A 72089-nucleotide genomic window follows, 5' to 3' on the forward strand; every position below is an offset into this window, starting at 1 on the left:
GTGTCAAATACTGCGCAAACGTGATGTACTTACCCCAGACTTCGCTAACGTGAGCTCTGGCGAAATGCGCAAAATGAACCAAATGAGAAGGCATCAAGTCAAATTCGTTTTTTTTTTTTATTACCCCTGTCCTAGTAGGGCAACATAAAGAGTCCTGCACTTTGCTGTGGTTAGATGCCAACACAACTGTCAAATGACGGAAGTGGCAATTTGGTCATTCTAAAGTGGCATCGAGGTGAGTCTGCTTTCTAACGCTGATGGATAAAAAAAAAAGTCCCAGCCGCCAGCAACTAGTATTCGCTAGTGGATCTCACACCACTTCTATTTCATGGAAATCTGCCAAATGTAAGTTGCTGCTAGCTCAAGATAATTTCATCAGTAAGTAGTGCTGTTAAAAATTTCCACATAATAAATAATTCTTCAGTTCACTCATTGTAGAGAGCTAGAATATGTACCATTACTGTGACTAGAATGTTGTTACTCTTGTAAAGAACCGTAGTTCATAAAGATTAAAATCTTCAAACTCGCCTACAATTACATGGACATTTACTATTTTCATTTCTTACCGAACCTTGACGAAAATGCTTCCTGAAAAGAACTGAAACGTTTGTGAATGACAGCATGAAAATCAGGAAGGAAAAAAGTAAAATAAAGATACAAAGGAAACGAACATGAAGATAATGTTAAGAGACTAAGAAGAGGAGACTGACAGCATACTGAGAGAAGGATTCGGTAGCTTACTGCAAGTCCCAAGCTGAAGGAAAGCACCGGGCATAGGCGATGTTACCTCAGAACTACTGAGGTGCCACAATAAAACTATTCCACTTGGTATGTGATACATATGAGACAAGCGAAATACCCTCTGACCTGAAATTGAATCACTAGTTTAACTGATCACTGTTACAAAACACTTAAGTGCATTATTTACAGAAGAATGGAAAGACTGTTACAAGCCGACCTCAGCGAACATCAGTTCGCGTTTGGTTTGTAGTAGAAGAGAGGTTAATGAAAAGGAAACATATGATTATCACTTCTGGAGATAAAGAGAAAAGTTTGGTAAGCGTAAGCGTGTTCTTCTGAATTCTGAAGGGACTATGGATAAAATACAGAGAGCGAAATGATACCTTCGAGTTGGACAGAAAGCAGAGTGCAGTAATATATGATGGAGGACATGAAACGGAAGCAGTAGTTGAGCAGAGACTGAGACAGGGTTGCAGCCTACCAGCAATGTTATTAAATCTTTTACATAGGCAAACAGAAAGGGAAAACTAGAGCAAATTTAGAAAGAGAAATAAACTTTGGGAGGAGAAAAATGAATGTTGAGGCTTTTGTCTGGGAAAAAGCGTGCACTTTGGTAACTAAATCTATTATTGTCAAACTGGTCTAGGCGTGGCGTCTGTCTTATAACCGAAACGTCCTGGCTCCCAGGTACAATCCTACCTGGTGCTTAAAATTTTAGAAAATATCGTCAGCACTGGCGGACGAAGTCTTCCAGCACTAGTAGTGCACATCCTGCCAACTGCTTTGTGAAATATAACTGAGAAAATGACAGAAACTCAGAGCATCCGCATGGACTTGTGATGAGAAACTGTCCCTCAAGGGCGAGAGAATCACCAATGATCAACGACATAAAAATGCAGTAGGTCATGAAGACTACTCACTAAAGATGTACTGCATATGTACAGAACATGTGACCTATAAGTGATGAAGTGTCGAGTAAGTTATCCTTTGGAAAATTATTCGACTTTACTTCCCTATTCGAATCCCTCTGAGGTGAGTGCTAAGAGGAAGGTAACCCCGAGAAAAGGGTAGGAAGATTGAAGTATCTGGTCTGAATGAGGTAGGGAAGTTAGGAAATCTGAAAGGCGGTATGAAAAGGCTTAGACTGATATAGTACGTGTCAGTGAAATGATATGTTTATTGTTTTTTTTGTTTTTCTTCATTGTATTTCAATTCCCCATCAGGACGGGCTGGCAGCAGCTTATGCACTGCTCTTCAGCCGAAAGACATACAACAAACAATAGAAGACATTTAAAAAGAACAAAGGAGAGAATATGGTGAACATAGATATAAAAAAGGGGGAACATCATGGAAGGCAATAGGCGAAAAACGGGGTGACCGTAAAATGGAGATAAAAAACTGTTAAAACTGTTTAAAAGTAGCACACACAAAAAGCCACACACTGCGACAATTAAAAGAACGCAAGGCACAGTATGACTCGAGCATAAAAGGTATCGACGGATGGCATAGCACATAACAAACACTGACGGCGAACCTCAAGGCAGCACACAATTAAAATCACACCTCTTGATGCACAGGAGAAACAGCACTAAACACAACACTGATGTGGCACACTGACGATGATCAAAACAGAGGATCTGCCAGGTGCAAGGAGATGATGAAGACTGGAAGAAGGGAGTGAGGGGAAGAGATGGGTGAGATGAGCAGGGGGGGGGGGGGCGCTGAAGAGGGCCAGGTAGGGAGGGATGTAAGAAGGAAGGAGGCTAGTATGGGGTGCAGGGTCTGGGGGGGGGGGAAGGAGGAAAATCCGCTCTGGGAGAAGGAGGAAAGAGGAAAAAAGGGGCCCTGGGGAGGGGGGGCTGATATGGAAAGAATATCTGTATTTATGGTGAGAGATATGCAGGATTTTTTTTTTCCTTTATTGAATTTCAATTCCCCCCGAAGGGGGCGGGCTGGCAGCAGCTTAGGACGCCGCTCTGCAGCCTACAGATTTTCTGACAAAGAGCAGGAGAATATAAAATAATAAAAAACAGGCGATAAAATCGGGGACTTAGTGAGTAACAAGGTGAAAAGAAAACGGGGAAATTAAAACAAACAACAGGGGGATGATGAAGCGAATAAAAATACATACGGAGCAGACAGGGAAAACAATAGACAATTAAAAAACACGGCGACAGTCTGGATTCTGTTCGCAAAGGATATAAAATTCACACCCAGTGACAGTATGGTTTCTGTGCGCAACACGTGAAAGACAAACAACACTGAATAGTCACTAGAACACTGCACGAAAAAGTCTGCAAAGGTGACACCACAGTCGAGAGCAGGTGGGGGGGAAACGGGACAGAAGATGGGAAAACAAAAAGGGGGGAAAGGAGAGTAAAAGCGAAGGGGGGGGGGGAACCAGGAAAGGAGCTGATGGAGGATGAGGACCCATAAGAGGGGTGGGGGGCAGACGCGACAGGGAGGGGGGTAGGCAGAGGAGGGGAATACAAAAGGACTGGGGGGGAGAAGGGAGGTAGGGAGAGGTGTAGTGGGGAGGAAACAGGACGGAAGGGGGGGGGAAGAGGGAGCCCAGGGAAAGGACAGAGGAAAGGAGGGGGAGGGAGGATCAGAGTTGATAGGAAGGATAAATGGAGGGAGAGAGGGCATCATCCGGGAGGGGGAGTTGACGGAAGCCACCTTGGGAAAGGAGATGGAGGGTGTAGAGATGGAGGGTAGGGGGGACACAACGGTGAAGACGTGGCAGGGGGCGAGGATGGGAGAGGAGGATATGCAGGATATCAGAAGCAGTAGAAAATGATGCAATGAAGTTGGACTCATCATGAGTAGGAAGATGTGAGTTACATTCAACAATTCCTTAATTGGATTTTATACATCAAAATTAAGAGAGGGAGAGAGAGAGAGAGAGAGAGAGAGAGAGAGAGAGAGAGAGAGAGTATAACCCTTAACTGCTCTAGTGGGATCCTGGAGAACCCCAGACGATAGAATACAATACATAGTACGTAAACGGAACAACAGATGGCACCTGTGTTCTTGGTAATCCTCAGTGAAGTGCTGCATTTTAACGCGGAGTGTTGAATGCGGTGTTTCCAGTATTATTGTGAGAGATAAAGAAAAAGATGTCTCAGAATACCCCACCAGAGTATTAACGTAAGGTGTTTTTGACTATCGGAATTAGTGTTTCAAGCGACTGAAATCTTACGAGTACTTCGAAAACAGCACACTTTCCATGATAACGTTAACTGTTAAGGTTATGTGAGTATGAATGCATTATTTTCAGAATGGCAAACCGAAGTTATTAACAGATGACGAGTTGGAAAGAATAGTGAATGATCCTGCGTTTTTGCAATCTGATGAGGAAACCACAGCAGTTGAGGATGAATTTATACTAAGTGATTATGATTCCACCTCTGAAGCTACATGAGAAAGTAGTTGTGAAGAATCAGATAAAGAGGTATGTATTAGACCTTCCACTGACAAATATTTTTTTGGCAAAAAGCAGTGCTACAAGTGGTCAAAAGAAGCTCCTCTTACAACTCGTATCCATGCTCACAATATAGTTAGTCATCTTCCAGATGGTAAGCGAGAAGCAAAAACGATTGATTCAACTGACATATTATCTGCTTTGGAACTGTTCATTAGTAAAGATTTATTGCAACTAATACTCACCAATACAATATCAAGGTACATGATATGTCAAAGAAATACAGAGCTCCTAAGCCAGCGTTAATAAAGCCGCTAGATATAATAGAACTGAGAGCATTTCTGGGTCAGCTTTATTTATCTGGAGTAATGAAATCCAATCACGAAAATGTTGTTGGACTTTTTGCTAATGTTGGAACTGGTCGTGATGTGTTTAGAGCCACTATGAGCGTTCAGAGATTTTTATTCATTTTGTCTTGTTTCGATTCGATTGTGCTGCTAGAAGAGATGCTAGGAAGGCTGATGACAGACTTGCACCTATTAGAGATGTCTGGGAACTCTTTATAGACAAATGTCAAAATTATTATACTCCAGGAGCGTACGTCATAATAGATGAAATGTTAGTACCCTTTCGTGGTAGGTGCAAATTTCGCATGTATATGCCCAAGAAGCCAGCCAAATACGGCCTCCAAGTTATGTGCCTTTGTGACGCACGAACATTCTATTTATGCAATGCATTTGTTTACACAGGAAAAGGGGCAAATAGAAGTACATTATCAATCCCAACACAGGATGTTTTGAAATTAATAACACCAATTGAGGGAAGTAATAGACATATGACAGTAGACAATTGGTTCATGTCACTTGAACTCTGTGATCAACTAGAAGCCAAAAAGTTGACTGTCTTAGGCACTCTAAAACAACATCAACCGCAGATCCCAGAAGAAGTCAAACCAAACAGAAAGCGCCCAGTAGAATCTGTATTATTTGGGCATAACGAAGGAAAGACAATTTGTTCTTATGTTCCTCGGAAAGGTCGAGCTCTTGTGGTGCTTTCATCTATGCATCACGATCAGAAAATTAGTACTCAACAGAAAAAACCCGAAATGATCATTGATTACAATGCCACAAAAGGAGGAGTGGACACACTGGACCAAATGTGCGGCAACTATTCTTTATCACGGCGAACACGCAGATGGGCAATGTCTGTATTTTATGCCATTCTAAACCTGGTAGGAGTCAATGCTGCTGTCTTGCTTCAGTGCACCAAACAACTTGATGAAACAAATGATTTAAAAAGAAGAGAATTGCCACAAAAGCTTGGAATGGAGATGTCCGACCCCTTTCTCGTGAACTGAGAGACGTTGTTGTTAAACTTGGTGGTACTCCTCTTACCTCAACATCTTCAGAGCCAGAGCCCATGAGGAAAGCAAGATGCTACATGTGCGCAAGAAATATGGACAAGTAAACCAAAATAGTGTGTGAAAAATGCTCAAAACATGTTTGCCCCAACCACAGATTTTCAGTGTGCCAAAATTGTTTGTAATCATATCTCAAATATGTAAAAATGTTTATAATAACCAGTGATAAAAGTGCGATTCAAAATAAAATTTCCTTGAATTACAGTTTCGTTTTTCTTATTGGGGTACTCCTGGACCCCACTAGAGCGTTAGTGTATGAGCATTTCACTAGAGTAGTTAAGGGATAAGAGGGCATTGAACAGGTAATTCAGTATATGTAATGTGAAACAGCTCTTGAGTAACCCTGAAATAATTACGAAATTGTCAGTGTGATAATGTAGGGAAGTTGCGGCGATAAAAATGGTAGGAGACATATGGTGGAGAACAGTGAGCAGGTTGACATGCATGTTGGTTGCAGTAAACCCTCTAAGATGAAGAAGGTTGCGTAGGATAGGCTACCACCACAACGATACACAAAAGTATCAACAAGCCTGAAAATGTAATCTGTCTGGTGTTAACTAAACAGAAACAACTATTACTTTTACCCAAATATAGTAAACCTAATGAGAGAGTAGAAGTCAGCATTTGTAGAAGGCTTCACAAGAAATACATGTATTTCCACAATACTTCAATTATGCTATTATTGTACTCCTAATCACCAGTCCTGTAAAAGACACTAGACGTAACATTCAGAGCTGTGAATAAAATACCGTTTACGTGAAACGAATCCTATTACAAATTTTCCATTACCTACTTAATGTTTCAAAACTCTTTCTGTGGATACGACTGCTGTTAGGCGCAACACGATGTTTATAATGTATTTTTCGGCATTTAACTAATGTCTATATATACAGGGTGAGTCACCTAACGTTACCGCTGGATATATTTCGTAAACCACATCAAATACTGACGAATCGATTCCACAGACCGAACGTGAGGAGAGGGGCTAGTGTAATTGGTTAATACAAACCATAAAAAATGCACAGAAGTATGTTTTTTAACACAAACCTACGTTTTTTAAAATGGAATCCCGTTAGTTTTGTTAGCACATCTGAACATATAAACAAATACGTAATCAGTACCGTTTGTTGCATTGTAAAATGTTAATTACATCCGGAGATATTGTAACCTAAAGTTGACGCTTGAGTACCACTCCTCCGCTGTTCGATCGTGTGTATCGGAGGGCACCGAATTACATAGGGATCCAAAGGAACGGTGATGGACCTTAGGTACAGAAGAGACACGAAGAGCACATTACATCCACATTTTTATTGGTCTTTTTCACTGACGCACATGTACATTACCATGAGGGGTGAGGTACACGTACACACGTGGTTTCCGTTTTCAATTACGGAGTGGAATAGAGTGTGTCCCGACATGTCAGGCCAATAGATGTTCAGTGTGGTAGCCATCATTTGCTGCACACAATTGCAATCTCTGGCGTAATGAATGTCGTACACGCCGCAGTACATCTGGTGTAATGTCGCCGCAGGGTGCCACAATCCGTTGTTTCATCTCCTCTGGGGTTGTAGGCACATCACGGTACACATTCTCTTTTAACGTACCCCACAGAAAGAAGTCCAGAGGTGTAAGATCAGGAGATCGGGCTGGCCAATTTATGCGTCCTCCATGCCCTATGAAACGCCCGTCGAACGTGTACCTCACCCCTCATGGTAATGTACATGTGCGTCAGTGAAAAAGCCCAATAAAAACGTGTTAGCATGTGGACTTAATGTGCTGTTCCAGTCTCTTCGGTACCTAAGGTCCATCACCGTTCCCTTTGGATCCCTACGTAATTCGGTGCTCTCCGATACACACGATCGAACAGCGGAGGAGTGGTACTCAAGCGTCAACTTTAGGTTACAATATCTCCGGATGTAATTAACATTTTACAGTGCAACAAACGGCACTGATTACTTATTTGTTTATATGTTCAGATGTGCTAACAAAACTAACGGGGTTCCATTTAAAAAAACGTAGGTTTGTGTTAAAAAACATACTTCCGTGCATTTTTGTATGGTTTGTATTAACCAATTACACTACCCCCTCTCCTCACGTTCGGTCTGTAGAATCGATTCGTCAGTATTTGATGTGGTTTACGAAATATATCCAGCGGTAATGTTATGTGACTCACCCTGTATATCGGTTTGCATTCTAACCGAGTACTTATTGTGCATACCTCTGCTTAAGAACTAAACTCGCATTTGAGATAGTCATAGGGATGGCTTGTAAATAGTTCACTTTACGAAGTCTAGTTGAATTTGTTTTTGTAGGTACCTGTTTATCCACGTTTTCTTATTACGCGTCTTTAACATTAGACGCGCATGATTGTCGCACTTTAGGTTTGCGACGCTAGAAGTCATTATACCGTAGGTCGGTAGATTCGGTCTGAGCTTCAACACAAGCGAGACACTATCTTAGCGCAAAGACTTAAAACTTGTAAATTATAGTAACGCAGTATTAGTTTAAAATGCTCGAAAGAAGTCTCCTCAGACGCCGCTGTAGCCTGTTTGTGGTGCCAGCTAGTGGCGCGCCAATGAGGCTGCAGGTTATACCCACAGCCACCAGATGTCGCCAAACTCGCTGTGAGGCACTCCACGTCGGGGCTCTGCGTTGTGCCTAGTGTTCGTATTTTATATCACTGGCTCTGAATCAAATACTAATAACACGCCTTTTGGATAACTTGCAGTGAGCGAAAGACTTATATTTAACCTACAGCTTAATATGAATATAAAAAGTAGAAAAATATATTACAAAATTTGCACACAGTTGTGTTGTATTTTTCGTTTCTATTTGCACTTAAATAGAAATGAAGGGATTATCAGTTATACATCTCTGTCGATTAATTAATTAATGAAGAGCACATTTTTCTTTCTCTTTGTCGTTTTGACATTTGCACTAAAAAGAAGAACGGATTTGTTTAGACTACTCTAGAGTGTAGCGCTGACGAGTTTTTCATAACTTCTAACTAAAGACCAATGAAAAAAGATAATTTGACACAGATCTGAGACGTCATTCATGGAAATTATGATTAAGGGTTGATACGTGTCGAAAAAGGGTTTAACAATACTTGAGTGCTGTCACAGCAGCAGGAAATGTAATGTTTTGTCGCTTCGCTTTCAAAGCTTACTCAAATATTCGAACTTAATGTTCAGATAACGAAGGAAATACAAAAATCAGGAAATGGTTTTGCTGACTTGAAACAGCCAAGGGAACCGACGCTGGCCTTTCTCGCGTCATCAAAGTAAGCACAACGAAAATAAGGAATATATCACGAAAGTAAGTTGGACGCATTTTACGAAACCGTTGTTAAGTATCGAACAGGATAATAGCGGTAACTGTATCACCATCGTTCACTACACCTTTGTACAAATGTTCAAGTACTCATAGCTAATTAATGTCCCACCAGTGACACAACTCCAAAAATCAGTAAGAAGTTTTGCGGACGTGAAATGTCTCTCGCGAACAGCAGACATATTATGTTGCCATACGAAATTTGATTTACCCGTTACTACAACAGTGGTGACCTGTGCTAAATACTCAGAAACCAATGAAAATATCGAATATATTGAAATGATTAAAATATGAAAATAGCTCAAAGTGTAGTTACATATGAAAATGAAAAATGGATAAATAAATTATCTCCCAGTAAAAGTGGCTTTAAGGTAATTCAGTTTGTTCTCCAAACAAAACAGGTTCACTGGTACGGGAAGAAGAGCTTCATACTCAGATTAGCTATCTAAAATCGCTTATACCACATCCATAAAATCGAGCGGTGGTATAAAATACTACACAGCGAGCACATTTCAAAACTTTTTTTAAGTAATAGTTGATCACGAAGCTGACCAGAGTTCACACTGACTATGGTGGTGATAAGTTCCTATGGGACCAAACTGCTGAGGTCATTGGTCCTATCATTTACTAGGTCTAGCGCGGTTTGCTCATTAGGACAGCCGAATACTAAACCCCTGGAGACGATGAATCCCACTCCCGTTTCTCCTTAAATAGACGACCACCATCATTACATATTACAATGATGTATGATATATAGAGCAACGTTTTGAAATTTCTTACGAAACTCTCCTACTTACAAACATGCTCTTATGCGTAATTCGAAGTATGAGTTTAATTCCTTACCATTATTTCAAAATTGTTAATTACCATGTTTAAACAGGAAAAAAGTGCTATCTTACTTAGCAATACATGAGGTAGAGCATGTTGTTTTTTTTTATTATTTTTTTATTTTGCTACAATTGCCAGAATGTGTCACTTGTATTGCATCTGCTGAATGTAGTGTACAAGTTCTTTGCTAAGTAATTAATCAGTTCCGTTTCTCGTCTCTTCTTCAAATTTGCCTACAGATGCTGGATTTCTAGTACATACGTACATACCTCATTCACATCTTATTTAGACCCGTTAACCATATGCATTAAACGTAAGAGGGCTACTCGATTATTAAGGTCTGACAGGTCGTGTGTTTCAAACCACAGTGAAAATCATAAATGATTTATTTGCAACATCTTCCAGATACTTCACTACATAGTAGCCACTCCGACTTAGAGATTGGTCGTAGCGTTGAACCAACTTTCCACAGACCTCGTTATACGAAGCAGCCTCCTGTGTTTTCCGCCAATTCACTACGGTGGCCTGCAGCTCGTTATCTGGGCCGAAATGTGTTCATAGCCAGTGGTTTATTTTGGCAGAGGTGTAACTCATAGGGAGCTGTGTGGTGAGTCACCAAGCACTTCCCACCGAAAACGCTGCAGGAGTGTCTTCGTTGCCCCTGCAGTGTAGAGCCGACAATTATCACGAAGAAGGAAACGGATGAGAGTTAATGTATTGCTGCACGAAACCAAGCGAAATCTCTCAGTATACTTGGAGGGAGACACTATTTTCTAGCCACCTTTATGTGATAACTGTGCATTCACAAATGAAAAGAACAACGTGACGCGATCGATAGGCATAGATACACTGTCCAAAGCATGTGTGCAAAGCTTCATTGGAATTTGATTTTGGGGTCCAATTCGCGACCGATCGGACTTTAATAAACGAACAGTCATTGTATGTTTCACAGTTTATTACAAAAACATTGCGAACTATAAATACATATGTGTTTGTATGTGAATCATTGATTAATTAAATGTTGTACATAGCAGTGGCTAAACTCAACTGTTCTCATGTTTAGCTTTAAGCTGCCATGCCAAAGTACATACTACGTCGAGCCATGGGGCATTTTCTATGTCTCCACACACACACACACACACACAACCACACACACACACACACACACACACACAACCATGCTGCTCGCTGAACGAAACGTGGCAATACGCGTCGTATTTCATTCTGAATTTCACAGTTCTTTATTAAAAAATCTACAGACGAAAATTCCAGTTTTTCGTTCTCTGTCCTTAACTACATGAAGACATAAGCGTTATGCGCGCTAACATTAACATAAAGATGGACAAACTCGCTTTTAGGACTATTTCGAATAGTCTTTGTAGGTATTCGATTCAGAAACAAATTGATGCAGCGGACCAAATTTATTAAGCTTCTTGATTCTTCTACTTTGATCTGTTCAGTCCGGCTTACAGAATTGGAATATATTCACGCAACAGCACATAGACTAGCACACATCTTGACATTCATAAAGTTCTTCATCGAGACTGACTGATTGACATTGGTTCGTAAGGAAAGAACTGTTTCTGTTTGCGATTTAATGCGCAAATATTCCCCCACTTATTCCTGCGGTTGAAATGTGCTATTCGGCATACATCCCTCAGAGTGGTTGGTGGGTCACGTTGTCTATAAACAGCCCTTTGCAATCTGTCTCGGGCATGTTCGATGGGATTCATGTCTGGAGAACATGCTGACCACCCTAGTCGAGCGATGTCATTATCCTGAAGGAAGTCATTCGGAAGATGTGCACGATGGGAGCGGGAATTGCCGTCCATGAAGACGAATGCCTCGCCAGGATGCTGCCGATATAGATGCACTATCGGTCGGTGGATGGCATTCACGTGTCGTACAGCCGTTACGGCGCCTTCCACGACCACCAGTGGCGCACGTCGGCCCCACATAATGGCACCCCAAAACAGCAGGCAACCTCCACTTTGCTGCTCTCGCTGGACAGTGTGTCTAATGCGTTCACCCTGAACAGGTTGCCTCGAAACACATCTCCGACGAGTGTGTGGTTGAAGGCGTATGGGACACCCATCGGTGAAGAGAAATTGATGCCAATCCTCAGCGATCCATTCGGCATTTTGTTGGACCCATCTGTACCGCGGTGCGTGCCATGGACATCCGGAGTGGAGTTGCGCATCATGCAGGCCTACTGCGCACAGTTTGAATCGTAACACGACGTCCTGTGGCTGCACGAAAAGCAGTATTCAACACGGTGGCGTTGCTGTCAGGGTTCCTCCGAGCCATAATCCGTAGGTAGCGGTCATCCACTGAGGTAGTAGCCCTTGGGCGGCCTGAACGAGGCATGTCATCGACAGTTACTGTCTCTCTGTATCTTCTACATGTCCCAACAACATCGCTTTGGTTCACTCCGAGACTCCTGGACACTTCCCTTTTTGAGAACCCTTCTTGGCATAAAGTAACAATGCGGGCGCAATTGAACCGCGGCACTGACCGTCTAGGCATGGTTCAACTACAGACAATACGAGCCATGTACCTCCTTCCTGGTGGAATGACTGGAACTGATATATTTTCCGACGCTCTCCGTCTAATAGACGCTGCTCATGCATGGATGTTTACATCTTTGGGCGCATTTAGTGACACCGCTGAACAGTCAAAGGGACTGTGTCTGTGATACAATATCTACGGTCAACGTCTGTCTTCAGGAGTCCTGGCAACTGGGGTGATGTGTTGATGTAGTGACATAAACAAACCTTCGTCATGAATGAGCCTGTCTGTTACAGAAAACAATATCAAAATTTTTTCAGTAATTTCTGAGAGTGTTCTTGACATACAGCAAGAGAAGGGTGACAGAGAACTGTAATTTTCCTTCTTCTGTGAAAGGAGGAAGTTCAAAAATGTTTAGGGACATTCAGGAATACCGAAATGCAAGTTGCTGAGGAATGTTATAAACTGGAAGTGCAGGGAGGCTAAGACGAAATGGCTGCATGAAAAATGGAAGTAATCGAAAAAGAAATGAGTGTCTGAAGGACTGACTCAGCATAAAGTCAAAACTACCTTCGGTGACATTAAAAGCAATGGTGGTAGCATTAATACTGGAATAGGAATTAAACTGGTAAATGCAAAGGAGGTAGTGGACAGATGGAAAGTCTACATTGAAGGCCTCTACAGGGGGAAAATTTGATGTTGCAAAGGAAGAAACAGGAGTCTGTTTAAAACGCTTTGGGGACCCAGTACTGGACTCAGAATTTGAGAGAGCTTAGGAGGACTTACGACTAAATAAGGCAGAAGGGATAGATAGTATTCCAACAGAATTTCTAAAATCATTTGGGAAAGTGGCTATCAAAAAATTATTCACGCTGCCAGCTGCCTCATTCTACATTTCTCACTATAAAAATGTTCGCAAAAGTTTTGACTCTGGAACATATTTGCACGCTTTGTAACATACAGCCACCTCTCACTTCTACAGGTTTCACTTACAACCATTAGTCCTTCGCTGTAAGTCGTTCAAACTTACCCACTTGTCCATTTTCACTCAGTGACACAGCACAACATATTGGTATAATCTGTTTCTGTCACTGTACCCAGTTCTTCATTGTGACCTAATACTACTGTCTCATTCCACTTTCACTGCACCCCTCTTGTGCTCTCTTGCTGCTACACTTTCATTCATCTTCCTGAGGAAGGTTTTCTTGCACGGTTCTAATTGTTTTATTTTGTTATGTTGTTTGTTAGTTGTTGTACATCTAAATTCATTTCCCATTCTTAATTTTCGTGTGTGTCGGTTTTATAAAGTGAACCTGAACTATGCAAGAAGTGTACTAATGTAAGCGCTATCTGATAACCATGGACCTTGCCGTTGGTGGGGAGGCTTGCGTGCCTCAGCGATACAGATGGCCGTACCGTAGGTGCAACCACAACGGAGGGGTATCTGTTGAGAGGCCAGACATACATGTGGTTCCTGAAGAGGGGCAGCAGCCTTTTCAGTAGTTGCAGGGGCAACAGTCTGGATGATTGACTGATCTGGCCTTGTAACATTAACCAAAACGGACTTGCTGTGCTGGTACTGCGAACGGCTGAAAGCAAGGGGAAACTACAGCCGTAATTTTTCCCGAGGACATGCAGCTCTACTGTATGATTAAATGATGATGGCGTCCTCTTGGGTAAAATATTCCGGAGGTAAAATAGTCCCCCATTCGGATCTCCGGACGGGGACTACTCAGGAGGCCGTCGTTATCAGGAGAAAGAAAACTGGCATTCTACGGATCGGAGCGTGGAATGTCAGATCCCTTCATCGGGCAGGTAGGTTAGAAAATTTAAAAAGGGAAATGGATAGGTTAAAGTTAGATATAGTGGGAATTAGTGAAGTTCGGTGGCAGGAGGAACAAGACTTTTGGTCAGGTGATTACAGGGTTATAAATACAAAATCAAATAGGGGTAATGCAGGAGTAGGTTTAATAATGAATAAAAAAATAGGAGTGCGGGTTAGCTACTACAAACAGCATAGTGAACGCATTATTGTGGCCAAGATAGACACAAAGCCCATGCCTAATACAGTAGTACAAGTTTATATGCCAACTACCTCTGCAGATGATGAAGAAATAGATGAAATGTATGACGAGATAAAAGAAATTATTCAGGTAGTGAAGGGAGACGAAAATTTAATAGTCATGGGTGACTGGAATTCGTCAGTAGGAAAAGGGAGAGAAGGAAACATAGTAGGTGAATATGGATTGGGGGGAAGGAATGAAAGAGGAAGCCGCCTTGTAGAATTTTGCACAGAGCATAACTTAATCATAGTCAACACTTGGTTCAAGAATCATAAAAGAAGGTTGTATACCTGGAAGAATCCTGGAGATACTAAAAGGTATCAGATAGAGATATATAATGGTAAGACAGAGATTTAGGAACCAGGTTTTAAATTGTAAGACATTTCCGGGGGCAGATGTGGATTCTGACCACAATCTATTGGTTATGAACTGCAGATTGAAACTGAAGAAACTGCAAAAAGGTGGGAATTTAAGGAGATGGGACCTGGATAAACTGAAACAACCAGAGGTTGTACAGAGTTTCAGGGAGAGCATAAGGGAACAATTGACAGGAATGGGGGAAAGAGATACAGTAGAAGAAGAATGGGTAGCTCTGAGGGATGAAGTAGTGAAGGCAGCAGAGGATCAAGTAGGTAAAAAGACGAGGGCTAATAGAAATCCTTGGGTAACAGAAGAAATATTGAATTTAATTGATGAAAGGAGAAAATATAAAAATGCAGTAAATAAAGCAGGAAAAAAGGAGTACAAACGTCTCAAAAATGATATCGACAGGAAGTGCTAAATGGCTAAGCAGGGATGGCTAGAGGACAAATGTAAGGATGTAGAGGCTTGTCTCACTAGGGGTAAGATAGATACTGCCTACAGGAAAATTAAAGAGACCTTTGGAGAGAAGAGAACCACTTGTATGAATATCAAGAGCTCAGATGGCAACCCAGTTCTAAGCAAAGAAGGGAAGGCAGAAAGGTGGAAGGAGTATATAGAGGGTTTATACAAGGGCGATGTACTTGAGGACAATATTATGGAAATGGAGGAGGATGTAGATGAAGACGAAATGGGAGATAAGATACTGCGTGAAGAGTTTGACAGAGCACTGAAAGACCTGAGTCGAAACAAGGCCCCAGGAGTAGACAACATTCCATTAGAACTACTGATGGCCTCGGGAGAGCCAGTCATGACAAAACTCTACCATCTGGTGAGCACGATGTATGAGATAGGCGAAATACCCTCAGACTTCAAGAAGAATATGATAATTCCAATCCCAAAGAAAGCAGGTGTTGACTGATGTGAAAATCACCGAACTATCAGTTTAATAAGTCACAGCTGCAAAATACTAACGCGAATTTTTTACAGACGAATGGAAAAACTGGTAGAAGCCGACCTCGGGGAAGATCAGTTTGGATTCCGTAGAAATGTTGGAACACGTGAGGCAATACTGACCTTACGACTTATCTTAGAAGAAAGATTAAGAAAAGGCAAACCTACGTTTCTAGCATTTGTAGACTTAGAGAAAGCTTTTGACAATGTTAACTGGAATACTCTCTTTCAAATTCTGAAGGTGGCAGGGGTAAAATACAGGGAGCGAAAGGCTATTTACAGTTTGTACAGAAACCAGATGGCAGTTATAAGAGTCGAGGGGCATGAAAGGGAAGCAGTGGTTGGGAAAGGAGTAAGACAGGGTTGTAGCCTCTCCCCGATGTTATTCAATCTGTATATTGAGCAAGCAGTAAAGGAAACAAAAGAAAAATTCGGAGTAGGTATTAAAAATCATGGAGAAGAAGTAAAAACTTTGAGGTTCGCCGATGACACTGTAATTCTGTCAGAGACAGCAAAGGACTTGGAAGAGCAGTTGAACGGAATGGACAGTGTCTTGAAAGGAGGATATAAGATGAACATCAACAAAAGCAAAATGAGGATAATGGAATGTAGTCAAATTAAGTCGGGTGATGCTGAGGGAATTAGATTAGGAAATGAGACACTTAAAGTAGTAAAGGAGTTTTGCTATTTAGGGAGTAAAATAACCAATGATGGTCGAAGTAGAGAGGATATAAAATGTAGACTGGCAATGGCAAGGAAAGCGTTTCTGAAGAAGAGAAATTTGTTAACATCGAGTATAGATTTAAGTGTCAGGAAGTCGTTTCTGAAAGTATTTGTATGGAGTGTAGCCATGTATGGAAGTGAAACATGGACGATAACTAGTTTGGACAAGAAGGGAATAGAAGCTTTCGAAATGTGGTGCTACAGAAGAATGCTGAAGATAAGGTGGGTAGATCACGTAACTAATGAGGAGGTATTGAATAGGATTGGGGAGAAGAGAAGTTTGTGGCACAACTTGACTAGAAGAAGGGAGCGGTTGGTAGGACATGTTTTGAGGCATCAAGGGATCACAAATTTAGCATTGGAGGGCAGTGTGGAGGGTAAAAATCGTAGAGGGAGACCAAAAGATGAATACACTAAGCAGATTCAGGAGGATGTATGTTGCAGTAGATACTGGGAGATGAAGAAGCTTGCACAGGATAGAGTAGCATGGAGAGCTGCATCAAACCAGTCTCAGGACTGAAGACCACAACAACAACATCTGATAAAAAGGGTCGCCAAATATATCTGAAAGTGTGTAACTGTGATGCAATTAAAACGTGAATTTGTAACTCTGAGTCCAAGCTATGTGAGCAGGTAACTTTGTTTGGTCACATTTCGTCAATAAAACCAACCGACCAGAATCAACAAAGAAAAATCTTGATAAATATTTATATTTGTCAGACTCATGATAACTTATGCAACAGCAAGCAATGCAGCAACAACATCGCCGGAATATCTTCACACTCCTCAAATCAGTCTTTACGAAAATTTCCAAAAACCAACATCCTCTGCGTTTGCATCTCTGTGTACGGCTAGTTCCCAGACGACTCAGCAACGTCGCAAACATCCAACTGTCTCACTTACTTCTCGCTCCACTGGCGACGACAATGTTATTGACAAACAAAAATCACATGGATTGTACTCAAAACCTCTCTGGCGTAACATATCAGCTGTTTGAAAAATATTAAGTGTAATACATGCAGTATGATACGTCTAGTAAAGATAGAGCTCTTGTCACTTTCACTGAATATCAAAAATAACCTAGAAATCTTTCACTGTCAACGATGTTCCACTGCCTCTGTGTTTTTCTCTTTCTCTCACACTCACATTATTGTCTGCCAGTATCTTCCTCGCTCTTTGTACTCCACAACCATTGTCTACTATCTTCCAGTATTTATTAATTTTCCGTCTCTTTCCCATTACTACTGTCTCCTTTCCTCTCAGCACAAAAAAGCGCGAAAATATTTGCATATCAAAATATTTGGAAAAAAATTTAAAGGTGCTGAGGAAGGTAGAAAGAGGCACTTGGTACCTCAGTTTTCAGTGAGAGACTTTTAAACAAGAGCATGCAGCCTTTTTTGTGCTGTAATAGAAGCATTTTGCCGTTGGATCCCTTCTTTTGTGTGCTACAACAGGGCAGATCATTCATATTACAATAACTTTATAAGGTAGTGAGTATTTGATATCTTACTTACGCGAGATTGAAATAACGCAAAACTAATTTGACACCTCAGACCGGATTTTACGTACACAAAAAATTTGGATGTGTTTCAGTGCTACAACATGGAGTTCCCAGAAGGAGACAGTTTACATCTTATTTCTCTGTGCAACGTCGCTTTATAAACTACGCCTTATACAGGATTTTACGTATTTTACGTGTAATTAGAGTAACTTTGAGCCTCTGTGTATCGTAGGAAACAATAAAGGGTTGAAGAAAATTTTAAGTGTTCATCTAAATCTGGATACTAGCGATTTATAGTAAAAGTTACAGCCATTTCATATGCGTAACAGTCTATGAAACCGCGTCTTGAATTTGGGTACTCAAAAACCATGTTTTTGGGGTGTTTATCGATAACGGATCAGATTTCTGGAAACAGAATATCTTCTAGATAAATGCCTAGAGAATATACTTTTAAAATTTGAGCAATTTTGTGCGGTTGGTTTTAAAGACAGTATCCGCTGCTGAAGAAAAAAACATTGTGACAAATGTTTCATTAAAGTTTTCACAGTAACTAAATTGTCCACATGAACTAAATGGTGCCTCCATAATCCCCTTAAGGTGCACTGTAGATCACATCTCATATAAAAAGAACAAACCGATTTGCTCGTTTTTTCCTAAGCCAGAGGAAGTGTGTAATATTCAAATTCTGTCGCTATATTATGTGGTACTTACAGGACAACGATCCTTCTGTTGCGTAAAAAAATGCTCCCTAGCCCAACGGCTACCCAGAGCACTTGACCCAACATTTCTATCAACAATAGAAGCCGAAGTATCAGCCCTAGAAAAATTCTGTTTTTATGCGCGCCGTTCTGTAAGGTGTTGCTAGTGCTTGCTGTCGCACGTGTACCGATATAATGGACGAACCTTCTAGTAAACCACTCTATTATTGGAAGTGATACGAACCCCCAAAGTGCTTTGTGAGGTTGGCCTTAACGTACAGAAAAATGCTGTGGAGAACCTTAATTAGCAAAATGTGTACGTTTCTAGGTAGGAACTTCACGTTTAGCAGCACCTCTCTTCTAACTACCTAACTGCACAGGAGCTCTACATTACATCTCGCCGGACTAGGACTCCTAGGAAATAGGTTATCTCCGAAAAATGGGTTAGCTATAGCCTCAGAAATTATTGCTCGGATGCATATTCAGTCAGCCAGGTTCACAGGACTTTTCAGTTAAAGTCAAAAGGCATCCATATCATGTCGAGGCCAGTACGTTGGCATCCGTATCTTAGCACATTCCCCGTGTGTTGTGGTATAAATAGGCCATGCCTTACGTGCAGTTACTGAGCGCTGAAGTGAACTATTTTTTTTCCTTTCTTGAGTTTCGATTCCCCCCAGAGGGGGCTGTGATAGCAGGAGGCTCTTCAACCTACAGAATAGTTAAAAACATAATAGGAAGATAACAAAAAATAAAAACAGACGATAAAAAGGGAGACTTTTTAAAACTGTAAAATGGCGGGAAGTTGTGGAAGTTAAAATATAAAAACAAGGGGTTGGTGATGCTAATTAAGTCACACCATAAGTAGACAGGTACAATAGTACACATAATTAAAAACTTGGTGACAGTCTGGTTTCTTTTCGAAAGAGATAAGAAATCACAACTAGCGACATTATGGTTTCTGTTCACAGCACGAAAGAAAAGGGACTCACATCACAGAACACTCACTTAAACAGTGCGCTATAGATTAGACATGAAGATGACACTTCATATCTAAGGTAGATAGGGGAGGGGGGTAGGTGGGCGGTACCAGACGGATGAGGGGAAAGAAAGGGGGTAGCAGAGGAAAAAGCAAAGGGGACGAAGCCGATGGAGGGAGAGGACACATGAAGGGGGGGGGGGCAGGGCGGATGTGAGAAAGAGTCGGGAAGGCAGAGGAGGGGAAAGCAAAAGAACTCAGGGGCGAGAATGGATCAAACAGAGGGTAGGCAGGGAAAACCAAGATGTAAGGGGGGAGGAGGGAGCCTGGGAAAGTGACAGAGGTATGGAGGGGGAGGTGAGGATCAGGGTGGATAGGAGGATAAATGAGGGAGAGTGGGCATCATCCAGGAGGGGGAGTTGACAGAAGCCACCTTGGGAAAGGAGATGAAGGGTGTAGAGGTGAAGGGTAGGGGGGACACAGCGGTGAAGGTGGGGCAGTGGATGGGGCTTAGAGAGGAGAGGAGCAACCAGAGGATGGGAGGAGATCTGGGGGGAGGTTGAAGTGAACAACAAAGCTGCACTTTCTTTTTAATGCAAGACATCTTCTACTTCCGAGCACTGGATATTAAAAGGAATAGGAGACAACAAAACCTTTCAGTACACTGATTTCATTATGCAACTTTATTATTAACCCTATGACAACCAGTGGTTTCTGCCTGAAACCACAGATAATTAATTTTATTTAGTTTACCAAGGAACCGTCCATTGTTTCAAGAAAGAGACTTCTAGTGGTACATGGAGATACCTCTGCGAATATAGTGTTCTTTTAGTAGTCACTTCTAGCTTTCAAAGCAACAGTTGGCACGGTGATAGTGCTACGTGACTGTAGGAGAATGTGACCTGCTTTTTTCCGTAGTGATCATGTTGATGAGATTATTTACAATGAAATTTAAGTATATCTAGAGCTACTGCAACGTAAATCTGAGTTTTTGTTAATACTTTTTTAAATCGTTTGGAAATGAAACTAGTGGGTCCGTATGCAGCCTCGATACAAAATTTAATACATTTTAGGCCTATTTTAGCTTGTTATTGAAACTGTAATTTGTTTTAGGTGTCATGAGTTCTTAGAAGTTCTGAGATGCGAAATTTTGTCTGGTAAAAATGCGTATTTACTTTCAAGTGCATCACATGGAATGATGAGTAGTTCCAAAGTGAAACCACCTCCTTCAAACAATTGATTCTTTATTTTTGCCATGTTCTTCTTGTATTTGTTGCCTAGTATGACAATAGAGGGTAATTTCGTGAAAAAGTTTAGAATTTTATATTTTTTCTTATTCTTGGAACTCAAATACACTGAGACTATACACAGTCTCAAATAATATAGGTGTGATTTCGCAATATGCTCTGCGCGAATTAAGATACATACTTGGAGTAAATTATAATATATAAATCGGAACTAATCCATTTCGTGAGAAACTGAACAGCTGCAAGACAGGAATGTAGGAGCCGCAACTGGCATTATCAGCCGGTATGGGAGGTAGTGCAAAGTGGGCGGGGGGGGGGGGGGGGAGGGGTCAGTGGGAGAGCCGGCCGCGGTGGCCATGCGGTTCTAGGCGCTTCAGTCCGGCACCGCGGGACTGCTACGGTCGCAGGTTCGAATCCTGTCTCAGGCATGGATGTGTGTGATATCCTTTGGTTAGTTAGGGGACTGATGACCTCAAATGTTAAGTCCCATAGTGCTCAGAGCCATTTTTTTGGGTTAGTGGGGCGGGGGAGTGGGTGCAGTGCATGGGTGCACGCTTCAAGCTTTGGGGGAGGGCCAAGTCACGAGATCTGCTCTGCGTAATTCACTTTCTGAGGTACCGGAGCACAGATAGCGATAAAAGTTATGCTGCATCAATCAGTGAGCGATCGCGATCTACGAAACAGAAATTGATAGACTCGTCTCCCAGTTTGATAAATGTCTTAACGCGTGTGATGATTACTGTCGAATGGAACCATTCCATGGTCCCGTTGTGCTTCATGTTCGGTTTCCATTTGACTGCCCCTCATATTATTATCGTTGTAATGCCATGCACATGATATAAGCGAAGGAATGGTAACACTTCAGTGAGCAGTACATTGCCCCCTGAACGAGCGTTTTAACCTTATATATGAGAGGCTATAAAGGAGCATTGAGCATTTTGCATTACGGTCTGCTAGCAGTAAGCGCAGAATGAGACACGGCTACGCTTCATCGACGCCAAATGGCTATGCGATGGCGTTTGAAACCTGCCGAATAAGCAGCTTTCATGAATGTCGTCCGCGAAATCATGAAATGGCAGCAATTCACCGGGAAATGCTAGTATAATGATGTGTTCGTGTATGGGAACCGTGTATAAAACCAGCCATCACTGTGGCTGTAAACTGCGAACTTTAGCATTCGAACTGCACGGTAAGTATGTCATCCACTCTGTAGTGGCTTCATCCGAGTGTGAAGTTAGACGTACGTCAATTCAGAACAACAGAATTTGAGGTCAATGACATCTGAGTCAAAAGGGTCTCTATAAATGCTGTGGAGTTCTCTATACTTTTTGAACTACTAAGGGAATCTACTATCTAAGCAGTGTGGGTCGCTGAATAGTATTCGCAGTCAACCCTGATACAAGCTCCACATCGCAGTATTGTGTGTCACGGTTGAGTGTAACGTGCGATTCGACTAGCACTAATTTAGTGCACTCCTAAGCACAGAATCAACATCCGTTCGTCAACGCATTCCTAGATCTACAGATCAACGATTCACGAGCGTCAAAGTACTAAAGTCACATCATGGACGAGTCGGATGGAAATTCGTTAGCAGTCTCACTGAGACTTTCCGTAGTTCCCTCGAATTGTTTTGTGAATGTCCTGATGTTCCTTAGCAAAAAGTTCGACATCGTCCGTAGGGCCTACGTTATGTTTAAGTATTGTCGTGTCAGAATGACTTAGGACTCTATTGTCTGTTCACTGCATGTATCCCACATTTCCGATAAAAATTTCCCGCACACCACTTTTCACTCGTGTTCTTCTTATCAGCTAAGCACTTCGTGTTAAGTGCTATTATTTAACACGTTAACGCTAACTCAGCATTTAAAATATTTCCAACTACTGCTTTATCCGTTTTATAAACGTTCAAAAGAATGAAATTTATTGAGTAAAGTACTAGCGCAAAATTTTTATATCGACCAGCACTAGCAGGCCCCAAACGGAAGAGAGGGGAGAGAGAGAGAGAGAGACAAGAAGATAATATTTTGGATGGAATAGACTTGCTTGTCAGATGTTTTGAGATATCATCGAACATAGTGAAGCCGTCAGCATGGCAGTGCAGTAAAAGACGAGCGAGCCGGCCTAGGTGGCCGAGCGGTTCTAGGCGCTACAGTATGGAACCGCGCGACCACTACGGTTGCAGGTTCGAGTCCTGCCTCGGGCATGGATGTGTGTGGTGTCCTTAGGTTAGTTAGGTTTAAGTAGTTCTAAGTTCTAGGGAACTGATGACCTCAGAAGTTAAGTACCATAGTGCTCAGAGCCATTTGAACCAAAACGAGCGGTAGCCGTTCATTAAATCGCGGCCATGTTTTGTGTATCCCAGTACGAAATATACCGAGGTCGTGCAAGAACTGTACTTAGCATGAGCTTTTGGGTCAAGGGATCACCAGAATTGCCTCGGTTCAAATATAATCGCCTCTTCAAGAGCCAACTGCGTCGACTACAGCTTTTAGATAATGCATCTCGTTGATCACTGTGGCGGCTATTGCTGCGGATACACATGGCAGTATGCAGAAAATCGCTCGTCAGTAGCCTGCTTGAGACGAACAACTGGTGAACAGCCATTTTGTCCGGGCTCATTTCCTCTCTCGCTAAAGATAACAGAAGCTAGTCTACACGGGCATTTCTCTCGCTTGTATTCGGTCGAAAGCACCTTGCTAGGACATGGCGTGCACGTGCGTAAATGCTCAGGGCGGGAGGATTGGAGACGAACGAAGCATTGCAGAATGGGGGAAGGCAGAGGCCGCCCGTTTGGCGCGTACACCGCTATGTGTTTGTGAAGGCTGGTGGTGCATCTGACACACTCCATGATGGAAGTATACTCCAGTTTAGTAATGCAGTAGACACCTGTTCCTAGAGGGCAGCGTTTAATCACGACATAATCATGATCCATAAAATGGCTTGCTGTAAACAATAACGGAAATTTGGAAAACTATGAAATTTGTGATAATGGTCGGTCTCGGAACGAAAAAGTAATTCCTGTTTCTTATTGGTTTAAAATTACGTATTACGAAATTGTCTCCCAATTAGTCCCTGTTAGCGTTGTAAAGACAATGAATTGTTAGGATATAAATTACTCATTTCGGGTAAGTCTCCTTCGTCAATCCGATATAAGGTTTCTTGCAATTGAAATATGGTTTTCTAGGCACATTTGAAGCTGGATCACGACATTCTCTTCGCTAAATTGGACAACTTTGGAGAAAGGCTATTGTTATGCTTCCGTCTCTCAAGTGGATGCTCGTCGTAAACCTCATTGATTTATTAAATATGATGTGATGATGATGATGATTGGTTTGTGGGGCGCTCAACTGCGTGGTTATCAGCGCCCGTACAATTTCCCAACCTTTGCTCAGTCCAATTTCGCCACTTTCCTGGATGATGATGAAATGATGAGGACAACACAAACACCCAGTCATCTCGAGGCAGGTGAAAATCCCTGACCCCGCCGGGAATCGAACCCGGGACCCCGTGCTCGGGAAGCGAGAACGCTACCGCGAGACCACGAGCGGCGGACATTAAATATGATGTGCCCCACAGTCTAATCACTCCAGAAGAAAGAGGTAGACTCATAAGATAAGAAACAAGGAGGTTCTCCACAGAATCGGCCAGGAAAATTGTATGTGGAACACACTGACAAGAAGAAGAGGCGGGATGGTAGGACATCTATTAAGATTTTTAAGACATCAGGGAGTAACTTCCATGGTACTAGAGGGAACTGTAGCCGGTAAAAACATAGAGAAAGACAGAGGTCGGAACAGATACAGCAAATAATTCAGAACGTAGGTTGCAAGTGCTACTCTGAGATGAAATGGTAGGCACAGGAAAAGAATTCATGGCGAACCGCTTCGAACTAGTAACAAGACTGATGAGGGAACAAAAAAGACGGGGAGAGAGATGGCGGTAGCACACTTTCAGCACTAGTAATGTCTACATTAAGTAAACAATAGTAGGACTGTTATATCTACTGCGAAAACACAACCGACACTGAAACTGACGTTCTGCAACTTAGTACAGCTTCATATTTCTGGACACGCAACGTGTATTAGACAACAAAACTGCGTCTGCGGTAATTTAAACGTACCAATGCAGCCGTAGGGCCGCGTTAGCATGACGTTTCAGTTTACAACCCCATAACAAAATAATCTGCATTTCAGGACACTTATTGTCTTCTACCACTTCTGTTAGGTCTTTGAATGACTTTAAAAATGTAACGAGTTCTTTTGTAGTGTTGTTATCGTAACCAAGTAAGTTTTGTCAGAGATGCCTTTCTTTGTAAGCATTTCCAAGATTCTAGGGTGCTGCATTAAGTACAGACAGTAGCATTCTTAGCCAGCTGTTCCGTCTGATCTCCATTTCTTACTTGAAGTTGGTCTGTATTGAACTCAGGTCACCAGTTTATCGGTCAGTAATTGAAATCTCTCCCAAACACTACTACGACAATAATCTTTCGCACTCAGATTAGATTCCTTCGAATTACTTTTTGCTTCCACACTCTCCTTCTTCTCACGGTCAAACACCACTATCATGTATCTGGTAACTGAGAGGCGATCGTGTAACGAGAGCAGGAGGTCAGGCGATTCGAGCGTGGTATGCTACAACGAGCGTGAAGGTAGTCGAGTGCAGTAGCTCCCCGCATCCAATGCGGCTCTATTGACATCTGCCAAACTTTCGCAGAACTCCATGCGCCGAGTAATTCGAGCGAGCATAAACGCCACACGCAGACCTCTGTCTTATGAGGAGAACACGGCAGGTGTCATAACCAGATTTGTCAACACGTCTCTCGGCTTATCCATAGACACTTGAGCGTCTCCAAGAAAATACGGGATAAAGTTTTAGACTTAATTCATATGTATTTCGCACGGATAATCTCAGCCTAAATGGTGGCATAGTTGATAGCGTTGCCACATATTTATTTTTTAATTTTTTTTCATGTTCGTAAGGGTTGTTATCAGCTCAGGGTATACAAAGGCTTTTTATTAATTGTAAAATTACAAGTACGTTTCAAAATAAGTGTCATACATTTGTTACATAATATATGCTAGTATGTCTTAAATCCTTTTTGAATTCAAATATTCTCATATTACATTATCATACGAATTCTTATATTAGTTCTTATACTTTATTCTTATGTTTATTCTTCAGGAAGATTTGGTGCATTCCGTTGTATAATACCGATCGTAGAAACATTCGAGACAGAAATTCCGAAAACCACGAGCATCGCGCGGCAACAGACTTGCCACAGTGACACTTCTATACATAAAACTCACTCGGAAAAAAAACTTCGTTGACACTGCTGAAGATTTCACCCGTTAGTAATAATTTCGCGGTAAACCCCGCGTAACGAATCACTTACAGGAGACTGGCGCTTGCCGTTGATTCTGAATCAAGTACACTCCTGGAAATTGAAATAAGAACACCACGAATTCATTGTCATAGGAAGGGGAAACTTTATTGACACATTCCTGTGGTCAGATACATCACATGATCACACTGACAGAACCACAGGCACATAGACACAGGCAACAGAGCATGCACAATGTCGGCACTAGTACAGTGTATATCCACCTTTCGCAGCAATGCAGGCTGCTATTCTCCCATGGAGACGATCGTAGAGAAGCTGGATGTAGTCCTGTGGAACGGCTTGCCATGCCATTTCCACTTGGCGCCTCAGTTGGACCAGCGTTCGTGCTGAACTTGCAGACCGCGTGAGACGACGCTTCATCCAGTCCCAAACATGCTCAATGGGGGACAGATCCGGAGATCTTGCTGGCCAGGGTAATTGACTTACACCTTCTAAAACACGTTGGGTGGCACGGGATACAAGCGGACGTGCATTGTCCTGTTGGAACAGCAAGTTCCCTTGCCGGTCTAGGAATGGTAGAACGATGGGTTCGATGACGGTTTGGATGTACCGTGCACTATTCAGTGTCCCCTCGACGATCACCAGTGGTGTACGGCCAGTGTAGGAGATCGCTCCCCACACCATGATGCCGGGTGTTGGCCCTGTGTGCCTCGGTCGTATGCAGTCCTGATTGTGGCGCTCACCTGCACGGCGCCAAACACGCATACGACCATCATTGGCACCAAGGCAGAAGCGACTCTCATCGCTGAAGACGACACGTCTCCATTCGTCCCTCCATTCACGCCTGTCGCGACACCACTGGAGGCGGGCTGCACGATGTTGGGGCGTGAGCGGAAGACGGCCTAACGGTGTGCGGGACCGTAGCCCAGCTTCATGGAGACGGTTGCGAATGGTCCTCGCCGATACCCCAGGAGCAACAGTGTCCCCAATTTGCTGGGAAGTGGCGGTGCGGTCCCCTACGGCACTGCGTAGGATCCTACGGTCTTGGCGTGCATCCGTGCGTCGCTGCGGTCCGGTCCCAGGTCGACGGGCACGTGCACCTTCCGCCGACCACTGGCGACAACATCGATGTACTGTGGAGACCTCACGCCCCACGTGTTGAGCAATTCGGCGGTACGTCCACCCGGCCTCCCGCGTGCCCACTATACGCCCTCGCTCAAAGTCCGTCAACTGCACATACGGTTCACATCCACGCTGTCGCGGCATGCTACCAGTGTTAAAGGCTGCGATGGAGCTCCGTATGCCACGGCAAACTGGCTGACACTGACGGCGGCTGTGCACAAATGCTGCGCAGCTAGCGCCATTCGACGGCCAACACCGCTGTTCCTGGTGCGTCCGCTGTGCCGTGCGTGTGATCATTGCTTGTACAGCCCTCTCGCAGTGTCCGGAGCAAGTATGGTGGGTCTGACACACCGGTGTCAATGTGTTCTTTTTTCCATTTCCAGGAGTGTATTTCACCAATAACAATGTCAGTTAATTTTCTCATTTATTTGTTTTGAATTAATTCACCAGACATAATAGTAGTATGAATAAAGACAACGTTATTTCAATAAACATTGGAGAACATTCCTATAGTAACCTTCCACGGACGTGGGTAGATAAGTGAAAAACGGAAATAAAAGTAATAATCGGGTTTCGATCACGGGACGCAGAAGTACGAAACCGCGTCGTTAGTTATTGTGCCACTGCTTTTTTCAAACTACTTGCTCACTAAAAGTACAACTAAACTTAGGGCCGTCGTTTTCCCATAAACGGTCGAAAATCTATGCATAAAACGAGTCATGGTTTCGCTTGTTTTAACTTCTCCTTAACGATGCGGTGAAGTTTCTGGGAACCTTCTATATTCTCATCGTTCACTACATTCTGTAGTATAAGAAACTTTAGAAATTCGTACGTGTATTAGTACATTCACTACAGTCGGTCACCGTAATTTTAGTACCGCTGGCGGTGAGGTGCTAGAGCGGAACATTGGCAGTTAAAACTTTGACGCTGAGATGCCCTGTTCATTGTAAATAAAGCTGTTCACTAGATTTTTGGCCCCTTCATTATAAACACCATGACAACTTTAACAGAAATGAAAAGGGGTTTTGATAATACAAAATATGAATTCCGATTTAACGCCAGAGAGTAACGATCGGCTAATATTAGTCTTAAGCGATGTCGCTGGTCAGAGACATTAAAGCATTCGGTGTCAAGTTATATGGTTCAAATGGCTCTGAGCACTATGGGACTTAACAGCTATGGTCATCAGTCCCCTAGAACTTAGAACTACTTAAACCTAACTAACCTAAGGACAGCACCAACACCCAGCCATCACGAGGCAGAGAAAATCCCTGATCCCGCGTGGAATCGAACCCGGGAACCCGGGCGTGGGAAGCGAGAACGCTACCGCACGACCACGAGATGCGGGCGTCAAGTTATAAATCGTGTTAACCTTCTATACAGCTTGTAATGCGAATAGGTTTTTGAAGCTCCTCCAGCTTTTAATGCAGGTGCCAATTTTCTCTCCCACAGATCATGACGAAAAATTTGTTAAAGTGCTGTTCATTAACCAAGGTGCCTCTGCCTGGAAGTACACTGTCATGAAAGCCTTTATTATGACTCCTAGGAGGACTCCATTCCACTTTCGCTCCTTAATTTCGGCTAACAACCGGTATGAGAGAGCTACTTGCTTCGCAAATATTGACCTGTTAGCCTCTCCAGGGAAGAACACGATCAATTACTGAACGAGAAATTCCTTAAAGATTTCATTCACCTTAAAAATTGTGATCGGTCGCGGGACAATATGTCCCTTGGCTTTGCACGTACATGTAGTTGGTGTTGTACTCTTGTAACCGACGGAGTCAACGAAGGTTCATATGGAACCGAAGTCGGTCAGTATTTTAAAAATGAATGCAATATAGACCAACAAAAACATTTGAGTTACTTCTTTCGTTGTACGACGTCCCTTGCGATCCACGATAACATTCCTCATCGTATTGCTCCTCGCTAATCCATAAATTGCTCCGTGAAGAATGCGATAATGAAGGATCTAATATGACATATTTAGGAGCAGGAACGTAATTTTATTTGCTTGTTATTCATTCAGACCCACACAAAAATTCTAAGCAAAGCTCAGTAGACGATACGCCACGAGAAACCGCTAAAGCTTTTTCCGCTGAAATTCCACATGGCGGATCTCTTCCCTATAAAAGCTAAAGAGACATTTTGCGAATTATTCCATGTGTGAGAAGTGTGGAAAGTAGTAAGGTTGCTATGACTTAGTGAACCTCATTTGGAGCATGAAGTGTCGATTCATTTACTCCTTTGTCGGGGAGATTAGTACCCGATTTTTCATTTACATTCATGATTTTATCTGACTGCGCTCTCACATTTCACATCGCAAGTTGTGTGCTCAGTAACAATTTTTGAGTACTGAAAAAATTCTGTCACGCACTGCATAGCGCGAGTACGGAGAATGAAACTTAATTTTGACAGTCAGATCATTATTTTATATTAAAAAGACGATGCAGAGGAGACGAGAGGTTTAATGCGCACAGGTATAGTATAAATTTCGTTATCAATGTAATTCAGATTCAAAGTTAGGAACAGTGACTGTCAAAGTGCATTTGCAAGCGTAATAACAGTATACGTTTAGTGGTTTAGTGCGACTGAAATATTTTATGAAAGTGCTACATTGTGTTTGCAGAAAGATTTAACAGATAATGTTAGATGCGTATTATTCAGTGAACACTCGCTGTGTAATTACAATAGTTGTCGTACAACAATTGTTTTTTAATCCAACAAAGATTCGCCACAATCGGGGCCAACATTTTACACATAGTAATTTTGTCACAGCTTCAGATCGCGTAATTAAATTTTATTGAGGAAAGATTTCTTACGCACAGTCGTACTGGCTGATCGTCTGATTATTATATATTTCACACCGCGAAGGAAGCGTGTACTGTCATTCACAAACATCGGACATGTGTTCGATCTTCTGGATATGAACAGTCAGTGTTAAATAGTACAAGTACAGTAGTGTGTCAACGTTGTTGTGTCACAAATCGCAATGGAGCAAAATTTTTAAGAAGAGATACGCGTCTGGAAAGTGTTTCCAGCAAACCTCAACTCCAGAACTAAACCAACGACCGGTGGAAGCCTGTCGTGAAATAACTGAAACGCAAAACCCTGATGATGCTTATCTGACTCCATGTTGTTAATATCAGCCTACCACAAAACGACACAGTGCAGAAATTCACATGAGGGGTCAACAGTTTGACGACATAACTGAGATTCAAGCCAGTGTGACGCATGACTTCAACAACATCCCTAAGAAGATCTTCCAGACGGTTGCGCATGGTTGTAGGAACGTTCCGTGGGCTGTACTCAACTGAGGGAATGATCTGACTTGTTATGCTGAAACATGTATTGAAATTTTTACCACCGTTAATTGTGAGAAAGGTCCGCACATAAAATTGTAGCAGATGACCTGACCTGAAAGTCACCTAATAAATCACAAAACGGCCTTTTTGTTGCTTGGTGCTAGCGTAGAAGACTGGCTAACCCTGGAAATCGCGAGTCGCGAGCTATTTGTACGGTAAGCGTTGCGCACATGGTCGGAAAATGTGTCCGTCTTATCGTAGCGGTCACTAGAGAAGAATATTGCTGCAAGGTTTTGGTAAAAACGGGAACCAATACTCGTTTCATTGGGTTGTTCTTTCTTTTAATTTCTGGTACGTATTTCGAAATGCATAAATCTGACGCTAGTTACAGTTGTGAAAGATATTCGATACCTCTATATCCGTTCCCCCCTAGCCATTTTTCGGTGAACATTCAATCTCGCCTGACAGGTGATGGCGAATCCTGTAAATAACTGGTGCTTTATGTGGAGATATACACTGAAGCGCCAAAGAAACTGGTATAGGCATGCGGATTCAAATATGCGGTATCCGACGCAACTGTTAGGTCGGTTACTGCTGTTACAATGGCAGGTTATCAAGATTTAAGTGAGTCTGTACATGGTGTTACAGTCGGCGCACGAGCTATGCGACACAGCATCTCTGAAGTAGCAATGAAGTGAGGATTTTCGAAAGAACGTTTCACGAGCGTACCATGAATATCAGGAGTCCGGTAAAACATCAAATCTCCGACGTTGCTGCGGCCGGAAAAGGATCCTGCAAGAACGGGGCTAACGACGACTGAAGAGAATTGTTCTATGTAACGGAAGTGTAACATTTCCGAAAATTGCTGCAGATTTCAATGCTGGGCTATCAACAAGTGTCAGCGGCGAACCATTCAACGAAACATTCGGAGCCGAAGGCCCACTCGTGTACCTTTGATGACCGCACGATACAAAAGCTATACGCCTTGCTTGGGCCCTTCAACACCGACATCGGACTGTTGAACATTCTAAAGATGTTGCCTTGTCGGACGAGTCGCGTTTCGAATTGTATCGAGCGGATGGACGTGTACGGGTATGGAGACAACCTCATGAATCCATGGTCGCTACATGTCAGCAAGGGGCTAAGCAAGCTAGTGGAGGCTCTGTAATGGTGTGGGCCGTGTGCAGTTGGAGTGACATGGGAATCATGAAACGTCTAGATACGACTCTGGCACGTGACCATTACGTAAGCATCCTGTCTGATCACCTGCATCCACTCATGTCCATTGTGCATTCAGACGGACTTGGGAAATTAGAGCAGGAATCTGTGTGTGTTCAAATGTGTGTGAATTCCTAAGTGACCAAACTGCTGAGGTCATCGGTCCCTAGACTTACACACTGCTTAAACTAACTTAAGCTAAGAACAACAAAGACACCCATGCCCGAGGGAGGACTCTAATAATCACTAGGAAGTTTTTCTACATTACCAGCGAACCCGGCTACGCTTCGTATTTGCTAAATATGTATCTGTAGTGGATGTACTTCATAAACTCCTTGTGTACTCCCGCCCCCCCCCCCCCCCCCGTTTCTCTTTGCTCATCTTATCCTCGCTCTCTTTTCATCTACATCCTCTTCCTACGCCACTCTCTCTCCTCTTACCCCTCCCTCTGACCTGATACCTTGTTTATTGTTTTTACTAACGAACCTTGACTGAGAAACGAAGCTGCTTAAAATGAGTGGGTAAATCATAAGTAGGCGGGGTGCGAGAGAGCCCTCTCTGCTGCTATAGCTCTGAGGATAGTATTTTCAATGACAGTATTTTAATATTCGTACGGGTAGGGCAACGAATTTTCGGACGATTTGGATGACTTAGCAGTATCGTAACGATAAACCTATGAGCATCAAACATAGTTTTCCTGTTTTCTGTAAAACTGACGGCGAGGAAGAAAACAACTCTGCCCACTGCTTTGCAAATAATTTTTTTTTTTGAAAATATATACAAGGAGACAGTTTAATATGAGAGCAGCAATTCCTCTAATGGGTTACACGCCGTCCTGACATAGCTAAAACTGATTGCACGAAACAAATCAAAACAGCAGATCCACACCATCAACAACAGCTTCTTCCTCGTCCTCGATTTTAATAGAATACATGTGTGTTGTTCCTTAAAACAGTATATAGCCTATGTCCTTCCTGCACTGTTGTGCAAATTTGAAGTAAATCGTTTAAGAACTTTTAGAGATTTTTAACCGTGACCTATTTTTATGTTACATATATATTTACATATTATATAGGGTGTCCAGTTTATCTTGACCACCCGAAATAACTGTTTGTCCAGACGCAAATTACAAAACGTTTCAAGCAAATATTCTTTAGCCGTGAGGGGGACATCAATAAGCATTATTGCCTTCGTTGTAGCTTTGTTTTTTACAAAGATATGATCAGCGGTATGACTTTTTCAAATGACACCCTGCATTTTTTAATTCGGTAATTCATTTGCTCTCCTAAAGACCTATTCAGATTTGTATCACAGTGTACCATTCACTGAAAAACAACGTTTTTAATTACACAACACAGCACTGACTTCAAGCACGGAGTCACAAACTCGTCCACTTGCTGGAGCTGTCAGATAACAATTGAAAACCAAGTAAAAACGTAACACAAAATTGACTTTGACTCTCCTGTACCATTGCCCAGGAGTAGAACATTCAATGGTGCTCAAGGTGGTGACCCTGGACACCGATACATTGGTGCACTCTTTGAATGAAAGAGTTATTTACTGCTTCCATTGTTGCCAACTGAAGAGAATAACAAGCAAGCACGATGCGTTCCTGCATTTCCACTGGAGTTGTTGGAATATCGCGATATACAACGTCTTTAATGCATCCCCAAAGGCCGGCCGCAGTGGTCTAGCGGTTCGGCGCTGCAGTCTGGAACCGCGGGACTGCTACGGTCGCAGGTTCGAATCCTGCCTCGGGCATGGGTGTGTGTCATGTCCTTAGGTTAGTTAGCTTTAAGTAGTTCTAAGTTCTAGGGGACTTATGACCTAAGATGTTGAGTCCCATAGTGCTCAGAGCCATTTGAGCCATCCCCAAAGAAAAAAGTCCTGAGGATTTCAGTCAGGAGACCTAGCAGGCCAAGTAACTGTTCCTCCGCGACTAATCCATCTGGCAGGATACCTTCGTTTCAGAACAAGACGTGCACGCAAGGCATTATGTACTGGACATCCATCGTGATGATACCATATAAGCATTCTGGTTCGTAGCCGCACTTCATCCAGAACAGGAGGGAGAATTCGTCTGAGGAAGTTGGCATGCACTGTGCCGTTTCGACTACCATTGATGAAACACGGGCCAATAATTGTAATACCAAGCATCCCACACTAGACGTTAACTCTCCATTGGCCCAGATGTTCCACCTGTCTAAGCCACCGTCGGTCGTCGATGGACCAATAATGCATGCTCCTTGTATTTAACTGGCCTTTGTTTGAGAAGGAACATTCATAGGTAAATAGAACATTGGAGAAGAAGTTCGGGTTGGCGAAGATTTGCTGCTGTGCCCAGTGACAGAACTGTACACGATTCTGGAACTCGTTCTCATGCAATTCCTGGTGTAGATATGCATGGTAAGGGTGGAATCGGTGACGTGTAAGAATACGATGTACACTATTTTTGGAATGTCAATCTCGTGTTCAAGCAGTCATGTTCTCACATGTGGATTCATAGCAACGGAAGCGAGAACAGTAGCTTCGGCAGCTTCGTCTGTGCGAGTGCTACGACGATTGCGTTGTCGTGGGTTGAAATTTCCCGTTTCCTGGGGCGTCGCAACATGAAAGGAATCGTTATGTCGATGAAGTTTGTAGGAAGGACAGCCTTTGCAGTATGCCTCCTCTACACAACAGTTTTTAAAAGGGCTATACTACTGTACTAAATGTACCCGTACATAAGAAAATTGCTGTTCTCCTTACTTATGTTCCCCATAGATGACTAGCATTTCTACCTTCTCTTCGTTGATGTACCTTGTACTCACACAACTCTTGAACTTACGATGGTTGACGGAATGAAGGGTGTGCATTCTACTTGTGTTTACATTTTTCCTCTGTCAACGTCAGCACGTGGATGTGTTCCATTACCCCGAATACCTGCACTAAGCACCGGGCCGGCCGGAGTGGCCGTGCGGTTCTGGGCGCTGCAGTCTGGAGCCGAGCGACCGCTACGGTCGCAGGTTCGAATCCTGCCTCGGGCATGGATGTGTGTGATGTCCTTAGGTTAGTTAGCTTTAATTAGTTCTAAGTTCTAGGCGACTGATGACCTCAGAAGTTAAGTCGCATAGTGCTCAGAGCCATTTGAACCATTTTGAAGCACTGGGAGCGTCAACAACCATATTGTGTTATGCAGTTAATAACGTTGTATTTCAGTGAATGGTACACTGTGATACATTTTTGAATAGGTCTTTAGGAGAGGAAATGAATTACGGAATAAAAAATACAGGACGCCATTTTAAACAATCATACCGTTGTTCATATGTTTGAAAAAAACAAAGCTACAATGAGGGCAATCATGCAAATTGACGTCCCCCTGACGGCTAAACGACATTTTCTTGAGACATTTTGTAATTTGCAACTGAGAAAACAATTATTTAGGTTGGTATATTAAAATTATATAGCCTGTCTCCGTCCCAATGTTTAACAGAGTATTGAGTAATAATGTCACGTAAATCTTTCAAGAACTTTTAGAGAGTTCGGTAACATCGTTTCCTCTCTCTATATCTCACACACACACACACACAGACACACACTCACACACAAACACACACACACACAAAAGCGTACGCTAAACTAAAATGTTGTCGATTGACGTTTACGGCGACCAGCTGAAATCCCGAAATCTCTTCGAACATTTAATTTGGCGGGAATTTCTTTCAGATTTTTACATGATACCCTAACAAACACACACACACGTACACACGTTCAAATGTACAAATGTTCGTTAGTGTATGGTGTAAAAGTCTGAAGGAAATGGAATTTGAAATTTTCCCACCGAATTGAATGTTAGAAAAAATTTCGGGATTGCAGCTGGTTACTGTAAACTTTTGTCCTCGATATTTCAACTGGATACCTGCCAGTCAACATCAGGTGAACTATCGAAGGCTAACGAAGACCTCCGCTGCTGCGCCTTAAATAACGCACTGACAGTATTGCCGTGCACACCACCCGGCGGCAACTAAAATTAAGAATCGGGAGGTGGATAATGAGGAGAACGCTCCAGCAAAGTCCCTAGCTTTTCTTCCCTTCGTTGGAAACGTTTCCATCAAAATAGCAAAGACACCTTATAATATTCAGGTGAAAGTGATTTTTCCCCCACCACTTAAGATTTCGGACCTGCTGGGATCAGTAAGGACGATTTGGTATTGCGGAAGGCACGAATTTACAAAATACCTTGCCAGCGTCGTGTGGTCTACATAGGGGAAACAACATGCACAGTGAAGAACGCTGCACTCGCCTACTGCAACCCATCAAATCTGCAATTACGGGACATTATATCTCCAACGGACTTTCAATGGAGTACGACAATAGATTTATTTTAGCTATAGCAACACCTTTTTTGTGACTTTGTTATAAAGGAATCCTCTGAAATACGCGTAGCGGAATATCTAATGAACCCAGATAGCGGCTACCAGCTGCATAATGCGCTGAATCTCGTCATCTCCGGGATTTGCTCCACACGAAGACGCCAGAACACTTCGATGACTGCGGCGAGCGGCAACGCCGAAGCTGATCTTTGCAGTTTCACCAGAGAGGGCGCTGCCGCCGGGCTATGTGGTCCTTCTGTCACCGTTGAACACGTATTCTCAGCGCGCTATATAGGGCGGCGCGGAGTACGTCTTCGACAGTCTTCGATGGCTCACCGCAGCACTTAGTAAATGAATCGACTTCATTTACTTTCGGTACGATGGACGTGGAAGAATTATGGGCAAATTTTAAACACATTGTAAATTACACCTTGGACAAGGTTGTGCCGAAAAAGTGGGTTACGGACGGAAAAGACCCACCGTGGCTTAACAACGCAATTCGGAGAATGCTCAGGAAGCAAAGGCAGTTGCACTCGCGGCACAAGAAAGATCGGGAGAATGAGGACAGGCAAAAGTTAGTAGAGATTCGTGCTGCTGTAGAAAGAGTGATGCGCGAAGCATTCAACCACTACCACCGTCATACCTTAGCAAAAGATCTTGCTGGAAACCCAAGAAAATTCTAGTCTTACGTAAAATCGGTAAGCGGGTCGAAGGCTTCCATCCAGTCACTCACCGATCAGTCTGGTCCGACAACGGAAGACAGCAAAACGAAAGCTGAAATTTTAAATTTAGCATTTGAGAAATCTTTCACGCAGGAGGATCGTACAAACGTACCGCCTTTTGAGTCTCGTACAGATTCCCGTATGGAGGATACAGTGATCCCTGGGGTTGTGAAGCAGCTGAATGGGTTGAAAATAAATAAATCGCCATATCCTGATGGGATTCCAATTCGGATTTACAGAAAGTACTCCACTGCATTGGCTCCTTACTTAGCTTGCATTTGTCGCGTATCTCTTGCCCAACGTAAAGTGCCGAGCGACTGGAAAAAAGAGCAGGTGACGCCTGTATGTAAGAAGGGTAAAAGGACGGATCCTCAAAATTACAGACCAATATCCTTAACATCGGTTTGTTGCAGGATTCTCGAACATACTCTCAGTTCGAACATCATGAATTTCTTTAAGACAGAGAAGTTGCTGTCCATGCATCAGCACGGCTTTAGCAATCTTCGCTCCTGCGAAACGCAACTCGCCCTTTTATCACATGATATCTTGCGAGCCATGGATGAAGGGTAACAGACGGATGCCATATTCCTTGACTTCCGGAAGGCGTTTGACTCGGTGCCCCACTGCAGACTCCTAACTAAGGTACGAACACATGGGATTGGTTCCCAAATATGTGAGTGGCTCGAAGACTTCTTAAGTAATAGAACCCAGTACGTTGTCCTTGATAGTTAGTGTTCATCTGGAGTGCACCAGAGAAGTGTGGTAGGTCCGCTGTTGTTTTCTATCTACATAAATGATATTTTGGATAGGGTGGATAGCAATGTGCGACTGTTTGCTGATGATGCTGTGGTGTACGGGAAGGTGTCGTCCTTGAGTGACTGTAGGAGGATACAAGATGACTTGGACAGGATTTGTGATTGGTGTAAAGAATGGCAGCTAACTTTAACTATAGATAAATGTAAATTAATGCAGATGAATAGGAAAAAGAATCCTGTAATGTTTGAATACTCCATTAGTAGTGTAGCACTTGACACATTCACGTCGATTAAAGTTTTGGGCGTAACACTGCAGAGCGATATGAAGTGGGACTGTGGTGTCACCGCCAGACACCACACTTGCTGGGTGGTAGCCTTTAAATCGGCCGCGGTCCGTTAGTATAACTCGGACCCGCGTGTCGCCACTATCAGTGATTGCAGACCGAGAGCCGCCACACGGCAGGTCTAGAGACACTTCCTAGCACTCGCTCCAGTTGTACATCCGACTTTGCTAGAGATGGTTCACTGACAAATTACGCTCTCATTTGCCGAGACGATAGTTAGCATAGCCTTCAGCTATGTCATTTGCTACGACCTAGCAAGGCGCCATTATCATTTGCTATTTATCTTGTGATGCATGTACCGTCAGACCGATGTTCATCAATTATGGATTAAAGTTAAGTATTCCAGAAGCTACGTACTTTTCTTCCTACTATAAACTCCTATAACTGTTCCAGACCTCACGCCAGCCTGCGTGAGCTTAAACGCGTGCCTTTCGGCTACCAATCATAGTGGCTTGGCTGTCTTGCCAAGTCACAACAGGGACAAGCATGTAATGGCAGTTGTGGGGAAGGCGGATAGTCGTCTTCGGTTCATTGGTAGAATTTTGGGAAGATGTGGTTCATGTGTAAAGGAGACCGCTTATAAAACACTAATACGACCTATTCTTGAATACTGCTCGAGGGTTTGGCATCCCTATGAGGTCGAATTGAGGGAGGACATAGAAGCAGTTCAGAGGCGGGCTGCTAGATTTGTTACTGTGTGGGGCGGCGAGCGAGTTAGCAAATAGCTTGTGAAATAAAGTTTGTTATTTAAATGTGGGAAAAACACTGCATTTCCCGGCTTTTAGAATGTTGTATAATTCTGTCTTTCGCGTTCTCAACACTGGCTCTCTCTTTACTTTTTAGCACCCAGAAAGTGATTTAACGAAACGTGGAGCCTGTAATGAGAGTTCCTAGTGCCCACTTAACCTGAGAATATTATTATAGCTGCAGCTTATAGCTCTGAAGAAGTAGGAGATTGTTCGGGATTTCTAATCAAAAACAATTTTCCAAAATAGTTGAGTATATTCTGAAATTCACTGATAACATCACAATTATCCCAACAGCCTAACAAACAGAGCCGTTCAGAGTCTAATTCGCTGATGCAACTATAAATGTCCGAATTGAATGTCAAAAGAATGCTCGCCAAAATTTGATGAGAAAATCTCATCAAACGCCACGCTAAAATGATTGGTAGAATGTCTGTCCCGCGACGGCACGTGAAAATACAACAACACGCAAACTGAAGCTAGACAATGAAAATCATTCCAAAAATAATCCTTCATTTGAAATGTTTTCACAGTTACGCGTATACATCGTAACTCAATACGGCACCCGAGGCAGTTTGTAGCAGCGCTACCGTAGCGAAGCGACTCCCGACACAGCTGACGTGCTATTCAGCGTCTGGAGAGAACTGGGGCCTTCCTTACTCGCGCAGTGCTCTTATATATATAGCCTCGGTGCGGACGGCTAAGAGAACGCCGGCTCTAACTCGGCTCTCACGACTGGCCGCTGGGCTAGTAACGCACCACTTCAAGTTACATAATAATTTATAGCTTCTTTTGCTGATGGCTTATGAAGCTGTTAATTTAATCGTGCATTTAGCACGCAGGTAAGTATTTATAATAAAATTATGACGTGGCTAAGTTAAATATCTTGGGCGAGAGAAATAATTAAGTTACGCTGCACGCAGCAAATGAGCTCTGAACTGGTCCTTTTGAGATCCGCTATCGCTATAATTTTATAGGTATTCAAAAGAAACTTTTCACATCTTCATAGTCATAGCGGACCTCCAACCTATTTAAATCTAAACATCCTAGTCTTATTCATTAGCCTACTTAATCTATCTTGCTTCCTTCAGTTTTGAGATGAAAACCAGAAAATCATGAATTTCCACTAAAGTCTAAACCTGTGAAATCCAAAGTACTGTTTTTATTAAATCATTATGAAAGATGAGTCTAAATATAAATTTTGAAGTCTCTAGCTCTTTTCTGTTGCGCCAATTATTTTTTTAGAAAAACGTCCAAATTACAAAAATGGCTGAAGTTATCGCACTGATATTTAATACACATTAATTTAGTATTATTCCTTACATGCTGGAAAAGTTCCAGATCATTTGCTTGAATTTTAAGGTATTGCGCAACATTTATGACGTCAGAGCTAGTTACAGCAGACTGGCTGGCATACAATGGAAACTGATGTGAATTTACTACAGCGTGAGTAGGCTGCTTCCCTACAACTGGTAGGTTTGATCATCACGCGAGTGTTACGGAAATGCTTCAGGAACTCGGGTGGGAGTCTCTATAGGAAAGGTGGCGTTCTTTTCGTGAATCGCTACTGAGGAAATTTAGAGAACCAGCATTTGAGGCTGACTGCAGTACAATTTTGCTGCCGTCAACTTACCTTTGGCGGAAAGACCACAAAGATAAGATAAGAGAGATTAGGGCTCGTACAGAGGCATATAGGCAGTCATTTTTCCCTCGTTCAGTTTGGGAGTGGAACAGGGAGAGAAGATGCTAGTTGTGGTACGAGGTACCCTCCGCCACGCACCGTATGGTGGATTGCGGATTATGTATGTAGATGTAGAGGTGTCTAGTATATATACCGTGGAATGAAGTTTACGACGACTGGCTGCAATTCCGAAATCTCTTCGCCAAATATAAAGGAAATCGGTCAAGAACTTTTGGGGATTTTTGATAACAACCTTTCCCCTTAATATTTGCGCCCCGGTGGTGATGCTATTCAATTGGGGCTGAGGCTACTTGCATCACAAAGAACTCTGATAATTCGGAAATATCACTAAAACTATGGGTAAATCATGAATAATGATTTTAAAAAATAAATAAAAAACCAGTATAGTACTTACCTGTGTTGTGTGTACACATATGAACACAGGTTTCCCAGACGCAAAAATATAAGTTATACTTTAAAGAAATTCTAATGAGCATGGTGTCAATTGGAGTAGCTTCGACTTTCTGCTCGATTTATTGCAGTACCACATCTAGCACTGCTAAACACTCGGCGTAAGTTACCACTGTTCGAATTCCTTCAGGAGATTTCTCGTCGTCACTGTTTTCAGTAGGATCACTAAGAATTTCAAAAACTGAAAGATCGGTGAAATGCAAGTGGTTCAAATGGCTCTGAGCACTATGGGAATTAACTTCTGAGGTCATCAGTCCCCTAGAACTTAGAACTACTTAAACCTAATTAACCTAAGGACATCACACACGTCCATGCCCGAGGCAGGATTCTAACCTGCGACCGTAGCGGTCGCGCGGCTCCAGACTGCACTGCCAAGAACCACTCGGCCACGTCGGCCGGCGAAAGATCAGTAACTTTAAATTATTCATCACTCTTCAACCATACTGAAAAATTACTCGCATATGCTTTTGCATATACAGCCAGCGTTTTCAACAGGTCTGCCAACGACAGGTCATCTTTGTCTGTGTTGTAGGGATTCGTTTCATTCCGTAAAATGTTGGTCAAAGACGTTTTTCAGTGTCTCTGCCTTTATTTCATACCAGGAATCGGCTGTCCAGTAAACTACGAGTTTTATCGTAGTATTTTCCTTTGATGGTTCTTTCACCTTCTGTCGTTTGTAGAAGCGTCTGAAGAAAACGGCGGCGACATCCATTTTGGAAGGATTTTAAAACACCTTGCTCCATAGGTCGCATTATACTCGTCGCGTTAGGGGGGGGGGGGGAGAAAAATTTGCAAATAGGGTCACATTGTAATTCTAGTGTGTGAACCAGCGTGTCAGGCGTTGAGATTGGTTTGGAGGGCAAGCACTTTTTTTTAATCCTTTGATCCCTGGAATAAAATCTTCTAAAAACTACTTCTTAAAGGTATTTTTGTCCATCCTAGGAGACCTTCGGTGGACATATTTAATAGGCAGTGAAGAAACAGTGATATTTTTAAAGCTCTAGGCTTAGCAGACTTCCCTATTACCAGCAGATTCAGTTTATGGTCTCCACTTGCATTTCATGTAGCAGAAACTATTAACCTCTCTTTAGGTCTCTTGTAGCATGGGCATCCTTTTCTTCTTTTGAGGCTAAAATTTTAGATGGAAGCATTCTACAATTTTGGTCTATTTCATCAGTTATACAGTTGATCAGGAATAAGGTTTTCTTCTTGTGTCTTTTATTAATATCTCACAAAACCGTGTAACAGTCTGATAATCCGCAGAATGTTTCTCACATAACTGTGTAACAGTTTAAGAATCCGCAGAATGTTCTTCACCACAAATTACAATCTGACTTATGCCGTATCGCTTCTTCCACCTATCCAACCATCCTGAATTTGCAGTCAAAACGTCCTCAGCTTTCTTTAACTTATTTGTTAAAAATACAGTTGTTATTACAGAATATGCCTTGCAACTGGATATCTTTTTTTTCTTTTTCGAGTAAACCAAACGAACAACGCTTCACTTGTCTTTTCGCACTCACACTTCTTCACTGACTTAAGTTCAAATGACGAAATAGGAAACTCCTTTGATGAAAACTTCTGAATTTTGTCTCTGTTTTTACGCCAGTCTCCAACTGTCACTTGATCGATTCCAAACTCAACAGCATGTGTCTTTAATGTTTCTCCATTCTCTAGTTTTTTTAAAGACTCCAGTCTACATTCAATAACAAAACTTTTCTCTTACTCCTACCATTCATTGTAATGTATGGATTAAAGCATTTAGAAACACATAGTTGCATATGTACAGTAAACTGTACATACATACAATATTTTAAAATTAACGTGACACAGGTGGGCTCACTACAGTACAGATGTTAATACACAAAAAAATACAGTACATACAACAATGCCCAGGCAATGTTGTAAAATGTGTACTGCATTGTTACTTAGGCGTACTGTATTTTAATGATCACTGTTGCTCAGTAGGCACAACAATAAGGGTAACAATAAGGATGATATGCACTGTACAACTGATTGTGTGGCAGTCCCAGTTTGTGAAGGGTCTACAAAGAAAGAGCAAGCAGACTCTTCGAAATCTAATGGTTCCTGTCCATCTGTAACAGCAGTCTCAGGCCGAGGTTATTTCTATACATTATTAACAAAGACCCTAAGTGGGATAGTTTTACCTGTATTGCACATGAAAAATTGAAAGAAGTTCAAAACGTAAGACAGCTGAAAGTGTTTAAAATGTACATGTGAACAACGTATGAAAACGGATTTTTAATCTGGTTTTATGCAAAATTTTGATATTCTTAATACCAGCTTTCATTACACCTGAACTCGAAATATCTGGGCTCGAATTAACGGGGTTCTACTGTGTGTGTCTTTACAAACGTGTGTGAGTGCTGGCTTCTCAGGATGCGGCAGGATAAGTTTATGATTGGGGATGGGGCCGTAATCAGTTAGTTGCACAACAAATACGTTCACTTTATTTAGAGAAATTAAAATTTTAAAACAATCTCTTAAAAAACACAATTGGCTGTATGACGGCTGAAGCTCTTATCACAGAAAACAATTCCACAATTTTAGGGCCAAAGGCCACCAACTAAAACCTCAGACAAATGACTGAAGGCCTGAATTAAAATTCAGAAGAACAATTCAAAATAGCACTTTTAAAAAAAATCCCTTGCTTTTACAACAAGTTTGCTAAAAAAATTACTGTAACATGGCTGAAGGCCTTATCAAGGCCACACCAACAATAATAAGAAAATTAAAAATATAACTAAAACAAACATCACAATCTAAGAAATCAGGACAAGCGGTTCTCAGCAAGTGTTCAAGGGTCGGCCTGGGAAGGTAACTCGAACGTAAGGTACGGTGAGACAGGCAGCCAAGAGTTGTACTCACGTAAAAGGACCTACTAACCAATCCGCCTAACGTCCGATCACCGGTACAACGATGGAATATTTTTAGGCAAGGGCGAAGAGACAGACAGCACCACGTCTTCAGAAGACACCCACGTCCGAAAGTAACGCTAGAACCAAGCTAGACCTCCCAAAAAGAAAAATATATGCACAGTACAATACAAGAGGCTGTCGAACTACACGCCGTGACAGACAGAATCAACACGACGAGAAAAGGTACAATGCCGGAAAAGTACGCAAACCTCCAGGGCCGGTAACTCGAGCGTTAGCGGCCCCAATGCGGAAAATACCGGTAGTTGCAATTCACTAATAAGAATAACAAACAGAGAAAGACGGCTGCAATATGAAACACTTCAGGCTCAGCGGCCCTCGGAGCAACAGCCCGCCGACCAAAGGCGAGATCTCAGAATAGTCGATGTTGCATTAGCAGTTAACTCTTCACTCATCTTAAACGTCCAGGATTCGGTATGGAACTAAGATGTCGCTCTCGCAACTACCTCTCCTCGATTCGGCAGTGGCAGCACGCAGCCAGCGGCCCCGGCTTGCCCTGGCGCTGCACGGACCTGCTCGCTGCTGCGCCCCCAACCGGCCTGATGTTCGTTCGCCACTCCTCACCAAATCCAGTACGCAGACAGAACTAAAATAACTGTTCATTCAAGACCACAAGATACACCCGGATCCGGGAAAACAACTCACAATACTAAAACCAGTCACTGTGAAACATCACAGACGGATTATAATTCGGCACAAACACACAGAAGCGGTCGGAAGACAAAATGCGCGTCATCCACTGCGACGACGTATCCAACGACCAAGCAACAGTCGTCCCCACTCAAGTCAGGCATGGGAAAGATCCCAGTATAAATCGTCGACTGACAACTTATTGCCATGAGGTCACTTCGACGGGTGGACACACTCACGGGTGAAAGTTCTACTACTTGAATATCACGCTCCGTTCAACTAAAACTCGCTGAATCCAGTCCTTGACGTGGTCGTGCACTTGCTGAATCCAGTCACTGACGTGGTTGTGCACTCTCGCGACCACATCCTTCCGTCGGACAGTGCATGTGTGTCGCCAGAGATCGAGCGAGTACGGGCTGTCCGAGCCTCACTTTTGCTCCGTCCCAACTCCGCTATCTCGACACACGACGACCCGGAAATACTTGAGGCCGCTCCAAAGATGGAAACAGAGTACGCGCTATAGATAAGCACTGCTCACGGACAGACAAGGCGAGGAAACGTAGCGGCGCTAGTGAACACACTAAGAAAACCAGACGCCACTATCACTATTACAAGATGCCAAGCTATGAACGGAGTCAACGCGAGCCGCACACGGCTCAGTGTGTTACAGTACCATCTAAGAATTTGAATTAGATTGGATGAGAACTTCTCTAGTATTTTAGTAACAGCTTTGAACATCAACTTATCTTTATACATGTACATACCGTATATGTTGGCCGAGCGGTTGTAGGCGCTTCAGTCCGGAACCGCGCTGCTGCTACGGTCGCAGGTTGGAATCCTGCATCGGCCCTGGATGTGTGTGATGTCCTTACGTTAGTTTGGTTTAAGTAGTTGTAAGTTATAGTGGACTGATGACCTCAGCTGTTAAGTCCCATAGTCCTTAGAGCCATTGAACCATACCGTATATTTAAGAAATGGTACCCTATATCTGTCGTCGTAACTGCCGTCTGCTTCACGTCTGCTGTGCAGCGAGCTACCTTAAAGTATTAACTGTATTTTTCTTACTTGTCACTTCTTCTTCCGTGTGTATTTGCTTTTAGGAAGCTTTAATTGTCGGGTGCTATTAATAGTGTTCCATAGATTTCGTGTTTGTTTTGAATACAGTCAGAGAGAGTCCCTTTAGTCAGCCATAGTGCCAATAGAGTCAGTGTCGTCGTAACTGCCGTCTGCTTCACGTCTGCTGTGCAGCGAGCTACCTTAATTTAAGTATTAACTGTATTTTTCTTACTTCTACTTCTTCTTCCGTGTGTATTTGCTTTTAGGAAGCTTTAATTGTCGGGTGCTATTAATAGTGTTCCATAGATTTCGTGTTTGTTTTGAATACAGTCAGACAGAGTCCCTTTAGTCAACCATAGTGCCAGTAGTGCTAGTGTTTGTTTTCAATACAGTCCAGAGTTAGGTAGTGCTATTTTCATTGTTTTCGACAAGAAGTGGCTAGCAACCACAGTTTAGTGAATAAACAGCCGCCTTTAGTGAATTAGCAGTCTAGTTAAAGGTTGATTAACTCTCTTCAGTAAATTGATTCCTTAGGATGGATAGGATGTGTGACTGCTGTGTACGGACGCAGGAGGAGCTGGCCACTGTTCGCGAACAACTGAGCGTGTTGATGGCCGCGGTCAGCCGTCTTCAGGCTGCTGCCTCGGAGTGTAGCGGCAGTGGGGAGTTTGGTGCGTCGCAAGGTACACCCCAGGTGTTACATGCTTCACCCACTGTCCCTGCTGTCGAGACATCTTCGCGGGTACCGGGTGCGGTTGGGCCACCCTCTCCCCAAGGGGAGTGTCGAGTTCAGCGGCGTTCACGGTGCACGAGGCGGAGGGTCAATGTGGAGGCTAGCCGTGTGGCAACGCCCGCTCTGCCTGTGAGTGGACATGTGGCTGCTCCTTCGGCAAGGTCCGAGCAGGCACACGGGGGGAGGGGTTTATTAGTTATTGGGAGCTCCAACGTTAGGCGGGTGATGGAGCCCCTTAGGGAAATAGCGGGAAGGTCGGGGAAGAAGGCCAGTGTTCACTCTGTCTGCTTGCCGGGGGTCTCATCCGAGATGTGGAGGAGGCCCTACTGGCGGCGATAGAGAGCACTGGGTGCACCCGACTGCAAGTTGTTGCTCATGTCGGCACCAATGACTCCTGCCGTCTGGGTTCAGAGGTCATCCTCAGTTCGTACAGGCGGTTGGCGGAATTGGTGAAGGCGGAAAGCCTCGCTCGCGGGGTGGAATCGGAGCTAACTATTTGTAGTATCGTTCCCAGAACCGATCGCGGTCCTCTGGTTTGGAGCCGAGTGGAAGGCTTAAACCAGAGGCTCAGACGATTCTGCGAAGATCTGGGGTGCAAATTTCTCGACCTCCGCTATCGGGTGGAGAAATGTAGGGTCCCCCTGAATAGGTCAGGCGTGCACTACACGCCGGAAGCGGCTACAAGGGTAGCGGAGTACGTGTGGAGTGCACATGGGGGTTTTTTAGGTTAGAGAATCCCCTCCCTAGGCCCGACAAGACGCCTCCTGAGACGCGGCAAGGTAGAAGTAGGCAAAATGCAACAGGGAATAACAATATTAATGTGCTAATAGTTATAGTTCTGGGTGGAGATTTTAATTTGCCGGATATAGACTGGGAGACTCAAACGTTCATAACGGGTGGCAGGGACAAAGAATCCAGTGAAATTTTTTTAAGTGCTTTATCTGAAAACTACCTTGAGCAGTTAAACAGAGAACCGACTCGTGGCGATAACATATTAGACCTTCTGGTGACAAACAGACCCGAACTATTTGAAAAAGTTAACCCAGAACAGGGAATCAGCGATCATAAAGCGGTTACGGCATCGATGATTTCAGCCGTAAATAGGAATATTAAAAAGGGTAGGAAGATTTTTCTGTTTAGAAAAAGTGACAAAAAGCAGATTTCAGAGTACCTGTTGGCTCAACACAAAAGTTTTGTCTCAAGTACAGATAGTGTTGAGGATCAGTGGACAAAGTTCTAAACCGTCGTACATAATGCGTTAGATGAGTATGCGCCAAGCAAGATCGTAAGAGATGGAAAAGAGCCACCGTGGTACAACAACCGAGTTAGAAAACTGCTGCGGAAACAAAGGGAACTTCACAGCAAACATAAACATAGCCAAAGCCTTGCAGACAAACAAAAATTACGCGAAGCGAAATGTAGTGTGAGGAGGGCTATGCGAGAGGCGTTCAATGAATTCGAAAGTAAAGTTCTATGTACTGACTTGGCAGAAAATCCAAAGAAATTTTGGTCTTATGTCAAAGCGGTAGGTGGATCAAAACAAAATGTCCAGACACTCTGTGACCAAAATGGTACTGAAACAGAGGATGACAGACTAAAGGCCGAAATACTAAATGTCTTTTTCCAAAGTTGTTTCACAGAGGAAGATTGCACTGTAGTTCCTTCTCTATCTTGTCGCACAGATGATAAAATGGTAGATATCGAAATAGACGACAGAGGGATAGAGAAACAATTAAAATCGCTCAAAAGAGGAAAGGCCTCTGGACCTGATGGGATACCAGTTCAATTTTACACAGAGTACGCGAAGGAACTTGCCCCCCTTCATGCAGCGGTGTACCGTAGGTCTCTAGAAGAGCGTAGCGTTCCAAGGGATTGGAAAAGGGCACAGGTCATCCCGTTTTCAAGAAGGGACGTCGAACAGATGTGCAGAACTATAGACCTATATCTCTAACGTCGATCAGTTGTAGAATTTTGGAACACGTATTGTGTTCGAGTATAATGACTTTTCTGGAGACTAGAAATCTACTCTGTAGGAATCAGCATGGGTTTCGAAAAAGACGGTCATGTGAAACCCAGCTCACGCTATTCGTCCACGAGACTCAGAGGGCCATAGACACGGGTTCACAGGTAGATGCCGTGTTTCTTGACTTCCGCAAGGCGTTCGATACAGTTCCCCACAGTCGTTTAATGAACAAAGTAAGAGCATATGGACTATCAGACCAATTGTGTGATTGGATTGAGGAGTTCCTAGATAACAGGACGCAGCATGTCATTCTCAATGGAGAGAAGTCTTCCGAAGTAAGAGTGATTTCAGGTGTGCCGCAGGGGAGTGTCATAGGACCGTTGCTATTCACAATATACATAAATGACCTGGTGGATTTCATCGGAAGTTCACTGAGGCTTTTTGCAGATGATGCTGTGGTGTATCGAGAGGTTGTAACAATGGAGAATTGTACTGAAATGCAGGAGGATCTGCAGCGAATTGACGCATGGTGCAGGGAATGGCAATTGAATCTCAATGTAGACAAGTGTAATGTGCTGCGAATACACAGAAAGATAGATCCTTTATCATTTAGCTACAAAATAGCAGGTCAGCAACTGGAAGCAGTTAATACCATAAATTATCTGGGAGTACGCATTAGGAGTGATTTAAAATGGAATGATCATATAATGTTGATCGTCGGTAAAGCAGATGCCAGACTGAGATTCATTGGAAGAATCCTAAGGAAATACAATCCGAAAACAAAGGAAGTAGGTTACAGTACGCTTGTTCGCCCACTGCTTGAATACTGCTCAGCAGTGTGGGATCCGTACCAGATAGGGTTGATAGAAGATATAGAGAAGATCCAACGAAGAGCAGCGCGCTTCGTTACAGGATCATTTAGTAATCGCGAAAGCGTTACGGAGATGATAGATAAACTCCAGAGGAAGACTCTGAAGGAGAGACGCTCAGTAGCTCGGTACGGGCTTTTGTCAAAGTTTCGAGAACATACCTTCACCGAAGAGTCAAGCAGTATATTGCTCCCTCCTACGTATATCTCGCGAAGAGACCATGAGGATAAAATCAGAGAGATTAGAGCCCACACAGAGGCATACCGATAATCCTTCTTTCCACGAACAATAAGAGACTGGTATAGAAGGGAGAACCGATAGAGGTACTCAAGGTACCCTCCGCCACACACCGTCAGTTGGCTTGCGGAGTATGGATGTAGATGTAGATGTAGAAAGTCACTACAGTATTGTAGAAAAATCGCAAGTGAATCGGTTAAGATTTTATCTAGAAACGTTGCCCCTTTGTATGGTATGTATTCCATATACATTAAAGATATGTAGCCTGTGTCCGTCTGAGCATTTATTAATCGTGTAAATCTGACATAATTCATTGAAGTATTTTGCTAGATTTTTGGTAACAACACTAAACAGCGGCTGCTCTTTATATAATAGTATAGATTATACTATTAATTCAGTATTACTTAACGTATGAGATCTTATATGGACTGGCGGCAATGCACTGCACTGTCGTGATATGCCACAGCACTCTTTAAATATCGCACTAAAATTATGCCATTCTGTTCGAATGTGAACCAGAAATCGCACTACAATTACGGTGTTTCTCTTCGAATGGGTGCTGCTACACAAATACAAAGGATGAAAACATGTTTTGTAGCACTCTCTCCGCGATAACTGGAAACTAATGTGAGTTTCGGATTTGATTGTGAGCCGCTCTGTTATCGACTCAGGAAAGGGATACAGCTGTCTATTTCCGACTGCGCATACTCTAATTTGAAGTCATCCCTTCCAGCACAATGAGTGCTACGTCCCTCACAGTACCTTGAAAATGATTTTTAACGTATTGTGCAAGTGTAAAGAACGAGAGATTCTTGAGGGGCAGTTTACTTAACGGGGACATGGCAGAGTGGTCATGCATTGCTGTTGTTGTTGTTGTGATCTTCAGTCCTGAGACTGGTTTGATGCAGCTCTCCATGCTACTCTATCCTGTGCCAGCTTCTTCATCTCCCAGTACGTACTGCAGCATTCATCCTTCTGAATCTGCTTAGTGTATTCATCTCTTGGTCTCCCTTTTACGGTTTTTACCCTCCACGCTGCCCTCCAGTACTAAATTGGTGATCCCTTGATGCCTCAGAACATGTCCTACCAACCGATCCCTTCTTCTGGTCAAGTTGTGCCATAAACTCCTCTTCTCCCCAATTCTATTCAATACCTCCCTATTAGTTATGTGATCTACCCATCTAATCTTCAGCATTCTTCCGTAGCACCACATTTCGAAATCTTCTATTCTCTTCTTGTGTAAACTACTTATCATTCCTGTTTCACTTCCATACATGGCTACACTCCATAGAAATACTTTCAGAAACGACTTCCTGACACTTAAATCTATACTCGATGCTAAAAAATTTCTCTGCTTCAGAAACGCTTCCCTTCCCATTGCCAGTCTACATTTTATATCCTCTCTACTTCGACCATCATCAGTTATTTTGCTCCCCAAATAGCAAAACTCCTTTACTACTTTAAGTGTCTCATTTCCCAAACTGATTCCCTGAGCATCACCCGACTTAATTCGACTACATTCCGTTATCCTCGTTTTGCTTTTGTTGATGTTCATCTTATACACTCCTTTCAAGACACTGTCAATTCCGTTCAACTGCTCTTCCAAGTCCTTTGCTGTCTCTGACAGAATTACAATGCCATCGGCGAACCTCAAAGTTTTTATTTCTTCTCCATGGATTTTAATACCTACTCCGAACTTTTCTTTTGTTTCCTTTACTGCTTGCTCAATATACAGATTGAATAGCATCGGGGAGAGGATACAACACTGTCTCACTCCCTTTCCAACCTCTACTTCCCATTCATGTTCCCCGACTCTTATAACTGCCATCTGCTTTATATACAAATTGTAAATAGCCTTTCGCTCCCTGTATTTTACCCCTGGCACCTTCAGAATTTGAAAGAGAGAATTCCAGACAACATTGTCAAAAGCTTTCTCTAAGTCTACAAATGCTAGAAACGTAGGTTTGCCTTTCCTTAATCTTTCTTCTAAGATAAGTCGAAGGGTCAGTATTGCCTCACGTGTTCCAACATTTCTACGGAATCGAAACTGATATTCCCCGAGGTCGGCTTCTACCAGTTTTTCCATTCGTCTGTAAAGAATTCGCGTTAGTATTTTGCTGCTGTGACTTACTAAACTAATAGTTCGGTCATTTTCACATCTGTCAACAACTGCTTTCTTTGGGATTGGAATTATTATATTCTTCTTGAAGTCTGAGGGAATTTCAACTGTCTCAAACATCTTGCTCCCCAGATGGTAGAGTTTTGTCAGGACTGGACTCTGCCAAAGCTGTCAGTAGTTCTGATGGAATTTTGTCTACTCCCGGGGCCTTGTTTTGACTTAAGTCTTTCAGTGCTCTGTCGAATTCTTCGCGTAGTATCATATCTCCCATTTCATCTTCATCTACCTCCTCTTCCATTTCCATAATATTGTCCACAAGAACATCGCCCTTGTATAGACCCTCTATATACTCCTTCCACCTTTGTGATTTCCCTTCTTTGCTTAGAACTGGGTTTCCATCTCAGCTCTTGATATTTATGCACGTGGTTCTCTTTTCTCCAAAGGTCTCTTTAATTTCCCTGTAGGCAGTATCTATCTTCCCCGTCGTGAGATAAGCCTCTACATCCTTACATTTGTCCCGTAGCCATCCCTGCTTAGCCATTTCGCACTTCCTGTCTATCACATTTTTGAGACGTTTGTATTCCTTTTCGCTTGTTTTTGTTTTTGTATTTTCTCCTTTCATCAATTAAATTCAGTATATCTTCTGTTACCCAAGGATTTCTACTAGCCCTCGTCTTTTTATCTACTTGATCCTCTGGTGCCTTCACTATTTCGTTCCTCAAAGCTGCCTCTACATCTACATCTACATCTACATCTACATCCATACTCCGCAAGCCACCTGACGGTGTGTGGCGGAGGGTACCTTCAGTACCTCTATCGGTTCTCCCTTCTATTCCAGTCTCGTATTGTTCGTGGAAAGAAGGATTGTCGGTATGCCTCTGTGTGGGCTCTAATTTCTCTGATTTTATCCTCATGGTCTCTTCGCGAGATATACGTAGGAGGGAGCAATATACTGCTTGACTCTTCGGTGAAGGTATGTTCTCGAAACTTTGACAAAAGCCCGTACCGAGCTACTGAGCGTCTCTCCTGCAGAGTCTTCCACTGGAGTTTATCTATCATCTCCGTAACGCTTTCGCGATTACTAAATGATCCTGTAACGAAGCGAGCTGCTCTCCGTTGGATCTTCTCTATGTCTTTTATCAACCCTATCTGGTACGGATCCCACACTGCTGAGCAGTATTCAAGCAGTGGGCGAACAAGCGTACTGTAACCTACTTCCTTTGTTTTCGGATTGCATTTCCTTAGGATTCTTCCAATGAATCTCAGTCTGGCATCTGCTTTACCGACAATCAACATTATATGATCATTCCATTTTAAATCACTCCTAATGCGTACTCCCAGATAATTTATGGTATTAACTGCTTCCAGTTGCTGACCTGCTATTTTGTAGCTAAATGATAAAGGATCTATCTTTCTTTGTATTCGCAGCACATTACACTTGTCTACATTGAGATTCAGTTGCCATTCCCTGCACCATGCGTCAATTAATTCTTTTCCTACTGTATTTCATTCCCCCATTCCTGTCAATTGTTCCTTTATACTCTCCCTGAAACTCTGTACAACCTCTGATTGTTTCAGTTCATCCGGGTCCCATCTCCTTAAACTCCCACCTTTTTGCAGTTTCTTCAGTTTTAATTTACAGTTCATAACAAATAGATTGTGGTAAGAGTCCACATCTTCCCCTGGAAATGTCTTACAATTTAAAATCTGGTTCCTAAATCTCGGTCTTACCATTATATAATCTATCTGAAACCTTCTAGTATCTCCAGGGTTCTTCCATGTATACAACCTTCTTTCATGATTCTTGAACCAAGTGTTAGCTATGATTAAGTTATGCTCTGTGCAAAATTCTACCAGGCGGCTTCCTCTTGCATTTCTTAGCCCCAATCCATATTCAGCTACTACGTTTCCTTCTCTTCATTTTCCTGCTGTCGAATTCCAGTCACCCGTGACTATTAAATTTTCGTCTCCCTTCACTACGTGAATAATTTCTTTTATCTCATCATACATTTCATCAATTTCTTCATCATCTGCAGATCTAGTTGGCATATAAACTTGTACTACTGTAGTAGGCGTGGGCGTCATGTCTATCTTGGCAACAATAATGCGTTCACAATGCTGTTTGTAGTAGCTTACCCCCACTCCTATCTTTTTTTATTCATTATTCAACCTACTCCTGCATTACCCCTATTTGATTTTGTATTTATAACCCTGTATTCACATGACTAAAAGGCTTTTTCCTCCTGCCACCGAACTTCACTAATTCCCACTATATCTAACTTTAACCTATCCATTTCCCTTTTTAAATTTTCTAACCTACCTGCCGGATTAAGGGATCTGACATTCTACGCTCCGATCCGTAGAATGCCAGTTTCCTTTCTCCTTATAACGACATCCTCTTGAGTAGTCCGCGCCCGGAGATCCGAATGGGGGACTATTTCACCTCCGGAATATTTTACGCAAGAGGACGCCATCATCACTTAATCATACAGTAAAGCTGCATGCCCTCGGGAAAAATTACGGCTGTAGTTTCCCCTTGCTTTCAGCCGTTCGCAGTACCAGCACAGGAAGGCCGTTTTGATTAGTGTTACAAGGCCTGGTCAGTCAATCATCCAGATTGTTGCCCCTGCAACTACTTAAGAGGCTGCTGCCCCTCTTCAGGAACCACATGTTTGTCTGGCCTCTCAACAGATACCCCCCCCCCCCCTCGTGTGGTTGCACCTACGGTACGGCTACGTGTATCGTTGAGGCACGCAAGCCTCCCCACCAAAGTCAAGGTCCATGGTTCATGCGGTGTGGGGGGGGGGGGGGGGGGGCGGGGGAGGGGGTCATGCATACATACTGAATAATCGATGGCTCAAGTTCGATAACGGCTGCTACCATTATTTCTTTTCATTTCATTTTGTTTTTCACAATGTTAAACGCTTAATTATAAAATTTAAAAGTATATAAGCACTTCAGTGTGTGTAAATAAATTTAATAATATTCAATCGCAGGGGACACCGCCTTAACGGGGCGGGAGGGTTTGCGCGCTTCGATGACGTCAAGGGATATGCCGACGGTAGAGTAGCTACCAGCGGGGCCACCAGAGTCAGTCAGGCCTTGACAGAGGAGCCAGACGAGTCGAGTCCCACAACATAGGGCAGGGAGGGCGCTAGAGGCTTAGAGAAGCCAACTCTCCAGGCACGTTGGAAAGCCTTGAAGTGGCAGCCCCACTATCCAACTATACCTGCGTAGCCCCTGTAAGGCGGCCAGGCGAAATAAAAAGTTATTGGCAAGCTACATCGGGAAAGCCGTACAGAAAACCAGACGACGAACCGGAAAAGGAAAAAGGTTAAATATTTTTGCACAGCGGAACATGTAAAGTTAATAACATCAAAAGTCAGAGGGATATCGACAATGGAAGGATAACTACATAAAATATTAGAAGACAGGAGTTTCGGTATAGCATTTATCAAAGAAACTCAAAAGAAAATTAAAGGAACTAAAGATATAGGAAATTATACTATGGTATATAGTGGAGTAGAACAAAGCAAAAGAGCACAAGCTGGGGTTGCCATAATAATAAATAATTAAATAGCGTAATGCATGACGGAAGAAGGAAAAGAAGAAGATTTAGTTATGATTACTACCAATGTAAGTCAAAGCCTGTACTGTTGCTAAAAATTGAGTATGTGAGGAAATTTAGTATGGGAGTGTTTGCTGTAGATAATCTTCTACACAGTCTCTCTTCCAGAAGATCTCCGAAGGAGAAAGTGAGGTATGAAGTGTTAGGAAGATCTATTCAAAATGTAAATCTAAAACCAGGAGGGCACGGGACGAGGCTCCCAATTCGGCTCAAACATGTTGGTACATGCCCGTTCCTAGTTCCTAGAATACTTCTCCAAAGTGGGCTATAAAGAAAGGGAAAACGTTCACTAAGGATTTACGACTACATAATGAGGGATTTATGAGCAGTAATTTATGACTTGTAAGTTACAGGGTACAGCATTCAGTCGCCCTTTTTTACATTTTCTTACGCAACCACAGATTTCGGTTAGTGGCTAGCCATTCTCAATACACTATTTTCTATTCTCGATGCATGTAAGTCCCTGTTGTTCGGACGTCAGTCAGATTTCTTTGAATACGTGACTGACGCCCGTTATGCATTTTTCAGTTGTTTACGTTCTGAATTTTTTGAATTGCTTTTACTTTAATATCGCCTATTTACACTGTTTTGTGGCAAAATAAAAGTAACCTATCTAAATTTCCGTTTGTGTCTTTAAGTTTGAACACTAGTGTAGCTAAGATACCATCTTACTTACGTTGTTTCGTTAACCGTATAAAAGGCGACAACCAACAATGATTTTAACGTCTTCTGTTGCACTCAATCATGTTCTCGAATTTCGTTACAATGACGATGTAGACGGTATGAAGTATCACCAAAAAAAAAACGCATTTGAACTGATATTGCTGCAGTAAGGACAGTAAGCGATTTGCACCTCCTGCTCGTCCATTATAATCGTCAATTTTTCTTTATTTACCATTCTGTTTTATAGGCAAGTAAAGTATCGACAACATTTTTTATTTTTTCTCCATGACATAAGAAAAGTAAGACGATACACTATCTATTAAATAACAGAAATAATAATAATAATTACAAGATCAATGCTCGAATGTTACAATAATAAATGAAGAGACAGCCAAGAATAGTTTTTACTGTTTTCGTTCACTGATTCATATTGTCTAATCTGTACTAATTAATCACGTTACAATGACACTGGATAGGAAACTGTTTTACGCAGAAATACATATGTACTTACAAGAGTTTGACAACCTTCATAGCCTTGAGGAAAATAGTCAGACATCAATGCATTAATTTTACCTTCATATAAACACAGCACCGACATATAAACACGGACTGGCGGTATACTCAGTCAGACTTGGAAATTTATCTAGCACTTCTGTCGTAAACAAATAACCAAAAAATTGGAAAGTTTATCTGTACTATAGATGACTTTATAGTACCGTATCTCGATATTTTCCAACGTTTGAAGCGCCTGAAATCAATAAGACATTTACATTTATATATTTGTTATGCATACCTATGAAAAGTAACTGGTCGTCCTTTCACACCCGTAGCAATTGCATCGTAGTTGTTACTGAAACTTAAACGCACAGAAAGGTATAAAACAACAAACCGACTACGCGTAATATTCAAGTTTCACTATTACCATGAACTGCAGAAAAGCAGTGTCGTCCCAGAATCATACGAGAAGCCCGGTTTCATGTTCAGAACATGCACACTAATCTATGCTCACTCCGTAGATATATATACCTTATTGTGTGGACCAAGGACGTTGGTACGGATATACCATTTAGTTTGTCGATGCTGCGAGATGGTGACTGTAGCACCGCCACGTAGCTGGTTATGAAGCTTTCTATGGGCGGCCACTATCTGTCCGTTGTTACGTTTCGGAATGTTTTAAGTTCTTAACATAAAAGCATACTATCACTTCTACGCATTCATAAATAACAGACAAATTTACGCAAAAACACATTATACGAACCAATCGCAGTCCCTTAACATCGGAAATTATACACTTTCATTTACTTCCGTAGCTATCATGCAAATCCAAGGGAAGCTACGTATCACGCCCGTTAGGAAAATCGTTCAAATGGCTCAGAGCACAATGGGACTTAACATCTGAGGTCATCAGTCCGCTGGAACTTAGAACTGCTTAAACCTAACTAAGTAAGTACATCACATACATCCATGCCCGAGACAGGATTCGAACCTTTGACCGTAGCGGTCGCGCGATTCCAGACTGAAGCGCCTAGAACCTCTTTACCACGGCGGCCGGCTAGCGTTAGGATTAAATGGGTTCATTAACCAGTGGTACGACGAACTACCCACTTCGTTGTAGGTTATATCAATTTGGCTTGCTATGTATTGTCATTATCTTAACCAGAAAAACAGAGACAAATAATTTTTATGATTGACAACCGAACACTGATTTCAATATAATGCACAAGAACAAAAAGTTAATTATACTTTGTATTACTGGACCCTTTATATTTATTTTAGTTTACTTTCTCGGTGGCAAAGAATCCATTAGCGATAAATAAAAGCGAGAAATCATACATAATGAATTTCAATCTTTCATGGGCCAAATTTCGATATGTTGAGGGATGTTCAGATAAGTTCTCTTTTTATACGGTATTTACGAATATATCTACTTCTCTAAACTTAAAATGTGATTTTTGACAAAAAATTGCATTACAGAATAAATGTGCTGTCATACTGGAGTTAATAGTAGAAAACTGCTTAAGAAGATTCATGCAACTCTTTTCTACTTACCTAATGTGGATTTTTCGCCTAGATAAATAACTAACCAGGAATCTTATCCTATACTAGTTCAAGGAATGAATATATCCAGTAGGACTTCAATGGATTACAGTAAACGGTGTATGTTAACTTACTAATATAATTGTCCTCAAAGTTGGCTGTTACTCTAGTGCTAAGAGTAATTGACACTACACGAAAATTGCCATACGGTTTTTACCTGTTTTGTTTCAATCAATTCGCATGCTCTAGGCCTAGGGCATAGAACAAGGCTCTACAGAGAGCGCGCACGCCATTGATCTGATAGCGGCCATCCCCTCATCGTTCGCTCCAGTAATTATTTTTTTTAATGCAGCCATCATTCTCCTCCGGAAATGAGAGGGCTATCCTGTGTAGAACCACACCATTCTATCTTGTCCTGTGGCAGCGGGATCCCAAATCGGAATGATAACTAGTCTCACGGCACGCTGTTTTTGAACTTCCGCAACAATGCAATCGTGGCTACAACAGTTGCTCTTGAGCCCGCACGGGTCGACGTTGGTGTGTTTGTGTGTGTGTGTGTGTGTGTGTGTGTGTGTGTGTGAATGCGTTTCTGGTGTTGCGATTTTTTTCGCCAATATTATACAGGGTGGTCCATTGATCGTGACCGGGCTAAATATCTCACGAAATAAGCGTCAAACGAAAAAACTACAAAGAACGAAACTTGTCTCGCTTGAAGTGGGAAACCAGATGGCGCTATGGTTGGCCAGCTAGATGTCACTGCCATAGGACAAACGGATGTCAACGGCGTTTTTTAAATAGGAACCCCCATTTCTTTAACTACATATTCGTGTAGTATGTAAAGAAATATGAATGTTTTAGTTGGACCTCTTTTTGTGATAGATGGCGCTATAATAGTCACAAACATATGGCTCACAATTTTAGGCGAACAGTTGGTAACAGGTAGGTTTTTCAAATTAAAATACAGGACGTAGGTACGTTTGAACATTTTATTTCGGTTGTTCCAATATGATACATGTACCTTTGTGAACTTATCGTTTGAACATTTTATTTCGGTTGTTCCAATCTAATACATGTACCTTTGTGAACTTATCATTTCTGAGAACGCATGCTGTTACAGCGTGATTACCTGTAAATACCACATTAATGCAATAAATGCTCAAAATGATGTCCGTCAACCTCAATGCATTTGGCAATACGTGTAACGACATTCCTCTCAACAGCGAGTAGTTCGCATTCCGTAATGTTCGCACATGCACTGACAATGCGCTGACGCATGTTGTCAGGCGCTGTCGGTGGATCACGATAGCAAACATCCTTCAGCTTTCCCCACAGACAGAAATCCGGTGACGTCAGATCTGGTGAACATGTGGTCCATGTTATTGTGCTTCGATGACCAATCCATCTGTCATGAAATATGCTATTCAATACCGCTTCAACCGCACGCGAGCTATGTGCCGGACATCCATCATGTTGGAAGTACATCGCCATTCTGTCATACAGTGAAACATCTTATAGCAACATCGGTAGCTCATTACGTAGGAAATCAGCATACATTGCACTATTTAGATTGCCATCGATAAAATGGGAGCCAATTATCCTTCCTCCCATAATGCCTCACCAAACATTAACCCGCCAAGGTCGCTATGTTCCACTTGTCGCAGCCATCATGGATTTTCCGTTGCCCAATAGTGCATATTATGCCGGTTTACTTTACCGCTGTTGGTGAATGATGCTTCGTCGCTAAATAGAACACGTGCAGGAAATCTGTCATCGCCCCGTAATTTCTCTTGTGCCCAGTGGCTGAACTGTACACGATGTTCAAAGTCGTCGCCATGCAATTCCTGGTGCACAGAAATATGGTACGGGTGAAATCGATGTTTATGTAGAATTCTCAACACCGACGTTTTTTAGATTCCCGATCCGCGCAGTTTGTCTGCTACTGATGTGCGGATTAGCCGCGACGTCAGCTAAAACACCTACTTGGCATCATCATTTGTTGCAGGTCGTGGTTGACGTTTCACATGTGGCTGAACACTTCCTGTTTCCTTAAATAATGTAACTAACCGGCGAACGGTCCGGAAACTTGGATGATGTCTTCCAGGATACCGAGCAGCATACACAGCACACGCCAGTTGGGCATTTTGATCACAATAGCCATACATCAACACGATATCGACCTTTTCCGCATTTAGTGAACGGTCTATTTTAACACGGGTAGTGTATGACGAAGCAAATACCGTCCGCACGGGCGGAATGTTACGTGATACCACGTACTTATACGTTTGTGAGTATTACAGCACCATCTATCACAAAGTGTAAAACGTGGACCAACTAAAACATTCATATTTCTTTACGTACTACACGAATATGTAATATAAATGGGGGTTCCTATTTAAAAGAATGCATTTCATATCCGTTTGACCTATGGCAGCGCCATCTAGTGGGCCAACCATAGCGCCATGTGGTTTTCCCCTTCAAGCCAGACGATTTTCTTCTTTGTAGTTTTTTCGATAGATGCTTACTTCGTGAGATATTTGGCCCGGTCACTATCTATGGGCCGTCCTGTATACTAACGGAAAAATAATTATTGCAGAGAAACGAAACTTCGGGAATTTGTTTAGCTAGATAACATATTTAACTGATTAACAATGCAGGATCACAGATTATTCTAAGTGTGAGATAAGCTATTGGAAGAGTGAAAGAGTGGTACATTAACAACCGGTATAATCGCCAGAATGTTGAATACGAGGATGCAAACGTACATGCATTGTGTTGTTCAGATGTCGTATGTCAGTTTGTGGGATGGAGATCGCTGTCTGTAGGACTTGGTAGGTCAGAACAGGGAGAGTTGATGCTATTTGTGGATGATGCTGGAGTTATCGTCCAACGATTTCCCGTAAGTGCTCGACTGGAGACAGATCTGGTGATCTAGGAGGCCAAGGCAACATGTCAGCACTCTGTAGAGAACGTTGGGTTACAACAATGGCATGTGGGCGAGCTTGAAAAGGGACAGTTGATGCTATTTGTGGATGATGCTGGAGTTATCATCCAATGATTTCCCGTAAGTGCTCGATTGGAGACAGATCTGGTGATCTAGGAGGCCAAGGCAACATGTCAGCACTCTGTAGAGCACCTTGGGTTACAACAAAGGCATGTGGGTGAGCTTTATCCTATTTGGACAGTGGAACGCACGTTACAGTGTGTTTGGATCAGAACTGTCCTTGAAATAACCGATTTGTAACAGTTCGTTGTGTCACTATGGTGCCACCTGCTACTGAGATTGCTGCTACATGTTTAGTACCATGCGCCAGAGCCGTAAGTCGAACCCATGGTCTTCCCTCTCGGTAGTGCTACTTGACGCCTGGAGCACGGCCTTCCTCTGACTTGACAGTGACCACCGATTCCAGCAATCATGACCAGTGGCTATATTCACGTAAAGTCTTCGTGCAGTATGGCAGAAGGATCATCCACGGTAGCCCCATTATACAATCACATTGAAACTCAGTGAGATGTTGACAATCACACCTCTGTCACCGTAAAGGTATTCTTGATTAATATCAATTCAACACTTCCAGTCTGATAGGTAACTGACGCTCACGGCGTCTGTTTAAATTACCTCTGATTTGCGTCCTCATTGTGGCGTTACTAGCGCCACTCTTGTGTGGTTGCCCCCAAATTTGAGTGGACATCATCTTTCGGATGTAGAAACATGCCTACCGCCTTTCTTTTACGTCGCACAACTCCTTCTTTGTGTTTCATAGAACCTCATTATTAGTTCTTGGATCGTTAGTGAAATAAAAACCGTTGTACATTTTTACTTTTCTTCTTGACCTGATATGGGGTGTCAGTGACGCACGATCTAGTCCTTCTTTTTATCTTTAAACGAAGTCCATTTGTGCAATACCAGTCAGTAAATACAACAAAAATATAATACACTGTATTGCCTATTGCTGCTTCTTTTTCTTGATTTTAGCGCATACTTTGTATCTTCTACGAATAGGTCTTATTTTCGTTCCTGGTTAAGGTAAATGGCAGATCATAAAAATGGAAGAAAAGCGGTAATAGACACACGGTCGAATCTTGTGAAAAACCTTTGAGATTTCTTTTTATTTAGATTATCTGGCACACCTCTTTGTACTTTTTCAGCATTATAGTCTCTCTGCAATTGTTTCCGTAAAAGGAGACTAAACCAGGCTTGTCTTGAATCACGCATCCCTAAAAAAGCAACGATCCTAAATATTAAGAATGCTAAAATCAAATGATTGCAGTAAGTGATCTATGATTCCTGTTGGTGACATTCATCGTTAAAAAAAGTGGTATGTGCTTATAAAAGTAACAAAATCATAAAATAAATAGTGAAATCAATAGCACTCTCTTTCTGAAGTCCTAATTGTTACTAAGTGTCTTATTTACTACAAATATGGGAGACAACTCTAAAGCACATTGTTGTTTCTAATCGTCTAGAAATTAACGTAAAGAGTGAGGCTAACTGATAGTGTCATCTATGGAGTTACTTCACTTCTAAAGTGGTCTAACAGTAACTTATTTCCATATGTTAACAAAAATACTCTAAATATGTGATGTATTATGAATGTAACAAAGAATATTCCATGTTACAGTGGCTACGCAGTTTTTACCTTGCTGCAGACATCTTCAGCTGCAAACGAAATTCTGATTTTGAGGGTCTTCATGAGTTTCTTTATTTTGGATGAAGATAACTGAAAAACTTTCATTTCCAAAATTTACATTGTATTACTTGTTCAGTATATTATTTTCTTTCCTCTCCTGACCAATTTCTTCACCTAGTTTTAAAATATGACTGCAAAAAAATAAATAAATTAAATTAAAATAAAATAAAATAAAAATAAAAATAAAATTGCTGCCACACGTAAATTGTCCTTTATAATGTTTTTACACAGTGGATGGAAAAAGTGTAGCTTTCTAAAATTTCTTTCTCTGTCGCTATTTTAAATATATTTCGTAGTGATTTCATTTTAGTGTCTAATTTTCCAATTTCAGATAAAAAATTCATACCCCTTGAACTTTATGTTTTCCATTGTTTCACACAAGTGGTTAAAATATGTGATTCTGAATAGTACCTTGCTCTGGATTTTTGTAGATACCTCTTTTTTGTTCTGAAGATATTCTAACACTAGTGGTAACCCAAGATTATTTTGAAGACTTCATTGTTATGTATTTAACAATGTTCTTTGACAAAATGTTGTCAAATAAGAACACAAAATTACGAAGAAATATGTTGCGTTAGGATCATTGTAAACTTGAGCCCAGTCAACATTTTTGAGCTAGTTTACGTCAGAGTCAAGTAATGTGCTTAGGTGTGCATTATGATCTTGAAATCCACTGGACCGATTACATAGATGTATCTTCTGCCACCATAACGAAGTTGGACAAAGGGAACTAGGTAGTCCTAGTAGGAAAGTTTGAAAATATAAATAAAAAAAAGTTTTTTTTAAAGAAAGCAACATCTAAAGAATCGACAGGGATGTAACTACGGACGCACAGAGAATACTTAATGAAAAACTAAAAACAATATTTATACCAAGAGAGATACAGCAGTTCAGAGAAAAGAATCTACATCCACCCCAGCTAGCTCAAAGCTTAAGGTCCACAAAAAGGAAAACTCTGAGAGATATGTGGTCGATGGTCATCGTGGACCTTTTAGCAAGCCCACTAAAAATGCCTTCAATTTTTTTTTTTTTTAAGTTGCCATTACAATAATCTATATTCGGTCAGAAACAGTTACGAACTGGTTAATAGAATTCGTGATGTACCAATAACGTCAGAAATGTAATTGTTTTTCAGTGCTACGATAGAAATAATTATAGGCAATTTAATTGCACGGAATAGATTGTGCAGGGACGAAACATACGAATTTATTGGCTTGCTCCGCCTAACCTAGAAATGTAACTATTTTCTATTGGATTAGGAAGTATACTACCAAAAAAATGGATTAAGTATGGGGAGTTCAGTTTCTGGTTTACTAACACACATTTTTATTAATCATATAGGAAACAGTTTCCGTGAAAAACACGACTTGGCGCTTAAATTGTTTATTATTTCCGGAACGTAGATGATGAAATAGTAGCTATCCCTTCTGCTTTATCCGACCGCCAGTCTTCTAAAGTTGTGTTAAATGCTGATACTAATACTGGATCCACTGTACCTTCTACATCGACTTATGTTTCTTCTCCTTTAATATCATCAGTCCTCTCATAGAGGCCTTCAGTGTAGTCTTTCACCAATCCCCTCTTCCTCTGCGTTTAACAGTGGAATCCTGATTGAAATCTTAACTTTACCACCTTGCTTCTAATTTCACGTAGGGTTATTTTGACTTTTCTTCATTCTGTGTCAGTCCTTCCGACAGTCATTTCTTTCTTGATTTCTTCACATTTCTCCTGCAGCCTGCCTTCGCTTCCCTGCACTTCCTACTTATTTCTTTCTTAAGAGACATGTATTTCGTATTCCTGAATATCCCTAAACGTTTATGTACTTCCTTTTTGCATTTTTGTCCTGTTGACCATGGTTCCTTAGTAGTTCCCTTCTTTGTAACTTTTATCTTTCCAAATTCTGTGATTACTCTTTTTAGAGAAGCCGATTCGTCTTCAACTGAGCTGCCTGCAGAGCTCTTCCATATCACAGTATCTATAATTTCACAGAATCTCAAGCGTATCTCCTCATTCCTTAGTATATTCGTATCCCTCTTGTTTGCCCACTGATTTTTTCTGACTAGTTTCTTACACTTTCGCCTACTCCTCATCAATACCAAATTTTGAACTGAGTCTATAACTTCTCCTGGATACTTCTTACATTTTAGTATCTAATTTCCGGATCCCTGCTGACCATGATGTACTTCATTAGTTTTTAATTACACATCAAATTCCATAGGACCAAACTGAGGAGCAAATGTCCAAGGTCGTGGAACGTGTCATTACATGAAATTGTAACATAAAAATAATAATAGGTAAAACCCAAAAAAGTCAAGCCATAATTTTAAGTAAATTTTATCAACAATAATACATAATAATCAGCTTAATCTCTCAAAGACCTCCTTAGTAGAATAGGAGTGACCTATGAGGAAACTCTACGCTTTCGATTTTAAAGCGCTTGGATTACTGCTAAAGTTTTTGAATTCTTGCGGCAGATTACTGGAAAGGGGTGCAGGAGTACACTGCACACCTCTCTGCACAAGAGTTAAGGAAGTCCGATCCAAATGCAAGTTGGATTTCTGTCGAGTATTAACTGAGTCAAAGCTGCTTATTCTTGGGAATAAGCTGATACTGTTAACAATAAACGACAGTAAACCACATATGTATTGAGAAGCCAATGTCAAAATACCCAGACTTGTGAACCGGAGTCGACAAGAGGTTCGCGAACTTACAGCACGTATTGCCTGGACCGATGGTTTCCGAGTGAAAAATGTCCTTTTAGAATTGGAAGAGTTACCCTGAAATATAACACCACACTACATAAGCGAATGAAAATAAGCAAAGTAAACTAATTTTTGAGTAGAACGATCACTTGCTTCAGATAGAATTTGAATAATAAAAATGGCAGCATTAAGTCTTTGAGCACGATCCTGAACGTGGGCTTTCCACGACAGTTTGCTATCTATCTGAGCACCTAGAAATTTTAACTGTTCAGTTTCATTAATCATATGCCCATTCTGTGAAATTGTGAAATTAAAACGTCGGTTTTGTTGAATTGTGTGTTATAAACTGTAAAAGCTTATGCTTCGTGTGATTTAGCGTTAGTTTATTTTCTACAAGCCATGAACTTATGTCATGGACTGCACTATTGGAAACCCAGCCAATGTTGCTCACAATGTCCTTTACTACCAAGCTAGTATAATCAGGACACAGAAATATTTTAGACTTACCTGTAACACTAGAAGGGGTATCATCATATAAATAAGGAATAGGAGCGACTCCAACACTGATCCCTGGGGCACTCTCCATTAGACCATACCCTACTTGGACCCCACATCACAGCCATTCTCAACACTGTACTTAATGACATTTTGTTGCATGTTGTTAATGTTAGAGGTGAACCAGTTGTGAGCTATTCCCCGTATTCCATAACGTTCCAACTTCTGGAGCAATATTTTGTGATCAACGCAATCAAAAGCCTTAGTTAAATCAAAAAATATGCCTACCGTACGAAGCCTTTTGTTTAACCCATTCTGCACCTCACAGAGAAAAGAGTATATAGCATTTTCAGTTGTTAAAAGATTTCTAAAGACGAACTGTACATTTGATAGCAAATTATGTGATATAAATGATCAATTATCCTTACATACACAGCCTTTCAATAACTTCAGCAAACACTGATGGCATAGTAATAGGTCTAAAATTGTCTACATTCTCCCTTTCTCCCTTTTTATTAAGCGGCTTTAATACTTTTACGGCTTTTTACTCTCACTGAAACCTCCCCATACCTCCACATGTTGTGATTCTTGAACAGAGTATTCCCTATGACTAGCTCAAATATGTTACAGAACTCAGTTAGTTTTCTCTCCTCTCTCGTTCCTACAACCAAGCCCGTATACTCGCGTATTCCTTTTTTTCTTCTCCTTCCCCTGCGACTGAATTCCATTTGCCCATGCCTGTTAGATTTTCATCTCCCTTTACGTACCAATTATCCGCTCACCATCTTCATACACATTTTCTATCTCTTCATCTTCTCCTTGCATGTATACCTGAACTATTGTTGTCGGTGTTGGTTTCCTGGCAGTTCTGATGAGAATAACCCTACCAGTGAACTATTAACAGTAAGACTGAATTTTCTCATTTTAAGAAGACCGATGGAATGATCCCTTTTACTTGCTAAAAACTTTCTGCGGCCTAGATCGCATAAATTTTTCTTTAATTAAGACAACCGCTTTCGACACTTTTTTCTGTCATCCCCAGGTCTCCAGAATTATTTTTGTTATGTTAAGAAATGTTTTTGTTGTGAAACATATGCATTTTATTTTGGACCTGATTTTTATCGGAATGACAACCCCGTGTGAAGTCCGACGTAACACAAACACTTTTCATAACAAAAAGAGTTTTTGAGAGCCGAAGGTGACAGTAGAGTCTGTTGTAAACGATTATCTTAAACAAATAAATATTTGTGCTATTAAGGCTGCTTTATTTATTCACAGTAACACACTCTATGCCCTACCATTATATGCATATAGAATCCTCCCATTGGTATACCATTTTATATTGCTCTTGATGTTCATCATTGTGGGAATCGGCAACAAAACGACTATTATGTTGGTGCGTAGAACGCATGATACTTTTCGGAAGAACGTCATTCATGAATTCCGAATACTGTAAGATGATACAAGTTCGAGAATTACCGTAGAATCAGCTAAACAGCTCATGCATCCAAGTAGCTGACACGACTAATATACATAGTGGTGAAAAAGGGTGTGTTAGATGAGAATCAGTTCGACTTTAGGAATGTAAATGTACCAAAGAGGCAATTCTGATGTTGCAGTTGATAATGGAAGCAGGAATAAAGAAAAATCAAGAGACATTCATAGAATCTGTCGACCTGAAAAAAGCGTTCGACAATGTCAAATGGTGCAAGATGCCAGAAAGTCTGAGAGAAGCAGGGGTAAACCATAGAGAAAGACGGGTAACGTACAATATGTACAAGAACCAAGAGGGACCAGTAAAATTTGCAGATGATCAACAATGTGCTCGGATTAAAAAGAGAGTAAGACAGGTATGTAGTCTTTTGCCTCTCCTGTGCAATCAATACGATGTAGTAGCAATTACGGAAATAAACTCAAGTGTCAAGAGTTAATTAAAATTCAAGGTGAAAGGATATCAACTATAATATTCACTGATGGCCTGGCTTTCCTCGGTGAAATGATGAAGTAATGAGTACAGAATATGGATTTAGAGTAAACTGAAAAAAGACCAAAGTAATGAGTAGCACAAGAAATCAGAGCAGAAACTTACCATCATCTAGGCAGCAAAATAACCCATGATGGCCGGAGTAAGGAGGACATCAAACGCCGACTACCTCTGGAAAAAAAGGCATTCCTGATCAACAGAAGTCAATTAGTATCAAACACAGGCCTTAATTTGAGAAAGAAATTTATGAGAATGTACCTTTGGAGCACAGAAGCAATAGGAAGTTGGAGTTTGAAGCACTGATATGCAGATTAATTAAATTGCTAAATTAATCTCCCCCATCTCCGCCCACCCCATTCCCAGATCACGCCCACCCACGTCCCTGGATGATGTCATGTGTTTTGTCAGCTGCGCTTGTGCCCCAGCCCCCTCCTCCCAATCGCCCCTGCCCCCAATCCCCTCTCCCAACCTACGCTATTGGCGGCAATTGCGAATTTTGATGGGAAATTAAAATTGGTGGTATACTTTCTGAGACTCGAACACTGACGCTTCTGGGTGGAAGGCCCAAGTGAACTCCCCCAACACAATTAAACCACTAGAGGCACTTGGAATTGAAGGGAAATTAAAAATGACGGTGCCCTTTGTGGGACTCGAAACCTGATACTACTAGATGGAAAGCCCAAGTGCACCCCCTAACACAGAAACTGACCAAATGTGGGAGAAGAAGGTAGAGTTAGTGTATTTTATTTTTTTTGGTTGGGAAACTGACACAAAGATCGATCCTAATTACGTAATTAATCACAATCACCAGACATAAAATTGCAATAAAACTCAAAAACTGATGATACCATACAACTGGTATTATCCTGCTGGGAGAAAATTTCCCAATACCACTGGAAACTAGTGACAGACACACTCAAACTCTACAAACTCTACCCTACACCTACAAGCTGGCAGGAAAAGGGCTGGAGTGTAAGGTAGTAACTTTATTCTTTTTGACGGGGCATACGTTCAACTGACAAGATGCTGATGTTGGACAGAGAGGAGTTTAAAAAGTGTATTACCTGCAAGCATACAGTATCTATTGTTGTTTGACGTCAGAGTCCGCTACAGATGTCTGCTCAAAAACCATCCTGCAGCCCAGGTAATAGAAGCCAATACACATTACCACAACTGGTGAAAAAAATGTATTACAGTTCTAATTACACTTCGAAATTGTCGCGAAAAAAACAGCACCTGTAATGAATGAGTCATAATGCAGTAAGAGTACTGGGGTAAATCGTCGTCCTAAAAGACTGCAGAGGAGGTGTTAGTTGAGTGTGCATTCTCCTTGATAGGCGTCCACAAACTGCACAAAATCGAGGCCCCTTCCTCCCTCCCTCCACCCCACCCTCCTTCCATCCAACTATTGGGGGGGGGGAGAGAGACAAGTGCTCCTTCAAATAGCCAGCTGCTCTGCCAACTGCCTTGCGGCAAGGGCAGGCCGCTGTCGGCGCTTTGCTGCTACCACCTGGCTGCCGCCTTAAGGCGACACAACTAAAAATTAGGAGATAAAGCGATGGCCATCTGAAGTGCAACTTGTTCCTCTCAACTACAGCGTCAGAGCCCCCCGCACATCGCAGATGCGCCTCCACTGCCACTCCTTTTGCACCACTCGCAATACGTGGCATTACCTCGGATAACTTTCATAGACTATACAAAAGGGAAATTAAATGGCATAATCATGCCCATCTGGAGAACAGTTCAGTTGACCCACAAAACTCGGCTTTCCACCATCTGGCCGCCGCCTTAGGGCGACGCAACTAAACAGTAGGAGATAAAAGAAGGGCCGCCTCAAGTGCAACTTGTTCGTCTAGCGAGAGAGCCCCCACGCACAGACCACCAGATATAGAGTGGCTGTGTCCAGCGACCACCACAGCAGATACGCCCACAGCAGCCAACCGTTCAGTGGGTGCTCTCTTTTCTGTACGTGTGGGAGCCATCCGTGACACAAGAACATACAGATATACAGAAAACTGAGCAAATGCACTGCAAATGTGGAATATGTGGGTGGAGACGACTGGATGCAATCGAGTACACTGCTATACTACACCTCCAGATCAGAAAAATAGTGCTTTTGCCCTAGATGTTGGCAGCTGTACTACATCTACAAGCTATTTTAGGGCACTGATGTGTATGTCCTGATCGCATAAAAAAATCGATAGAATTGCGAAAAATACGTATAAATTGAGGGAAAAATACACCGAAATTCGGGGAAATTGAGGGAGTGAAGATGAAGGGATTGAGAAAGTGTATGAGGATATTGAAATGGTAATACAGTATGTAAAGGAGGTTGAAAATCTACTAATCGTGGAGGAATGCAATTCAATTGTAGCGGAAAGAGTAGAAGAAAATGTTACAGGAGAATATGGGATTGAGACAAAGAACGAGAGAGGAAAAAGACTAATTCAGTTCTGTAACAAGTTCCAACTAGTAATAGCGAATACCCTGTTCAAGAACCACAAGAGAAGGAGGTATACTAGGAAAAGGCTGGCTGATATGGGAAGATTTCAGTTAGATTACATCATGCTCAGACAGGGATTCCGAAATCAGATACTGGATTATAAGGCGTACTCAGGAGCAAATATAGACTTAGATCACAAATAGTAGTGATGAAGAGTAGGCCGAAGTTTAAGACTTTAGTCAGGAAGAATCAATACGAAAAGAAGTGGGATACGAAAGTACTAAGGAATGACGAGATACAGTTGAAGTTTTCTAAGGCCATGGAAACAAGAGTAAGGAATAGCTCAGTAGGCAGTACAGTTGAAGAAGAATGGACATCTCTAAAAAAGGCCATCACAGGAGCTGGGAAGGAAAATGTAAGTACAAACAAGGTAACTGTGAAGAAACCATGGGTAACAGAACAAATACTTCAGTCGATTAATGGAGGAGTACGAAAATGTTCCGGGAAACACAGGAATACAAGTCGCTGAGGAATGAAATAAATAGGGAGAGCAGGGAAGCTAAGACGAAATGGCTGCAGAAGGGATGGATAACATTCCATCAGAATTTCTAAATCATTGGGGAATTGGCAACAAAACGACTATTCACATTGGCGTGTAGAACGTATGAGTCTGGCGACATACCATCTGACTTTCGGAAGAGCATGATCTACACAATTCCGAAGACGGCACGAGGTGACAATTGCGAGAATTATCACACAATCAGCTTAACAGCTCAAGCATACAAGTTGCTTACAAGAATACTGTACAGAAGAATGGAAAAGAAAATGGAGGAGAGGCACTAGATGACGATCAGTTTGGCTTAGGAAAAGCAAAGGCAATTCTGACATTGCAGTTAAAAATTGAAGCAAGACTAAAGAAAAATCAAGACACTTTCATACGATTTGTCGACCTGAGATAAACGTTCGACAATGGAATATGGTGCAAGATGTTAGAAATTCTGAAAAAAGTATGGGTAAGCTGTAAGGAGAGACGGGTCATATACAATATATACAACAGACAAGACGGAATAATAAGAGTGGACAACTAAGAACGAAGTGCTCGTATTAAGAAGGGTGTAAGACAAGGATGTAGTCTTTCACCCCTACCTTTCAGTCTTCACATCGAAGAGCGATGATGGAAATAAAAGAAAGGTTTAGGAGCGAAATTAAAATTGGAGGTGAAACGATATCAGTGATACCATTCACTAATGACATTGCTAATCTGAGTGAAAGTGAACAAGAATTACATGATGTGCTGAACGGAATGAACAGTCTAATGAGTACAGAGTATGGATTGAGACTGTTCAGTCTATGCAGCGAAGAGCCAATGATGGAAATAAAAGAAAGATCCAGGCGTGGGATTAAAATTCATGATGAAACTATGTGAATGATACGATTAGCAGATAGCATTGCCATACTCAGTGAAAATGAGCAAGAATTATATGAAACTTCCTGGCAGATTAAAACTGTGTGCCCGACCGAGACTCAAACTCGGGACCTTTGCCTTTCGCGGGCAAGTGCTCTACCACTGAGCTATCATATCAGCACACACTCCGCTGCAGAGTGAAAATCTCATTCTGGAAACATCCCCCAGGCTGTGGCTAAGCCATGTCTCCGCAATATCCTTTCTTTCAGGAGTGTTAGTTCTGCAAGGTTCGCAGGAGAGCTTCTGTAAAGTTTGGAAGGCAGGAGACGAGGTACTGGCTGAAGTAAAGCTCTGAGTACGGGGCGTGTGTCGTGCTTCGGTAGCTCAGTGGTAGAGCACTTGCCCGCGAAAGGCAAAGGTTCCGAGTTCGAGTCACGGTCGGGCACACAGTTTTAATCTGCCAGGATGTTTCATATCAGCGCACACTCCGCTGCAGAGTGAAAATCTCATTCTAGAATTATATGATCTGCTGCATGGAGTGAACACTCTCATGAGTAAAAAATATGGATTTAGAATAAATCGAAGAGACGCGGGTATTGAGAATTAGTAGAAATGAGAATAGCGAGGAACTTAACATGAGGCTTGATGGT

This window comes from Schistocerca cancellata, chromosome 8, assembly GCF_023864275.1.
Source record: "Schistocerca cancellata isolate TAMUIC-IGC-003103 chromosome 8, iqSchCanc2.1, whole genome shotgun sequence".
NCBI lineage: Eukaryota > Metazoa > Arthropoda > Insecta > Orthoptera > Acrididae > Schistocerca > Schistocerca cancellata.